The 70,932-nt window shown below is 40.0% G+C and overlaps 6 protein-coding genes across 6 annotated transcripts in view; 4 read left to right on the plus strand and 2 right to left on the minus strand.

The window, feature by feature from the left end:
* Nucleotides 1-3,883: 3,883 nt before the first annotated feature.
* On the plus strand, nt 3,884-5,876 carry LOC135555935 (ferritin, middle subunit-like). The gene is made up of 4 exons (XM_064988751.1): nt 3,884-4,216; nt 4,588-4,734; nt 4,968-5,093; nt 5,507-5,876. Exons 1-4 carry the CDS (start codon nt 4,115-4,117, stop codon nt 5,660-5,662), a joined length of 531 nt encoding a protein of 176 aa, XP_064844823.1. The 5' UTR covers nt 3,884-4,114; the 3' UTR covers nt 5,663-5,876.
* A 13,064-nt stretch (nt 5,877-18,940) lies between these two features.
* LOC135555936 (ferritin, middle subunit-like) lies at nt 18,941-20,886 on the plus strand. Its single transcript, XM_064988753.1, has 4 exons — nt 18,941-19,287; nt 19,639-19,785; nt 19,965-20,090; nt 20,527-20,886. Exons 1-4 carry the CDS (start codon nt 19,186-19,188, stop codon nt 20,680-20,682), a joined length of 531 nt encoding a protein of 176 aa, XP_064844825.1. The 5' UTR covers nt 18,941-19,185; the 3' UTR covers nt 20,683-20,886.
* An 8,501-nt stretch (nt 20,887-29,387) lies between these two features.
* On the plus strand, nt 29,388-32,122 carry LOC135555946 (ferritin, middle subunit-like). Its single transcript, XM_064988762.1, has 4 exons — nt 29,388-29,449; nt 29,784-29,930; nt 30,157-30,282; nt 30,746-32,122. The coding sequence occupies exons 3-4, from the start codon at nt 30,196-30,198 to the stop codon at nt 30,899-30,901; spliced, it is 243 nt and encodes an 80-aa protein (XP_064844834.1). The 5' UTR covers nt 29,388-29,449; nt 29,784-29,930; nt 30,157-30,195; the 3' UTR covers nt 30,902-32,122.
* A 7,235-nt stretch (nt 32,123-39,357) lies between these two features.
* On the plus strand, nt 39,358-41,327 carry LOC135555944 (ferritin, middle subunit-like). Its single transcript, XM_064988760.1, has 4 exons — nt 39,358-39,692; nt 40,063-40,209; nt 40,443-40,568; nt 40,958-41,327. Exons 1-4 carry the CDS (start codon nt 39,591-39,593, stop codon nt 41,111-41,113), a joined length of 531 nt encoding a protein of 176 aa, XP_064844832.1. The 5' UTR covers nt 39,358-39,590; the 3' UTR covers nt 41,114-41,327.
* A 10,429-nt stretch (nt 41,328-51,756) lies between these two features.
* Nucleotides 51,757-53,765, minus strand: LOC135555938 (ferritin, middle subunit-like). Its single transcript, XM_064988755.1, has 4 exons — nt 53,440-53,765; nt 52,925-53,071; nt 52,571-52,696; nt 51,757-52,111 (listed from the first exon to the last, which is right to left on the minus strand). The coding sequence occupies exons 1-4, from the start codon at nt 53,539-53,541 to the stop codon at nt 51,956-51,958; spliced, it is 531 nt and encodes a 176-aa protein (XP_064844827.1). The 5' UTR covers nt 53,542-53,765; the 3' UTR covers nt 51,757-51,955.
* Nucleotides 53,766-69,597: 15,832 nt separating this feature from the next.
* The window catches only part of LOC135555937 (ferritin, middle subunit-like), a 1,988-nt gene continuing 653 nt past the window's right edge, over nt 69,598-70,932 (minus strand). The window contains exons 2-4 of the mRNA XM_064988754.1: nt 70,735-70,881; nt 70,376-70,501; nt 69,598-69,958 (exon numbers count right to left, since the gene is read on the minus strand). Of these exons, the coding sequence (XP_064844826.1) occupies nt 69,803-69,958; nt 70,376-70,501; nt 70,735-70,881 (429 nt within the window). The 3' untranslated portion in view covers nt 69,598-69,802. The remainder of the gene's footprint in view (nt 69,959-70,375; nt 70,502-70,734; nt 70,882-70,932) is intronic.

Consider the following 70,932-nt stretch of genomic DNA (forward strand, 5'->3'; position numbering starts at 1 on the left):
ACACTTAATGTAGTTGGACCAAAGTTGGCATCGCGGCACTCACTTTAATTTGATTGATAATGTATTTCTATCCCAGTTCACTTTTACTACAACAAAGTAATCATCCTCTCTGTTTCCAGCTAGACTAACACAATACTTGTTTAATTTTATTCATTATAGAATTTTCAGCTTATTAGGACTGAACATGATTTATTTTATAACCATGTACGTATGTATGTATACTTTTTAATGAATTGATACTGCAATTAAAGTGTGTAATCAAGTCAGCAGCTTCTTGACTTTGCGTGCCTCGACTCCTATTAAGTTAATTGAATATTAAACATTATTCATGTTGTGCCATATTCTGGTCTAGTGGTAATGCTGCTGACTCTGGACCACACATGGATTCAAACCCTGCCAACACATTCATATCTGTATTCTTCTACCTTTCTGTCACCCCCCTCTTATTCATAACTTGATATCTCAATAAAGAAAGAGAAAATACTCATATATACAGTGGGGCAAAAAAGTATTTAGTCAGCCACCAATTGTGCAAGTTTTCCCACTTAAAAAGATGAGAGAGGCCTGTAATTTTTATCATAGGTACACTTCAACTATGACAGACAAAATGAGGGGAAAAAAATCCAGAAAGTCACATTGTAGGACTTTTAATGAATTTATTTGCAAATTATGGTGGAAAATAAGTATTTGGTCACCTACAAACAAGCAAGATTTCTGTCTCTCACAGACCTGTAACTTCTTCTTTAAGAGGCTCCTCTGTCCTCCACTTGTTACCTGTATTAATGCCACCTGTTTGAACTTGTTATCAGTATAAAAGACACCTGTCCACAACCTCAAACAGTCACACTCCAAACTCCACTATCGCCAAGACCAAAGAGCTGTCAAAGGACACCAGAAACAAAATTGTAGACCTTCACCAGGCTGGGAAGACTGAATCTACAATAGGTTAGCAGCTTGGTTTGAAGAAATCAACTGTGGGAGTAATTATTAGGAAATGGAAGACATACAAGACCACTGATAATCTCCCTCGATCTGGGGCTCCACGCAAGATCTCACCCCGTGGGTCAAAATGATCACAAGAACGGTGAGAAAAAATCCCAGAACCACACGGGGGGACCTAGTGAATGACCTGCAGAGAGCTGGGACCAAAGTAACAAAGCCTACCATCAGTAACACACTACGCCGCCAGGGACTCAAATCGAGCAGTGCCAGACGTGTCCCCCTGCTTAAGCCAGTACATGTCCAGGTCTGTCTGAAGTTTGCTAGAGAGCATTTGGATGATCCAGAAGAAGATTGGGAGATGAAACCAAAATATAACTTTTTGGTAAAAACTCAACTTGTCGTGTTTGGAGGACAAAGAATGCTGAGTTGCATGCAAAGAACACCATACCTACTGTGAAGCATGGTGGTGTAAACATCATGCTTTGGGGCTGTTTTTCTGCAAAGGGACCAGGACGACTGATCCGTGAAAAGGAAAGAATGAATGGGGTCATGTATTGTGAGATTTTGAGTGAAAACCTCCTTCCATCAGCAAGGGCATTGAAGATGAAACATGGCTGGGTCTTTCAGCATGGGTCTTTCAGCATGACAATGATCCCAAACACACCGCCCGGGCAACAAAGGAGTGGCTTCATAAGAAGCATTTCAATGTCCTGGAGTGGCCTAGTCAATCTCCAGATCTCAACCCCATAGAAAATCTTTGGAGTCATTTTCTTGAAAGTCAAGCTGTTACCTATTGCAGATTCAGTCCCCAAACATCACAATTTTGTTTCTGGTGTCATTTGCATGTAGGAATGGTCTTGGCCATACCAGCAACAGTGTGTTTGAGGTTGTGGACTTGTGTAGACTTACAGAAAACATTTGACCTCTGTCATTGGTAACGAGTGGAAAGGAGGTATATAACAAAGTATTGAGATAAACTTGCTTGTTTTATTGACCAAATACTTATTTTCCACCATAATGTGCAAATAAATTCATTAAAAAGTCCTACAATGTGATTTTCTGGATTTTTTTCCTTATTTTGTCTTTCATAGTTGAAGTGTACCTATGATGAAAATTACAGGCCTCTCTCATCTTTTAAGTGGGAGAACTTGCACAATTGGTGGCTGACTAAATACATTTTTGCCCCACTGTATTTGAAACTAGGTCTTGCATCAATTAAGCTACATATGCTATTGAAACATGTGCTCTTAGAGAATGAAACAGAAGTTTACAGAACTGCATCTCAAAGTTCAATTCCTTTTATATCCTAAATCAAATGTTGATGTAGACTATTTCTAAATTAGCCTAATATTAGAATGAATGTTCAAATTCTTCCTATTTTCTTCAAAGGATACAACAAACACAGACCTTTTTCAACAATAACTGCTGTAGTTAGACCTGCACTGAAGCATATTGTTTTTGCCTGATACTATGGCTTTAGGTGGTACCAATAGAATTTAACTTTTTAATAAAAAAGTTTTTTTTTTAAATAACAGACCAAGATGAAGCCGTCAAGGCGAGAGCTTTTACTTTGCCCAAAATCTTTCAGCGTGAGATAATCCCGTTTTATTTTCTAATTACTTGAGGATTTTGATTGAATAGAAGTTTCGTAATGTTTAAGCTTTTACAAATGTACTGATATATGTGGATGCACGTGGCATTTCGGCAACTATGAGAAAAACGACTTTTAGTTGTGCGTGTTGTTCACACTCGTACCTGCCCTCTCATTAGCTAGAATGGTCCCCACCTGTTCCTGTCTTCAATCATTGAGCACATGCATTTCCATTGTGGTCACTCGGCTCTCTTGTCAATATAATAAATTATCTTTGCTTCAGTGTATGAGTGGGATAGTCATTTTTATATATATATTTATTAATTATTATGAGCACAACAATACAAAAAAATACACAAAGAAGAGTACATAAACCTAACAGACAGGCGTATTACATATCAAGATTCCTTTTCAATTAGTTAAACATTTTTTATTTAATGTTTTTACTTAACCTTTATTTAACCAGGTAGGCCAGTTGAGAAAAAGTTCTCATTTACAATTGTGACCTGGTCAAGATAAAGCAAAGCAGTGCGACACAAACAATAACACAGAGTTACACATGGAATAAACAAACATACAGTCAATAACGCAACAGAAAAAAAAAAAAAAAAATATATATATATACACAGTGTGTGCAAATGAGGTAAGATTAGGGAGGTAGGGCAATACATTGGCCGTAGTGGCGAAGTGATTACAATTCAGCAATAAAACACTGGAGTGATAGATTTGCAGAAGAAGAATGTGGAAATAGAGATACTGAGGTGCAAAGGAGCAAAAAAATAAGTAACAATATGGGGATGAGGTAGTTGGATGGGCTACTTACAGATGGGTTATGTACAGGTTCAATGATCTGTCACCTGCTCTGACAGTTGGTGTTTAAAGATAGTGAGGGAGATATGAGTCTCTTATATTGCTTTTTTGTTTTTACATTTACTGATATTTTCAAAATAATACTTAAATTCTATCTTAAATAATGTGAAGAGGGGTTTGTTCTTTGCCCACTTCATTTTATGGATAAAGAATCTTCCATTAAAGATAAACAAATGAACAATGAAAGTTAAATCAGGATCCATATCATTTGGATCAAAATAAAACGTAATGTATAGTGTCTCAGATTAACATTAATAGTCTTCTCTTTAAGATAAAATCGTCTAACTCATTCCAAAATCTTCTGACATAAGAGCATAAGTATACAAGAATTCATGAGTATTCAAGAATTCATGAGAACACACAATGTTACATTCACTCCTGAGGAGTGGGATCGTCATCAAATGATCCGCCAAGTTCCTGTTGAAATTCTAAAGGTGATTGGCTACGCTTTGTGAGGGTGGATTTCACTGACGCATTCGGGTTGGAACAATAAATAGAGCGAACAAGGATCCTTCCAGTTCACAAGTCTGAGAAGACGCATGAAGAAGTTCTTGCTTCAACAGTGATTGAACGGAACTCCTCTGCCTTCGTCCCGCATTATAGAATATTTCGGATTGATAACATAACACTTACTTGAACTATTATAGCAAGATAGTCGAATAAACCCTTTTTTTGTACCGTTACTTTAGATATTAAAGAAAATCTGCCAAAATGGAGTCTCAGATCCGCCAGAACTATCACCACGATTGCGAAGCTGCCATCAACCGGATGATCAATTTGGAGATGTTTGCCTCCTACACCTACACTTCAATGGTAAGGAGTCTACCAAGATGACCGTTTTGTTGATCTACCTGTTTATTATTATGCCTGCGCCTAAATTCCACTTTTCACCTGACTTTTCTGTAGCCAAGAAACTCCGTTAAGTACACATTTGAGTTATACTTGGCTTGGCTATTAATGGCCTCCAGGTAGGTATAACATCCAAATGAAGCCGGGAATCTATCCTACCTTGGACAGAGCGCGTAACAACTCCATGACGGGTTAATTGTCAGGTTACCAAGTAGACTACAGACTAGATTTATTCATGCCTATATCAAGTTTAGTTGCCACAACATGAACAGAATGCCGAGTCATGTTTGGCATTTTTTTCTTCTTACTACAATGTTTTATGGTTATCCACCCAGGCTTTCTATTTCTCCCGTGACGATGTGGCTCTGCCTGGCTTCGCGCATTTCTTCAAGGAGAACAGCGACGAGGAGCGGGAGCACGCGGACAAGCAACTCTCCTTCCAGAACAAGCGAGGTGGACGCATTTTACTCCAGGACATCAAGGTGAGCCCTTGAGCATAGGAAACACATTTTACATCGTAGACGGATAGAAATTGTTTTTACTCCATGGAGGACAGTGTCTCCAGCGTTAAGTTGATCTAGAGAACCTGTAGTCCTGAACATACTGCCTCTAACCACTGAACTGCGTGTGAGGAGTGTAACTCTGTTCACTTTATCCTGACCTTAACGTCTGCTAGTAGTCCCTAACCCTCCTGTGTTCACTCTGTCCTGTGTAGAAGCCAGAACGTGATGAGTGGGGCAATGGGCTGGAGGCCATGCGATGTGCTCTGCAGCTGGAGAAGAATGTGAACCAGGCCCTGCTGGACCTGCACAAGATTGCCTCTGACAAGGTTGACCCCCATGTAAGTTATGGTGAAACCACATGTATCACAGAATACAGTTACTGTCCCAGGAGATAATAACTAATGACACAGGATTGTGTGACCTGCTGCTTTGCAAGTACACAATAGTCCAGGTGCATACTATGCAGCTAATGCATAAGGGGAGGCAGGTTGCCTAGCGGTTAGAGCGTTGGTCCAGTAACCAAAAGGTTGCTGGATCGAATCCTCTGGCTGACAAGCTAAAAATCTGTTCTGCCCCTGAACAAGGTAGTTAACCCACTGTTCCGCATTAGGATGTTCTTGTAAATAATTTGTTTTTAACTGACTTGCCTAGTTATATCTGCACTTATGCCATTACCACCAGGCTCTTGTGTTACTGTATCTACAATGGTCTGTAGTCATTCTCTTGTCTGACCTGTGTTTTCCCTCTTTAGCTGTGTGACTTTCTGGAGACCCATTACCTGAATGAGCAGGTGGAGGCCATTAAGAAGCTGGGTGACCACATCACCAACCTCACCAAGATGGATGCTGGCAAAAACAAGATGGCAGAGTACCTGTTTGACAAGCACACCCTGCGAGGCCAGAGCTAAACCACTTCCATCCCCAGGCTACGGCCTCCAGCCTCAGACCAGGACTCCTGGCTTCTCTGATAGATCCTACTGGCTTTGCATTTATAGGGAGGGGAGTGTTAAACTGGTGCAGTGCAACACAGCTGTAACATTGATGTTTCTGTTGACAACACTATTGTATTTGAGGCAAGGCATCTTGTAAAACAATAAAAAATATCACAAGTGTTGACCTGTAGTAATGATCCAGTCTATTTGGGTTCTTTGCTCTGTCTTACTGAGCATCTTCATACCAGTGATAAATACTGACAATTGTAGACCTACTAGTGGCTGAGGGTCATAACAATAGGAGATGTTTAATAAAGGATGTTACGTCTGACCACAGAGGGTGTCCTTTACCGCATCTTGTGGTAGTGCCATGTCAATTAAGGACCCAACTGTCAACTCTAGGTCCATAGGAGTGAAATGGGTAACTACAGTTGCTGTTGACCTTCACTCTGTGTATCCCAAGTTTATAAAATGGCCAACAGGTCAATGAAACCCTTGCGTTCCTGCTGGGTAAATCTGTTAGCCAGTTATGGTGTATATCTCTAATGATGACGTTTGGCTCTTACTGGGACACTCAATCTTCACTCCTTTTGTTAATTTCAGTTGGTAATGCACACTAGTTCCCCTACAACAAACTCTGAACTGAATACTCAATAGTAAATCTACAATCCTCTCGTTCACTATACGGGGCTTATTGGAGCTGTCACATGGTTGCAAAGAATGATAATTTACCAAAATTACTGAAGTCTACCATTTTGGTAATTAACAGGCACGCTTAACTTTAATACTTTAAACTGAGAAAATATTGCTTCACATTTTGGTGTCCAAATAGTAACTGAGTTAATAGTGGGTAGACCATCAGGTTAAATGAGAACTGTGTCAAATCAACAATGGCATTTTTGATAACTGCAAGTTCTTTTCACAACTGCCACCAACATTTACAACCAAGAAGTATTGACATGGTAAAATAGACTACATTAAAATATATGGTGATGTTGTTCACTGAGTTGGTTTATATTTAGGGTAATGTTTTGCAGCTAAGTCATTCTATTTCAAAATATATTTTACCCGTGCTAAGGCCACACAGAGGGCCAGAGATTTGTGATAACCTGACACTCCCAAAAAAGCCACAAGATGACATCTGATTAAATAGCATATTCCTTAATTGACCAACATTGGTATTAGTTATGGATCCCATTTAGCTGTTGTCAAGGCAGCATTTACTCTAAATGGGGTCCAGCAAAAAAAAGGCAGTTCTATACATTACAAAACAGATTTCACACCACATTAAGGGTTTACCCTCAGGCCACTACCACACAAAATCCATGTGTGTGTGTGTGTGTGTCGCATATGTTATCGTGTCTGTGCCGATGTGTCTCTTCTCAGTCCCTGCTGTCCCATAAGTTGTATTATCTATTTTTTAAAGTCTTATTTTACTGCTTGCATGAGATACTTGATGTGGAATAGTTGACATGTCATGGCTCTATGTGGTACTGTGCACCTCCCATAGTCTGTTCTGGATGTGGGGACTGTGAAGTGACCTGATGGCATGTCTTGTGGGGTATGCATTGGTGTCTGAGTTGTGTGCGAGTAGTTTAAACTGACAGCTCGGTGCATTCAACATGTCAATACTTCTCACAAATACACGTAGGGATGAAGGGTAGCCTAGTGGTTAGAGCATTGGACTAGTAACCAAAAGGTTGCAAGTTGAAATCCCTGAGCTGACAAGGTACAAAATCTGTTGTTCTGCCCCTGAACAGGCAGTTAACCCACTGTTCCTAGGCCGTCATTGAAAATAAGAATTTGTTCTTAACTGACTTGCCTAGTAAAATAAGGGTAAAAAATCTCTCCTCTACTTTGAGCCATGAGAGATTTACATGAATAATATTGTTAGCTCACTGTGTACATTTAAGGGTGAACCGTGCTGTCCAATTCTGGGCCAATTGTAATTTTCCTAAGTCCTTTTTTGTGGCACCTGACCACACGACTGGACAGTAGTCCAGGTGCGACAAAACAATGGCCTGTAGAACCTATCTTGTTGATAGTGTTGTTAAGAAGGCAGAGCAGTGCTTTATTATGGACAGACCTATCCCCATCTTAGCTACCGTTGTATCAATATGTTTTGACCATGACAAAAGTTTAGTCTCAACTTGTTACATTTCCACATTATTCATTACAAGATTTAGTTGAGGTTTAGGATTTAGTGTTTTAGTTCATCAACATACATACATAGACACACAGGCAAGTCATTAGTAAAGATTGAAAAAGTAAGGGACCTAGACAGCTGCTCTGGGTAATGCCTGACTCTACCTAGATTATGTTGGAGGCTTCCATTAAAGAACACCATCTGTGTTCTGTTAGACATGTAACTCCAGATCCACAATATAGCAGGGGACGTAAAGCCATAACACATACGCTTTTTACAGCAGCAGATTATGATAAATATTGTGAAATGCTATAGTGTTTTATTTTATGTTTCTGTATTTTTAATCTTTATTAAACTAGGCAAGTCAGTTAAGAACAAAGTCTTATTGACAATGACGGACTACCCCGGACGACGATGGGCCAATTGTGCGCCGGCCTATGGGACTCCCAATCACGGCTGGATGTAATACAGCCTGGACTTGAATCAAGGACTGTAGTGACACCTTGTACTGAGATGCAGTGCCTTAGACTGCTGCGCCACTCGGGAGCCCTAACAAAACATCTCCCACAATCTTTTAATTATCAATTTCTCTCAGCCAATCATAAGTAATTTGTGTAAGTGCGTACATGTTGAATGCCCTTCCCTGTAAGCGTACTGAAAATCTGTTGTTAATTTATTACTGTGAAATAGCATTGTATCTGGTCAATCACAATTTTTTTCTAAAGTTTACTAACGGTTGGTAACAACCTGATTGGTCAGCTGTTTGAGCCAATAAAGTGTGCTTTGCTATTCTTGGGTAATGGAATGACTTTTGCTTCCCTTCAGGGCTGAGGATGCACACTTTCCTGTAGGCTTAGGTTGAAGAGAGGGCAAATTCCGTCCGCTGTCTGCCTCAGTCATTTTCTTCAAACCAAGCTGCTTACCTATTGCAGATTCAGTCTTCCCAGCCTGGTGAAGGTCAACAATTTTGTTTCTGGTGTCATTTGACAGCTCTTTGGTCTTGGCCATAGTGGAGTTTGGAGTGTGACTGTTTGAGGTTGTGGACAGGTGTCTTTTATACTGATAACAAGTTCAAACAGGTGCCATTAATACAGGTAACGAGTGGAGGACAGAGGAGCCTCTTAAAGAAGAAGTTACAGGTCTGTGAGAGACAGAAATCTTGCTTGTTTGTAGGTGACCAAATACTTATTTTCCACCATAATTTGCAAATAAATTCATAAAAAATTCTACAATATGATTTTCTGGAACCTTATTTTGTCTTTCATAGTTGAAGTGTACCTATGATGACAATTACAGGCCTCTCTCATCTTTTTAAGTGGGAGAACTTGCACAATTGGTGGCTGACTGAATACTTTTTTGCCCCACTGTATTTGAAACTAGGTCTTTGTTGAAGAACCTTCGGCAGGGATAACAGCCTCGAGGGGTCTTGGGTACAAGTTTTACAAAGCTGTATTTGTCCCTTCCTTCTCTGCAGATCCTCTCAAGCTTTTTCAGGTTGGATGGGGAGCTACACAGCTATTTCCAGGTCTCTCCAGAGATGTTCGATCAGGTTCATGTTCGGGCTCTGGCTGGGCCACTCAAGGACGTTCAGAGACTTGTCCCGAAGCTACTCCTGCGTTGTCTTGGCTGTGTGCTTAGGGTCATTGTCCTTTTGGAAGGTGAATCTTTGCCCCAGTCTGAGGTCCTGAATGCTCTAGAGCAGGTTATCATCAAGGATCTCTCTGTACTTTTCTCCATTCATCTTTCCCTCGATCCTTACTAGTCTCCAAGTCCCTGCCACTGAAAACCATCCCCACAGCATGATGCTGCCATCACCATGATTCACCGTAGGGACGGTGCCAGGTTTGCTCCAGACGTGACACGTGTCATTCAGGCATTCAGTACATTTGAATGACACTAAGTGGCAGTGTTTTACAACTAATGCCGGTTTGCCTGAGGCTGATGCCGTGCAGGTGTTTGTTCACATGCATATACACACACTCTCATTCAAATCAACACAAACAAGAACACACACATACATGTAAGAGTGCCAGACATGCACACAAACATATACAGTTGCCATTGCTGTTATGATTTTAGTTGTCCTTGATGTCCTTTCTTTTACAATTATTTTGTATATATTTTTTGCATTGTTGTTTGCTGTTCTTCTGTCTTCTCCTTTTTTCTCTTTAGTTCATTCTCATGGTTGTTGGTGCATTGGAATTAATTATTTTTTTCTTCCTGGGGGGGGGGGATGTTTGAGGGACAGCTATTGGGGAACTGTGGGGGGGGGGGGGGATCTTGGAGGGAAGGTCTCCGGCAGGGATGGGGGCTGAAGTGAATAGAAATATTTGACAAAACACACATCACGACGAAAAACACAACACTACATAAAGAGACAACAACATAGCATGGTAGGCAGTAACAGAATTCTGTTGTAACAGATAGGCTTACATTATTCAGTGTTTATACATCCTTGGCTGAGTACCAGTGGAATGTTAGGGACAATCAAGTCAGCAATAGCCTATGTTGCCAGCAACAAAATAATGTTTTGAGTTCATGATCTAGATAATGATTAGCACACTGGGGTAAATGTAGATGGGCAACCCCATGCAACAGGTTATCAATGCTTATTGCTAAATAACACACCTGCCTGATAATATGGACTGATATGGTATTGAGATCATTTCTACAAAGTAAAATTATATTTTAGATGGTGTCAGCATAATTTTATTTTCATTCATTTTGGAGTAAAAATAAAATTAGTCTAAAAAGTCCAAAGCAATTAGAATCTCTGTTTCCAGGTTAGACCAACACAATGCTTTTATTCATAACAGAATCTTCAGCCTATTAGGACTGGACATGATTTCCTATACAATGGATGGGTCCCATTATGCCTGGCGAAAACCAAACACTGCATTCCACAGTAAGAACCTCATACCAACGGTCAAGCATAGTGGTGGTAGTGTGATGGATTGGGATGCTTTGATGCCTCAGGACCTGGATATACTAAAATAGAGAAAATCAGAACGGTGGAAATACTGTTGTATGGCACTGTATATGTACACTGAGTGTTTAGAACATTTAGAACAACTTCCTGACATTGAGTTGCAAACGCCCCTTTTTCCCTCAGAACATCCTCAATTAGTTGGGACAAGGACTCGATCTACAAGGTGTCGAAACATTCTACAGGTATACTGGCCCGTGTTGAATCCAATGCTTCCCGCAGGTGGGTTAAATTGGCTGAATGTCCCTATATGAGGTGGATCATTCTTGATACACACAGGAAACTATTGAGTGTGAAAAAACAAGGGGTTTGTTGGGGATTTTCTAAACTGTTAGTTAGAACAACAGTTTAAAGTAATATGGAAAAATATTGTTATTTGAGTTGTGATTGGGGTATATTGGCCAAATGATCAGGAAAGTTGGTGTATTTTCCTTCCATCATTCATCAGAAACAACCATATTACAGCTATTTGTTTAAAATGCCTTAGTAAGTTACATAGTATGTTACTACTGTTCTCTACTTCTTCCCTTTTTTTCTGGTCTCAACACGTTTTCGCCCTCATCACCGCTCAAGTCTGTTTCAATAGTCATGAGACCTAGTCTCCTTCCACCATTGTCACGGTGATTAGCGGAAAATAATGGCTTTCAGGCTAAAGATGGTGGATAAATGAAGGAAGTTCACTCAGGCCATTTACCACTGTCTGCTTAAGGGGGGGTTCCTCCATAGACACCAATGCGATAGCGGTCTGCTTAGTCCTTGACTTCCATTTAAACAGAACCATTGAGGGAGTGGAACATCTTGCTTCCTCTTCTGTCTCTGCTTGAGACTCCAGAATGCTGAGTCACAATGACAAGGCAGAAATACAGCCAGGGCAGAGCCTGAGTCAGTCCATACTGTAGTACAACCAACGGGAGGTTATTACAGGAGAAAGAGTGGGAAGGAGGGAGAGAAATAGGAATAGAGGGGGAGGGGGAAAGAGTACAGACTAAAAACGCTGTGTCACCCTTCAGAAGAGTTCTGTAATGGTTAATCATTTATAGTATTACTATCACTTCTGTTTCTAACTTTAACTTAAGAACATTCTTAGTTTGCACGATAAAATTGTAATGCTAAGAGATGGATAAAAATGCACAGGGTGGGTACCTGGAGGAAAATAGGGGAGGGTCATGCTTTATCAATTTCAGTCAAGGGGAGAGTTTAGTATTATTTTTTTAAACTATTTTTAAAATGTAGTCCAAGGGAGGGTCATGTAATTTTTAATTTATGAAATTTCAATATTTCTCAGTGTTTTAGAATTAGTTTCTTATTAGGCTATATATCGATGCCCGATTCCACCTGATTCTCTGCTGGGCGTGAAATATGTCGTGTGCCTATAGGTTATTTAGCGTGGTCTCAATCAAATGAGTCATAGCCTATAGGCTATAGGCTACGAAGTGCATCCTCAGAGAAGCACAGAGCAAAGTTATATTTCTAAGATAGCTGCTGGGATAGCGTAAATACAACTAGACTGCATTACACACTGCAATGGATATTCCAACCCTGAGGCCTGCTCTGCCCTTGCTGATCAAAACCTTATTTTTTGCTGCCTAACCAATGCTGTGCTGTGTAGGCCTACAGTGGCAGTTCAGGAGGAGAGTCAAAGAATTCCTCAGAAAATAATTTTTGATTAAGGCCTTGTCCAAAAAATGCAACATCTTGCGAGTAGACTAGCCTATAGCCTATGTTCTGTTCAGTTTGAGAAGGAGAGCATTTGAGGACCGGAGGTCATCTTTGATAGCTTGCTACTACTATAATTGATTTGAAGAAAAACAATATGTTTCTTTCCCATGATGTCTTTATACAAGTTATTGACATCACAATAAGCCAGATTTTAGTTACTTACATTGTGGTGCTGAAACTTGAAGCAACAGTCACAGCACAATCAATTGGAAATGGACAGCTGATGGTGCTGAAAATAGGCAAATAAGAGTAGGAATAATTCATTTAAACCGTCTTCATTTAATTAGACTTTACTAACAACAAGAGGGCTTTGTGTTGGAGCCTATGGCAGTGAGGTTGTTCCTTTGGCAGTGATTACAGCCTCAAGTCTTCTTGGGTGTGACGCTACAAGCTTTGCACAGCTATATTTGGGGTCTCTAAATCTTCTGTGCAGATCCCCTCATGCTCTGTCAGGTTGGATGGAGAACGTCACTGCACAGCTATATTCAGGTCTCTCCAGAGATGTTCGATCAGGTTCGGGTCCCGGCTTCGGCTGGGCCACTAAAGGACATGCAGATACTTGTCCTGAAGCCACTCTTGCGTTGTCTTGGATGTATGCTTAGGGTCGTTGTCTTGTTGGAAGGTAAACCTTCGCCCAGTCTGAGGTCTTGAGCGCTCTGGAGCAGTTTTTCATCAAGGATCTCTCTGTACTTTGCTCCGTTCAGCTTTCCCTCAATCCTGTCTAGTGTCCCAAACCCAGCATGATGCTGCCACCACTTTGCTTCACCGTAGGGATGGTGCCAGGTTTCCTCCAGATGTGACGCTTGGCATTCAGGCCAGAGTTCAATCTTGGATTCATCAGACCAGATAATCTTGCCTCTCATGGTCTAAGAGTCCTTTAGGTGCCTTTTGGTAAACTCCAAGTGGGTTGTCATGTGCCTTTTACTGAGAAGCGGCTTCCGTCTGGCCACACTACCAAAAAGGCCTGATTGGTGCAGAGATGGTTGTCCTTCTGGAAGGTTCTCCCATCTCTACAGAGGTAGTAACCCCTTTAAGATTGATTTATTTTGTTGTCAATATTCTGAACAAAAATTGTAATCACTGTTCTGCAACATATGCTTCAACAATGAATGTATTTGCTGTGCTGGACCGAAGGGATAAGGTTAGCTTTATAATTGTTCTTTTATGTTCAAAATCTAGAAAACCATGCCAGATTACTAACTAAATTAGCCCTGGAGCATTTAATATAGCTATAAAACAAAACGAAAATATGTTTGGAGATTTGTATTACACATGAATGAATAATCTAAATGTTAGCGTTAAATAATCAAGGCCTTTAAACACTTGTTTGACAATAATTGTACAAATGAAATGCCTTTTATGGTGACTGACGGAGTTGACATAAATCCACTTAGTTGCATTTAATTATAAAATAGGAGTGTTTCCTTTACATGGTGTTAATAACTGATACTTTCGTCTGTCAAAATATAAACTTCACATTTTGATAATATTAAGGTAGATTGTCGCATCTTTTAAGAATCACTGAGCTCTAAAACAGCAACATGTTTCTTTCTGCCCCATGGCAAAAAACATCCATAGATTTTAGCTACACTAGATATGATATAACCAAAGAATGTTGTTATCCAGCATTTCTGGACATTACAGGCTTTGCCTAATCAAAACACTGCAATAGATTCTATAACTAACCTGGTATTGGCTGTACTCTCTTCGTTCCCAAATCTGGAAACCAGTTATCTTATACATGTCCGTGTCCATTTGAAAACACAGAAAACACAGATAGATTTTCTCCAGTGTGTGTGTATTTGCCTGTTGCCTTTTCAGGTTTTGCCTTACACACTCTAGTGCAGGAGTATTCAACTCTTACCCTACGTAAATTCAATTTTAATCCTGTTTGCCCTTCTGCTAAAATAAGGTTTGCCCTTCTGCTAAAATAAGCTTGTCCGGAGTCTGCTGGTTTTCTGTACTACCTGATAATTAATTGCACACACCTGGTGTCCCAGGTCTAAATCAGTCCCTGAGAAAGGATGAGGGGGAAAGAGTAAATTCAATTTTAATCCTGTTTGCCCTTCTGCTAAAATAAGGTAACTTAGAACAACCTGGGGGGGGGGTAGACGTAACATAGTAAAAGTATATTTGGGAATACTCCAATTAGTATGATATGTATTCATTTGTGGATGTCCATCAATTTGGTATTATAATAAACGAATGGTAATTCGTACAATATAAGTTACGAATTGCAATTAGTACAATATGTTACGATTTGCTAAACATATATGTTACGAATTTCAATTTGTTGTGGCTAACTTTAGCTCGGTGGCTAGGTGGAATGTTAGCTAGGTGGCTAAAGTTAGTTAGGTTAGGAGTTACGTTAAAGGGTTATGGGAAGGGTTAGCTAACATGCTAAGTAGTTGCAAAGTAGCTAAAAAGTAGTAAATAGTTGCCAAGTTGATCATTAGAAAAAAAGCTAAAGTTGTCTGAGAGTTACAAGCAACTTTTGGGATGCTAGACATTCGCATTATATGCTCACCCAAACTTATACTTTAGGCATGACACATAATTTTGTCAAAAAGTGATGTCCCTTTTTGCAAAAAAAAAGGAATGCCAAGTATGTCACAACCCTTTTTGTAACACCGGTTTAAGCATGAGTCTACTGCCACTTCCAACAGTCTGAAGAGGCTTTGTCGCATTGTCTCCAAAACTTTGATGGCACTCATAACAAAAGCATTACGCTATTAAATGAGGTTCAGCCTAGAACAGTTGATCAAAGTAACAGAAAGCAAGGCACATACTTCAAGGATTATCTATGTTGAAGACCCTTACCCACATTTGAAGCAGCTTCCTAATTTTTCAACAAACAATGAACCTAGATAGTAGCTATGACAAACTGATAGATAGAGCCTGTTTTGGCTTACATTTGAGGAAAAAGGGTCCTGTTCTCAAACAATTGGAGTAGAGGCAATACCTTACATACTAGGCCAGGAAAGACCAGGGGCTGTATAAATCAGTGGAAGCTGGGGAGAGGAGCTTCCCCATCCATGTAATGTTATTCAATGTGATCTAAAAGGCAAAACTGATCCTAAATCGGCACTCTTACTCTGAGAGGCTTGATGCATACTGCCCCAGAAGACCTAAACTGTGTTCGAACACACATACTAAAATACTGTATACTACATACTTAAGGAGTACATACTGCATACTATCAGTTCATAGGGCTCCCGAATGGCACAGCGGACTAAGGCACTGCATCTCAGTGCAAGCGGCGTCACTATAGTACTGCTGTAATTGGGATATGATTGGGCCCAGCGTCGTCCGGGTTTAGCTGGAGTAGGCCGTCATTTAAAAAAAAATGTTCTTAACTGACTTGCCTTGTTAAATAAAGGTTACATTTGAGAATACTGTAAAAGAACGGTAAACTGTTAGTTGAGCTAACTATAGCTTTGACTGTTGCTATGCAACCTATTGCTAGCTTGTTAGCATAGCCAATTAGTAGCTAGACCTCGTACGATTTCGAATGTGTTTGTAGATTAAATCTGGAGTGCCAGAGTACGCTCTGGGCGTTCCTAAATTCAGAGCGTTGTCAGATTGTCCGTTCGGAAATTCAAAGCGTTTTGCTCTCGGAGCATTCAGAGCCTACACCGGACGCTCTGGCCGAGGAGTCGGGTTGATCCGGGCGTTCTACATTTACATTACATTTAAGTCATTTGGCAGACGCTCTTATCCAGAGCGACTTACAAATTGGTGAATTCACCTTATGACACCCAGTGGAACAGCCACTTTACAATAGTGCATCTAAATCATTTAAGGGGGGGTGAGAAGGATTACTTTATCCTATCCTAGGTATTCCTTAAAGAGGTGGGGTTTCAGGTGTCTCCGGAAGGTGGTGATTGACTCCGCTGTCCTGGCGTCGTGAGGGAGTTTGTTCCACCATTGGGGGGCCAGAGCAGCGAACAGTTTTGACTGGGCTGAGCGGGAACTGTACTTCCTCAGTGGTAGGGAGGCGAGCAGGCCAGAGGTGGATGAACGCAGTGCCCTTGTTTGGGTGTAGGGCCTGATCAGAGCCTGGAGGTACTGCGGTGCCGTTCCCCTCACAGCTCCGTAGGCAAGCACCATGGTCTTGTAGCGGATGCGAGCTTCAACTGGAAGCCAGTGGAGAGAGCGGAGGAGCGGGGTGACGTGAGAGTCAATCACCAAAGCTAACTTTGGCTAGCTACTTCCAGACACAAATGAGAGAACACCACACTCTGACCATTTTACTCACCCTAGCACAGTTGGTTAGGCTGTTTTCATGTTATCCAGAGCAGTGGTGACTGCAACTGTGATGCTGGCAACAATTTAATTACGATTTTTTTTGCAGACGTTTACTGACACCGGTTATATTCAATGGGTGTTACGTTTGTAAATTCATCAATTAATCTGCAGTTTGATGCACTCAGATGAGAGTGCTCTGCAAATCGGAGTAGATAGCCAGTGAATTTAACAATGCCCACTGAGAACGCACTATGACTATACCACTTATCAAAGGCTGTCTTAATAGTCAACTAAATGTATGTTAGGTAGCAAGCTAACATAACGGTGTATACTACTGCAATGATAGGCTATGCGGTTCGTAAGAATAGCGTAGCTAAAGAATTTTAACTTATTTGAAAATTCATTACATCTCTTAACACGCCCGTTTTCTGAACAATTGCATTTATGGGCCCTGAAAGCACGGAAATAAAGCCCACTGCTTGTATTTTTTATTTTAATTTTATTAACAACAAATCAATACATAAAGCACATGAGGGAACACAAGCATACATAGATTACAAACAATGGACAATCGAGCTAGGGGGTACAATATCACATTACAATTACACAAGGACCTTAAGGGACATGCATATACTTACAATGCTTACAGCTTTTTTGTTAGTAGAGCATTTAACCGTCTTAAAATACAGTTCCATTTCTTTTTGTAGGGTATGAAAATGTGGTTTTCTGTTTGTAAATTTACATTTGTGTATATGAAATTTGGACAAAAGAATAATGAAATTAATTACATAAAAATGTTTCAGTTTATTTCTATTGTATGTAAAGAATCCAAACAGTACATCTGATGTATACTTCGTATTTTGGCTAATACGACATCCGGGAACTTCTGGCAAACTAACTATATCCATTATTTGACCAATAACCATACTACATATTCCACTTACATCACAAGTAGTATGGTTAGTGCAGTTAGTATGAGTATTCGAACACAGATCGAGTTCCTATGAATACTAATGACATTTCAACTACATGGCTGTATTGAGCAATAACCCAGCACCCTGAAAGCACCCTGTCAACAGTTGTGGAAGATCAGGTCATGTGAACTGAAGTTGTTAGGAAGGTACTTTATTTCTGTAGTCTTTGATTTTCATTAGCTGTAAAAAGGTTTCCACTTCACAGTTTTAACTTAATAACCTATGTATGGTTAGATGTATGTAGCTACTGATTTTGTGTAGTTATTCCTAGGCTAATGTAATCAACTTTGATAGACCACATGTCAACTAGAATATGTAATTTGAAACCGAAAGGTGTATCAACAAATACCATTTCTACAAAAGCCAACCTTTCCTTCTCTGTCCACTACTGTATTCCCATACCTCATACTGAAAATTGAATTGATATATATAAAAAAAGATGTGATGAACCCTACAGTTTTTCTTTTGACTGCATTCTGGAAAAGGTAAATAATTAAGCAACATGTGCTATTGAAACATGTGCTCTTAGAGAATGAAACAGAAGTTTACAGAACTGTGTCTCAAAATTCAATTATTTTATATGCTAAATCAAATGTAGACATAGATTATTTCTCAATTAGCCTAATATTAGAATGAGTGTTCCAATTCTTCCTATTTTCTTCTAAGGATATAACACACACACACCTTTTTCAACAATAACCGCTCTAGTTAGACCTGCACTGTATCATTGCCTTAGGCTGATAATACTGCTTTAGTTGTTTCCAATAATATGTTACTTTGATATAAACAAAGCAGCAACAAAAAAATATAGACCGAGATGAAGAGGTCAAGGGGAGAGCATTTACTCCGCCCAATATATGTCCGCGTGAGATAAGCCCGTTTTTTTCTAATTACTTGAGGATTTTGATAGAATATACGTTTCGTAATGTTTAAGCTTTTACAAATGTACTGATATATGTGGATGCACGTGGCATTCCGGCAACTTTGAGAAAAACAACGTTGAGTTCTGCATGTTGCTACACATGTATTTCCATTGTTAGAGTGGTCACTCGGCTCTCTTGTCAGTAGAAGAAAAAATATTTGCCTCTGGTCATGTGTATGAGTGGGAAGACGTCTTCAAATGACCCGCCTAGTTGCTGTTGAAATTCTAAAGGTGATTGGCTACGCTCTGTGAGGGTGGATTTCACTGACGCATTCCGTTTGAACAATAAATAGAGCGAACAAGGCTCCTTCCACTTCACAAGTCTGAGAAGACGCATGAAGAAGTTCTTGCTTCAACAGTGATTGAACGGAACTCCTCTGCCTTCGTCCCGCATTATCGAACATTACGGATTGATTACATAACACTTTCTTGAAGTATAATAGAAAAATAGTCGAAGAAACTCTATTTTTGTACCGTTCATTTTGATAAAGAAAATCTGCCAAAATGGAGTCTCAGATCCGCCAGAACTATCACCACGATTGCGAAGCTGCCATCAACCGGATGATCAACTTGGAGATGTTTGCCTCCTACACCTACACTTCAATGGTAAGGAGTCTACCAAGATGACCGTTTTGTTGATTTACCTGTATTACGCCTGGGTCTAAATACCTTTTTTCACCTGGCTTTTTATTATATTGGCTTAGATCATTAATAGCCAAGAAACTCTGAAGTGCATATTTGAGGGTTTTTTTTCTTCTTAAATGAAGCCGGGAATCTATCCTACTTTGGACAGGGCGCGTAACAACTCCTTGACAGGGTAAATGGCAGGTTACCAAGTAGACTACAGACTAGACTGATTCATGCTTTTTTATCAAGTTTAGTTTCCACAACAAGAACAGAATGCCGAGTCACGTTTGGCATGTGTTTCTAAACACACTGTTTTGTTTATCCACCCAGGCTTTCTATTTCTCCCGTGACGATGTGGCTCTGCGTGGCTTCGCGCATTTCTTCAAGGAGAACAGCGACGAGGAGCGGGAGCACGCCGACAAGCTACTCTCCTTCCAGAACAAGAGAGGTGGACGCATTTTACTCCAGGACATCAAGGTGAGCACCTGAGCATCAAACACATTCAGATTGTAGACTGATAAATGACTTTACTCCATGGAGGAAAGTGTCTCCAGCGCTAAGTTTATATAGAGAACCTGGAGTAGTCCTAAACATACTGCCTCTAACCACTGAACTGAGTGTGAGGGGTGTAATTCTGTTCACTCTGTCCTGTGTAGAAGCCAGAACGTGATGAGTGGGGCAATGGGCTGGAGGCCATGCAGTGTGCTCTGCAGCTGGAAAAGAATGTGAACCAGGCTCTGCTGGACCTGCACAAGATTGCCTCAGACAAGGTTGACCCCCATGTAAGTTGTTGGAACCACACCACATGTATGTATCACAGAATACAGGTCCTGTCCCAGGAATTGATCAGGGGTTTGCTCTGATAACTAATGACACAGGATTGTGACCTGCTTCACATTTGCGCAATAGCAGCTGATGCGTAAGTTTGCAAAAGGGCCGTCAGGTTGTCTAGTGGTTAGAGCTTTGGGCTGTTAACAAAGGATGCTGGATTCAATCCCGGAGCTGACAAGGGGGAAATATGTTCTGCCCCTGAAGAAGGCAGTAAGCCCATTGTTAAAATGCCGTTGTAAATAAGTGTTTAACAGACTTGCCTAGTTAAAAAATTAACTGCAGACATCTCATCTGCACTTATGCCATTACCACCAGGCTCTTGTGTGTTACTGTATCTACAATAGTCTGTATTCATTCTCTTGTCTGACCTGTGTTTTCCCTCTTTAGCTGTGTGACTTTCTGGAGACTCATTACCTGAATGAGCAGGTGGAGGCCATTAAGAAGCTGGGTGACCACATCACCAACCTCACCAAGATGGATGCTGTCAAAAACAAGATGGCAGAGTACCTGTTTGACAAGCACACCCTGGGAGGCCAGAGCTAAACCACTTCCATCCCAAGACTACGGCCTTCAGACTAGCACTCCTGGCTTCTCTGATAGATCCTACTGGCTTTGCATTTATAGGGAGGGGAGTGTTAAACTGTTGCAGTGCAACACAGCTGTAGCATTGGTGTTTGTCTTGACAACACTACTGTATTTTGGAGGCAAGTAAAACAATTGTAAAACAATTAAAAAGATATCACTAAAGGTTCTGTGTTAAGTGTTGACCTGTAGTAATGGATGTTGTATCAGTCTATTCCGGTTCTTTTCTGTCTTACTGAGCATCTTCATACTAGTGATAAATAGTGACAATTGTAGACCTACTAGTGGCTGAGGGTCATAACAATATGAGAAGTTTAACGTGAGGTTTATAAAGGATGTTACCTCTGACCACAGAGGGTGTCCTTCATTGTCTTGTAATAGTGCCATGTCAAGTAAGGTCCCAACTGTCATCTAGGTCCATAGGAGGAACATGGTTACCTACAGTTGATGTAGACCTTTACTATGGGCATCACAAGTTAGACATCCCAGAGGTCAATAAAACCTGTTTGCCAGCTGTTTTTTTTTTGGGGGGGGGGTTGTGAGGAAAAGTTGAACATTTACTGACACACTTCATCTTTACTATTATTTCAGATGGTAATGCCCAATAGTTCCCCTCCAGCAAATTATGTACTATATTCCACATAGTAATTCTACAAGCCTCTCGTTCACCATAAGGGGCTTATTGGAGATGTCAAATGGTTGCAAAGCTACTGGTAATTTACTGAACACTTTCATTTTGGTTGTTGGCAGGCAAGGTTAACTTTAACTGAAAATAGATATTGTTAATGTGTCCATATAGTACATGAGTTTCAAGTAGACCACTTGGTTAAAGGGGAAAATAGCCCACTGGGAAGTGTCTAAAAAGCAATGGCATGTTCAATACATGCAACTTTTCACAACTGCCACCAAGAAGTACGGTAAAATAATTGAGTACATATTTATGGTAATGGTATTCTCTAAGTTAGGTAAAGTTTCACAGCTTTCATTGAATTTGAAAAGGTATTTTACATGTGATAAGGCAACACAGGGTCATAGATTTGTGATAAGGAGTTACTCTTCATGGGGACTGGAACACTAAAGGCAGATCTATCCAATAAAACTAACACAATACAGATTTCACAACACATTAAGGGTTTGTCCTCAGGCCACTACTCTACCAAACAAAATCCATGTGTGTGTCTCGTGCATATGTCTCTTCACAGTCCCCACTGTCCCATAAGTTGTATGTGTATATATTTTTAGATCTTTCTTTACTGCTTGCATGAGTTAATTGATGTGGAATAGTAGCCATGTCATGGCTCTCTGTAGTACTGTGCACCTCCCATAGTCTGTTCTGGACATAGGGACTGTGAAGAGACCTGGTAGCATGTCTTGTGGGGTATGCATTGGTTTCTGAGTTGTGTGCTAGTAGTTTAAACTGACAGCTCGGTGCATTCAACATGTCAATACTTCTCCCAAATACAAGTAGTGATAATGTCAATCTCTCCTCTACTTTGAGCCATGAGAGATTGACATTCATAAAGTTAATGTTAGCTCTCTGTGTACGTTTAAGGGTGAGCCGTGCTGCCCAGTTCTGGGCCAATTGTAATTTTCTAAAGTCCTTTTTTTTGTGGCACCTGACCACATGACTGGACAGTAGTCCAGGTGCGACAAAACAAGGGCCTGTAGAACCTACCTTGTTGATAGCGTTGTTAAGAAGGCAGAGCAGTGCTTTATTATGGACAGATCTATCCCCATCTTAGCTACCGTTGTATCAATATGTTTTTACCATGACAGACGTTTATTCTCAACTTGTTACATTTCCACATTATCCATTACAAGATTTAGTTGAGGTTCAGTGTTTTAATTTTATGTCCCAAATTCAATGCCTTTAGTTTTTGAAATTCATGTATTTAGGACTAACTTATCTCTTGCCACCCATTCTGAAAATGACTGCAGCTCTTAAGTGTTGCAATGATTTCACCTGCTGTGGTAGCTGATGTGTATAGTGTTGAGTCATCAGCATACATAGACACGCAGGCTTCAATCAGCACCAGTGGCAAGTCATTAGTAAAGATTGAAAAAGTAAGGGGCCTAGAAAGCTGCTCTGGGGAATGCCTGACTCTTCCTAGATTATGTTGGAGAGGATTCCATTGAAGAACACCCTCTGTGTTCTGTTAGACAGGTAACCCTAGATCCACAATATAGCAGGGGATGTAAAGCCATAACAATTGTGCTTTTTCCAGCAGCAGATTATGATCAATAATGTCAAAAGCCGCAGAGAAGTGCTTTGTTTATTTTTAATCTTTATTTAACTTTGCTAACTCAGTCGGTTAAGAACACATTCTTATTTACAATGACGGCCTAACAAAAGGCAAACGGCCTTTCACGACAAGAGAGACAACACAACACTACATAAAGAGAGACAACAACATTGTATGGTAGGCAGTAACAGGAGTCCGTTGTAACAGATAGGCCTACATTATTCAGTGTATATACATCCTTGGCTGAGTACCAATGGAAAGTTTGGGACAGTCAAGTCAGCAATAGTCTATGTTGCTAGCAACAAGATAATGTTTTGAGTTTATGATCTTGCTCACTGGTTCTCAAACCTAGTCCTGGGGACCCAAACGGGTGTACATTTTTGTTTTTGCCCGAGCACTACAAAGCTGATTAAAATGATCAACTCATCAAAAGGCTTTGATGATTTGAATCAGCTGTGTAGTGCTTGGGGAAAAAAATTAAATGTGCACCCCTTTGGGTCCCCAGGACCAGGATTGAGAACCACTGATCTTGCTAATGATTAGCACACTGGGATAAATGTAGATGGGCAACCCCATATAACCTCATAATACAGGTTATCATGCTTATTGCTAAATAACACACCTGCCTGATAATATGGACCGATTTGGTATTTGGAATTTGTTTTTAGTAATTGCAGCTTAAGGTGGCAATACCAGTTATTACTTTGTCATACAGGGGAATTAGGTGTTGCGTAACTTGGTTAATTATATAAATAAAATAAGTCTCTTTTTTTTGTTATTTGTAAACCCATGTTCCCTTTATCTAATATTAGGTTTTGGTTGAAGATCTGATAACATTCAGTATCAAAAAATGCAAAAATAGAGAAAATCAGAAAGGGGGAAATACTTTTGTACAGCACTGTATATATACACTGAGTCCAATTTGTAAGTCGCTCTGGATAAGAGCGTCTGCTAAATGACTTAAATGTAATGTTAAATGTGTATAAAACATCAAGAACAACTTCCTAATACTGAGTTGCAAACTCCCCTTTTTTCCCTCAGAACAGCCTCAATTTGTTGGTGCAAGGACTGGATCTACAGGGTGTCTACAGGGTGTCGACATGCTTCCCACAGTTGTTTTAAATTGTCCAGATATCACTATATGAAGTGGATCATTCTTGATACACACAGGAAATTATTGAGTGTGAAAAACCATGGGGTTTGGTGGTGATATTCTAAACTGTTAGGTAGACCAACAATATTGAAAAATATTGTTACTTGAGTTGTGATTGGGGTATATTGGCCAAATGATCAGGAAAGTTTTTGGTATATTTTCCCTCCAACATTCAACAGAAACAACCATATTACAGCTATTTGTTTAAAATGCCTTAGTAAGTTACATGCATTCTGGAAAAGGTCAATAATTAAGCTTCATGTGTTACTGAAACATGTGCTCTTAGAGAATGAAACAGAAGTTTACAGACCTGTGTCTGAAAATTCAATTCCTTGTATATCCTAAATCAAATATAGACACAGACTATTTCTCAATTAGCCTAACATTAGAATGGATTTTCCAAGTCTTCCAATTGTATTCTAAGGATATAACAAACACACACATTTTTCAACAATAACCGCTGTTGTTAGACCTGCACTGTAGCATTCATTTTGGCTGATACTATTGCTTTAGATGTGGATGCATGTGGCATTCTGGAAACTTTGAGAAAAATATGTTTAGTTGTGCGTGTTGTTCACATGCGTACCTGCCCTCTCATTGGCTAGAATGGTCCCATCTGATCTTGCCTGTCTTCATTCGTTGAGCAAATGTATTTCCATTGTTAGAGTGGTCACTCGGCTCTCTTGTCAATATAAAATTCATCTTTGCTTAGTTTAGTCATTATTATTTTTATTTGTTCAAGATATAAGACCTTTCCTGTGACTGGAATGATAATTAGATCATTTATTTCAGCATGTCCATGCAAAGTCGTGACAAAAAAAGAAAGGAAGAAGTTAGCCGTTCTATTGCTAATCAACAAGAGAGAAACGTGCTTATAGACAACTGCCATAACTACGCTTCGCCTATGGATAATAGCATGCTTTCGAATGCTGAAGATGACAAATTCCCCTCTTTACCGGTGCAAACCTCCACCCTCCAAAAAACCCAACATGAACTCTGACATCGTGGCTACCCTCTCCTTACTCATCAACTCCAGGTGTGACGCCATTGAGAAAATGGTAGGCGCGAACACCATGGTTATCGAAGGCTTGAAAAAGACTGTGGAGTTTGCATGTGGGGAAATTAAGGATGTGAAAACGAGAGTGGCAAAAGTTGAAAAAAATGTGGAAAGGGTGGAAAAGAATAACAATGTCTACCATAGACGTCTCACTGATCTGAAACAATACACAAGAAAATGGAACCTGAGACTCTACGGCTTGCCAGAGGTGGAGAATGAAGATGTGCTAGGAGAGGCTATCCGTGTCTGCCAAGAAGTTTTGCCTGCAGAGAAGAACAAAGTTGGTGAAACCATCGACGTTGTGCATCGCCTCGGCAAGAAGCAACAGCAAAACGATTCAAGACCCAGGGGTATCATCATCCTATTCACTACCAGATTCTACAGGGATGCTGTCTGGAAAGCTGCTAGGAAGAACGTCTTTCTTCAGAGCCATGGTATGCGTTTCGCCGAGCATCTCAGCCCGGAAGACATAGAAAGAAGGAACAGGTTGTGGCCAACGATCAAGATAGCACGAAGTGAGGGGAAGGCTGCTTACTTTGTCGGAGGACGAGGTTTCATCAACGGTCCAGAAATCCATATTCCTCCCTAAAATCTCACCAGAAGGAACAGGTTGATGGTTTCAGACATGGTATTCTCATTTTCCTTATGTTGTTTACCTAATAAGCATCAGGTGACTATTTTTCAGGAATACTCAGGTATTTCAATTTATTAGTTTGTTCTTGTATGACCAGAAGACCTATTTTGTTTACAAACTTACGAAGAAGATTGAATGCTGAATTTGTTTTATGTATACAGTAACTAAGATACTGTTTTAAATGGCATACAGGTCTGCTCTGACTTTACACGGTTATTGTTCTATTTAGTTATTAATACTTATTTCCAAAAAAGGTCTTAGGAACGTTTATATGTAAAACATTTTGTTTTTCAATTATTTAGAATAGTTCCTGATTACACTATAGAGGGTTTTTACTCTCTCTTACTACAAGAACCCTTGGTTTGGTCTTGAACATAATTTCCAGTTGAGTTGAATTTCAAAGCCAGATAACGTCTAGCTCAAAGGTTATGGAATAAGCTATTTTCACTTTAAATTGACTTAAATGGTGCAGATCTCGGTTCCTTTATCGTTCACTGCTCCTACGTCTTTGACTCATCCTACTACAGTTTATACTTTTATATAATCTTTGTTGTTTTGTCTTTGTCTATATTATCTCTTAATGCTAGGGGGTTACGAAACAGTGTGAAGCGCAAGGCCTTATTTTTATTTGCTAAACAATTTCAAACAGATTTTTGCTTTTTTCAAGAGTCTCACTCAATTTTGGCTGATGCCAACTTCTGGAGGTCACAGTGGGGCAACGATATTTGTCTCTCCCATGGATCTGAACTCTCCGCTGGTGTCACTACAATGAAAAATACTTTTGGTGGTAATATTCTATACTCGGACTGTGACCCCTTTGGTCACTTTATTTGTCTTGTGATCAGTTACAATGACATTACGCTCATTACTGTAAACTTCTACGGGTACAACACCAAACATGAGAATGATGAGTTGCTTGAATCTATAGAGAAACATATACTTCATTGGTTATCTAAATTTCCCAATTTGTTATTATTGATAGGAGGGGACTTTAACATTACAATAGATAATTCAACTGATAGATGGCCCCCAGGTAGGCCAACCAATCAGAATTTGGGTTTAATACTTTTTATGGAAAAGTTTGATCTTACTGATATATGGAGAGAGAGGTTTCCGGCCGAAAGATCATTCACTTGGAGTAACAAAACAGGCTCCAGACAATCCAGAATAGATTTTTGGCTTATATCCAAATGTATTGATAGTGAGTGTGTTACTACAAATATTTGTACTACTCCCCTCACAGACCATAGGGATATTTACATTGATATCAAAATATTTACCCCTGATACGAACCTTGGTAGAGCATCCTACTGGAAGCAAAATAGCTCATTATTAAATAATGATATAGTTACATTTGAGGTTAAAGATCTGCTCTCACACTTTTGGGAAAGGGCTTGTGAAGAAAAATCTTATTGCAAGAACTGGGAGCTCTTTAAATTTGAGGTGTCCAAATATCTTAGAAAATATGGTAGTAATCTTGCTAAGACCAGAAGAGCTGAGGAGGAAAAGGTGATCATTAAGATAACTTCCCTTTCTCAGAGGTCCCCAGCCGACCTCTTGGGGGAGGTGAAGATGGAACTAATTGAGTTACAAAATAAACGGGATAATATATATATAAATGAAAAGCAGAAGCAGCCTTTATTAGATCTAGGAAAAAATGGATTGAGGAGGGAGAACAGAATTCATCATTTCTTTAGACTTGAGAAATGTCACTCTAAAAGTAACACTATCCATAAGTTAAACATTGATGGTGTTATTACAGATGACCAAAAATTAATCGCTAAATACTGCAGCAATTTTTACAGAAAATAGATCTACGTACTGTCAAGAGCGGGGCGGCAGGGTAGCCTAGTGGTTAGAGCGTTGGACTAGTAAGCGAAAGGTTGCAAGTTCAAATCCCTGAGCTGACAAGGTATTAATATGTTGTTCTGCCCCTGAACAGGCAGTTAACCCACTGTTCCTAGGCTGTCATTGAAAATTAGAATTTTTTCTTAACTGACTTGCCTAGTAAAATAAAGGTTAAAAAAAAAAAACTCTCTGAATAATGTTCACTCTATCAGTGATATAGAATCTAAACAGTGTGATGAACCCATCAAAGTTGAAGAGATTATAGAGTCTATCAAACATCTAAAGAACAATAAATCACCAGGTGTTTGTCACGCCCTGGTCGAAGTATTTTGTGTTTATCTTCATTTATTTGGTCAGGCCAGGGTGTGGCATGGGTTTTTGTATGTGGTGTGTTTGTATTGGGATTGTAGCTTAGTGGGGTGTTCGAGTTAAGTCTATGGCTGTCTGTAGTGGTTCTCAATCAGAGGCAGGTGTTTATCGTTGTCTTTGATTGGGAACCATATTTTTGCAGCCATATTCTTTGAGTGTTTCATGGGTGATTGTCCTTAGTGTCCTGATGTCCTTGTTCTGTGTTTATTTGCACCAGTATTAGGCTGTTTCGGTTAACATTACATTTATTGTTTTGTCGTGTTTGTATTTAGATTTGTGTTGCTTCAGTTTAATAAACATGGATTGCAATGTACACGCCGCATTTTGGTCAGACTCTCCTTCACACCTAGAAAGCCGTAACAGTGTTGATGGAATTACATCAGAATTTTAAAAATTATTTTCTGAACAAGTAGCTCCTTCCTATTTGAAGTCTTTTTTAGAGAGTATTAAAAACAGGGGTTAATAACACTGATACCTAAACCTAAAAAAGAAGTGCTGCTCATCGATAACTGGCGTCCAATTTGTCTTCTTAATAATGACTATAAGATATTAGCCTCACTACTTGCAAAAATAATTAAAAGAAGTCCTGGATGCAATAATATCCTATTGGTGAGCCAACTGGTAAATGCAGAGGGTCTTTTACTCAGTTATAAAGAATTCTTATCACTTTACAAGGCCCCTGTAACACCTAAAGATTTTGCAATTGTTTTAGATGCCATTCCCTCAGGTGTTGCTTTATTATTCAGGAACATGTCAAGACCTGACCCTCAGAGCCTACCTTCTTTTGACCCTGTTGACTCATCAGTAGGAAAGATTTGTTTCTCTTTTGGTCCATTCAACAACAGAGTGATATGATCCTTGTTTCAGCAGGATGTTGTATCTGTACCTTATGTCATGCCTTATTGGAATAGATTTATTGATAATATCTGTTGGAAAAAAGTTTGGATGTTGCCACACACATACCTATTTGTTAACAAAATTAAGGAAGTTTCCTTTAAAATTATTCATACATATTATCCTGCCAACCACTATATGAAGAGGTTTAAGGAAAACATCAACTCAAATTGCTCCTTTTGTAATGACCACCCAGAAACAGTTTTGCATCTTTTTTGGCATTGTATGCATGTAAGAAAACTGTGTTAAGACATCAGTAGGTTTATAATTGAACACATTTATGAAGATTGTACACTATTGTGGAGAGATGTACTATTTGGATTCTTTACATACAATAGAAATAAGCGGAATCATTTTTATGTAATTAATTTCATTATTCTTTTTGCCAAATGTCATATACCCAAATGTACATTTACAAACAGAAAACCACCTTTTCATACCCTACAAAAGGAAATGTAACTGTATTTTAAGCTGCTATCAACCGGATGATTAACTTGGAGATGTTTGCCTCCTACACCTACACTTCAATGGTAAGGAGTTTACCAAGATTACCGTTTTGTTTTATCTGTATTATTCCTGGACCTAAATGCCTCTTTCACCTTTTTATTCTGTTGCCCTAGACAATTAATAGCCAAGAAATTCCGTGAAGTGGATATTTGATTTTTTTTTTCAAATGAAGCCGGCAATCTATATTTGAAAGAGCGCTTAACTCCTTGACTGGTTAATTGGCAGGTTACCAAGTAGACTACAGACTAGACTGATTCATGCCTTTATCATAAAGTTTAGTTGCCACAACAAGAACATAATGCTCTGTCACGTTTGACATTTTTTCTTCTAACCACACTGTTTTGTTTATCCACCCAGGCTTTCTATTTCTCCCGTGACGATGTGGCTCTGTCTGGCTTCGCGCATTTCTTCAAGGAGAACAGCGACGAGTAGCGAGAGCACGCCGTCAAGCTCCTCTCCTTCCAGAACAAGAGAGGTGGACGCATTTTACTCCAGGACATCAAGGTGAGCACCTGAGCAACAAACACATTTAGATTGTAGACTGAAATGTCTTTACCACTTGTACACACTCTCCTCCATGGAGTAAGTTGCTCTAGAGAACCTGTAGTCCTGAACATACTGCCTCTAACCACTGAACTGAGTGTGAGAAGTGTAACTCTGTTCACTTTATCCTAACCTTATAACATCTGCTAGTTGTCATTAACATTTGTGTTCACTCTGTCCTGTGTAGAAGCCAGAACATGATGAGTGGGGCAATGGGCTGGAGGCCATGCAGTGTGCTCTGCAGCTGGAGAAGAATGTGAACCAGGCTCTGCTGGACCTGCACAAGATTGCCTCTGACAAGGTTGACCCCCATGTAAGTTGTTGGAACCACACCACATGTATGTATCACAGAATACAGGTACTGTCCCAGGAGATGATCCGGTTGTTGTAACTCTGCTAATTAATGACCTGCTTGTGACCTGCTTAACATGCGCACAATAGTCCACAAATGCACACTATGCCGTTAATGCAAAAGGTGCAGCAGGTTGTCTAGTGGTTAGAGCTTTGGACCGGTAACAGAGGTTGCTGGTTTGAATCCCGGAGCTGAGAAGGTAAAAATATGTTCCGCCTCTGAACAAGGCAGTTAACCCACTGTTCCACATTAGGATGCCAATGTAAATAAGTATGTGTTCTTAATAACAGACTTGCCTAGTTAAATAATAAACTGCAGACACCTCATTATCTTCCCTTGGTCCATTACCACCAGGCTCTTGTGTGTCACTGTATCTACAATGGTCTGTATTCATTCTCTTTTCTGACCTGTTTTCCCTCTTCAGCTGTGTGACTTCTTGGAGACCCATTACCTGAATGAGCAGGTGGAGGCCATTAAGAAGCTGGGAGACCACATCACCAACCTCAGCAAGATGGATGCTGTCAAAAACAAGATGGCAGAGTACCTGTTTGACCAGCACACCCTGGGAGGCCAGAGCTAAACCACTTCCATCCCCAGGCTACGGCCTCCAGCCTCAGACCAGGACTCCTGGCTTCTCTGATAGATCCTACTGGCTTTGCATTTATAGGGAGGGGAGAGTGTTAAACTGGTGTATTGATGTTTCTGTTGACAACACTACTTGTATTTGAGGCAAGGCTTCTTGTAAAAAAATATCACTCAAGGTTGTTTTAAGTCTTGACCTGTAGTAATGAATGTTGTATCAGTCTATTCAGGTTCTTTGCGCTGTCTTACTTATCATCTTCATATCAGTGTTAATTGTAGACCTACTAGTGGCTGAGGGTCATGACAATAGGAGAAGATCAACATGAGGTTTATAAAGGATGTTGCCTCTGACCACAGAGGGTGTCCTTTACTGTATTTATAATAGTGCCATGTCAATTAAGCGACCAACTGTCAACACAAGCTCCATAGGATTGAAATGGTTAATTACAGTTGATGTAGACCTTGACTCTGCATCACAAGTTTATTAGACAGCCTAGAGGTCAATCAAACCTGTTAACCAGCTGTGATGGGAAGTTCAGCTTTTACTGACACTTAATAAATATGTACTCATTTTATTTTAGTTGATAATGCCCAATTGTTTCCCTACAGTAAATTATGAACTGTATGCTCCAAATAGTAATGAGTCTTCAAGCCTCTTGTTCACCATAAGGGGCTAATTGGAGCTGTCATATGGTTGCAGAGCTATGAATGTTGCTCGACATTGTTAATGTGTCCATATGGTACATGAGTTCCTAGTGGATAGACCACCTGGTTAAAAGGGAAAATGGCCTAATCAGCAATTGCATTTTTAATAATTGCTGCTATATTCTTTCCACAACTGCCACCAACATTTTCAACCAAGACGTATGGAAGTGTATCTGCTATTGCAACAGCTAATGGGGATCCTAATAAATTACCAAATTGGGATGATTTGGGCTGCAGAATGAAGGAAAAGCAGCCAACAGGTGCTCAGCATATGTGGGAACTCCAAGACTGTTCATAAAAGCATTCCAGATGAAGCTGGTTGAGAGAATGCCAAGAGTGTGCAAAGTTGTCGTCAAGGCAAAGCGTGGCTACTTTGAAGAATCTAAAATTGTAAATATATTTTGTGTTTAACACTTTTTTGGTTACTTCATGATTCCATGTGTTTTTTCATAGTTTTGACGTCTTCACTATGACTATACATTGTGGAAAATAGTAAATAAAAGTTGAATGGGTAGGTTTGTCCAAACTTTTGATTGGTACTGTATATGCTTCAATAGTCTGTGCGGGGGGGGGATGTGAGAACCTGAGCTCTATGACCATGCCTCAGAACTACCTGGCCTGAAGACTCTCCAGTCCACCTGGTTGTGCTGCTGATCCAGTTTCTGCTGTTCTGCCTGCAGCTATGGAACCCTGACCTGTTCACTAGACATGCTACCTTATCCCGGGACCTGCTTTTTCGTTTCTCCATCAACCTCTCAACCTCTGAATGCTGGGCTATGAAAAGTTAACTGACATTTACTCCTGAGGTGCTGACATGTGTCCTCTATAACCACTGTGATTATTATTTGACCCTGCTTGTCACCTATGAACGTCTGAACATCTTGAAGAACGATCTGGCCTTAATGGTCATATACAGTGCATTCAGAAAGTATTCAGACCCATCGACTTTTTCCACATTTTGTGACGTAAAAGCCTTATTCTAAAACGGATTAATTGTTTTTCCCCTCATCAGTATACACACAATATCCCATAATGACACAGCAAAAACAGGTTTTCAGACATTTTTGCAAATCTATATAAAAATAAATAAATACGGAAATATCACATTTACATAAGTATTCAGACCCTTTGCTCAGTACTTTGTTGAAGAACCTTCGGCAGTGATTACAGCCTCAAGTGTTCTTGGGTATGATGCTACAAGCTTGGCACACTTGTATTTGTGGAGTTTCTCCTATTCGTCTCTGCAGATCCTCTCAAGTTCTGTCAGGTTGGAGGTGGAGCGTCGCTACACAGCGATTTTCAGTTCTCTCTAGAGATGATCGGGTTCATGGCTGGGCCACTCAAGGACATTCAGAGACATGTCCCAAAGCCACTCCTGTGTTGTCTTGGCTGTGTGCTTAGGGTCGTTGTCCTGTTGGAAGTTGCACCTTCGCCCCCAGTCTGAGGTCCTGAATGCTCTGGAGCAGGTTTTCATCAAGGATCTCTTTGTACTTTTCTTTGTTCATCTTTCCCTCGATCCTTGCTAGTCTCCCAGTCCCTGCCACTGAAAAATATTCCAACGGTATGATGCTGCCATCACCATGATTCACCGTAAGGATTGTGCCAGGTTTCCTCCAGACGTGACACGTGGCATTTAGCCAAAGAGTTCAGTCTTGGTTTCATCAGATCAGAGAATCTTGTTTCTCATGGTCTAAGTCTCACGCCATGATCTGTTTCACTTGTGATTGTCTCCACCCCCTCCAGGTGTCAATTATTTTCCCCGGTGTATTTATCCCTGTGTTTCCTGTCTCTCTGTGCCAGTTCGTAATGTCAAGTCAACCAGCGTGTATTTCCCGTGCCCCTGATTTTTCTTATCTCTCTTTTGCCCGTCCTCCCGGTTTTGACCCTTGCCAGCAGCTTCAACTTTTAGAAGATTAGCAGGATAGTTAGGCTAATAACTTCAACCAACTACAGTAATTATATTCAAGTTCACAAACATTAAGTATTTGAAACTCAACCGCTTTTTCTATAATCCTGCAGATTTTTTATTATTCTCCAACACCTCCAACATTACGCATGCCTGCCCATCATGCTATTGGGAATCTGCTGACACTTGAGAACTCATCTGAATTAGAAATCAAGCTCTGGTTCTCTTATTGCAGACCAGATTGTATACATTTTCCCCAGTTGTTTTTAGAGAACATTGTATTGCAAGGTATGCTACAGTATATGTGTAGGATATGCTGTGTTGGCTAATTTGCATTTGCAACTTAGTTTTTAAACGTACATTCTAGCATACATGACACACACATTTTTCTATCTAAACACCTTTGCTTGGCTTTCTATGCAAAGTATATGATTGAATGTTTCTTTAAGCCAGCAGCTTGTAACTTGAAATGAAACATATAATCAGGTCAAAACATGACAACAACAAAAAATGTCCCTGACAGATAGCTCATGAAACACCTAGCCCCATGAGCAGGCAAAATGACAGTTACAGTAGCAGGCTAGGCTTGTCAAACTAACATTGGCTAGCTTAGAAAGAAACTTGGCTAAATGGTCAACGGAGTTACCTCTTCATGGGACAATTTGTATTGCATGCTGCACTTTTCAAGTACACTCAAAAACAGATGTTTAACTCAAGCAGTTTGAGTTTTCAGACCTCACTTGAGGCTGTGTTTACATCCTAGATATAAGCAGTGTTAAACTACACTTTTTATGAGAATATGTGCAAGAATTGAAGGTGCCAACAACTGTTATAGTTATAATAAGAATGTTTTCCTGTCAAATATTACAAATCTGCTCCTCCCTCGATCGGGATCATATTTTCTGCTTCTGCCCACAACCTACAGGCTATTGAATATTTGAATGAATACTTGAGAGAGTAGCCCACCATTCACATTCTATTCCATATTCTGAGCCATAGGCCTATCCAAGCCTTTACACTTAATGTAGTTGGACCAAAGTTGGCATCGCGACACTCACTTTAATTTTATTGATAATGTATTTCTATATAATTTTATTCATTATAGAATCTTCAGCTTATTAGGACTGAACATGATTTCTTTTATAACCATGTACGTATGTATGTATACTTTTTAATGAATTGATACTGCAATTAAAGTGTGTAATCAAGTCAGCAGCTTCTTGACTTCGCGTGCCTCGACTCCTATTAAGTTAATTGAATATTAAACATTATTCATGTTGTGCCATATTCTGGTCTAGTGGTAATGCTGCTGACTCTGGACCACAAATGGATTCAAACCCTGCCAACACATTCATATCTGTATTCTTCTACCTTTCTGTCACCCCCCTCTTATTCATAACTTGATATCTCAATAAAGAAAGAGAAAATACTCATATATACAGTGGGGCAAAAAAGTATTTAGTCAGCCACCAATTTTGCAAGTTTTCCCACTTAAAAAGATGAGAGAGACCTGTAATTTTTATCATAGGTACACTTCAACTATGACAGACAAAATGAGGGGAAAAAAATCCAGAAAGTCATATTGTAGGACTTTTAATGAATTAATTTTCAAATTAATATAAATTAGTATAAAGAAATTAGTTTTTTCAAAACCATGTACTACCCAGACATGGTGAAGGGAACATAAATAGAATAATGGGTTTTGACATTGGTGGTGACTTTCTGAACTGTTATAGTTAGACAAACTGTTTAAAGTAATACTGAAAAAATTGTATTTGAGTTCTGAATGACTACATTGACAACATTTTCAGAAAGGTTGTTGTATTTTCCCTTCAATTCACCAGAAACAACCATTCACAACTATTTGTTTAAACATGTCTTAGTAAGTTCCACAGTATATGTAAGTTACATAGTATAGTATATGTTCCTACTGTTCTCTCCCTCTTCGTTTTTCCTTTTCTTCAAATCTGGTATCAGCCGGTCTTCGCCTATTCATCACCCCTCATGTCTGTTTCTGCAGTCACAAAACTGCACCTCCTGTTTACAGTGGTAAACAGCTTGAGTGAACTATCTTCATTTTTCCACCATCGTTGGTCTCAAGGTAGTTCTTTTCTGTTATCACAGTGACAATGGAGGACATTGTTACTGTGATAACAAAACAGAACTACCTCATACTCCAATTAGTATGATATGTTTTGTATGGTGTGTATTAATTTGTGGGTGTCCATCATCCATTTCATATTATATTTTACGAATTGTAATATGTACAACATTTTACGAATTGCTAAACATATAATATGTTTAGAATTCCAATTTGTTGTGGCTAACGTTAGCCCGGTGGCTAGGTGCTAACATTAGCTAGGTGGCTAAATTTAGCTAGGCTAGGGGTTAAGGGTTAAGGTTAAGTCTAAGGTTAAGGTTAGGAGTTAGGTTAAAGGGTTAGGGGAGGGTTAGCTAACATGCTAAGTAGTTTCAAAGTAGCTAAAAAGTAGTAAATCGTTGCAAAGTTGATTATTAGAAAAAAAGCTAAAGTTGTCTGTGATGAGTTACCAAGAAACCATTGGGATGCTAAACGTTCGCCTTATATGCTCACCCAAACTTATCATTTAAGCATGACACATAATTTAGTCAAAAAGTAATGTCCCTTTTTGCAAAAAAAAAAAGAATGCCAAGTATGTCACAGCCCTTTTTGTAACACTGGTTTAAGCATAAGTCTACTGTCACTACCAACAGTCTGAAGAGGCTTCGACTCATTGTCTCCAAATCTTTGTTTGCGCTTAACATGAAAACATTACACTATAAATTGAGGTTCAGTCTAGAACAGTTGATCAAAGTAACAGAGAGCAGGGCACATACTTCAAGGATTATCTATGTTGAAGATACAATGAACCGAGATACAAACAATGAACCAAGATAGTAGCTATGACAAACTGATAGATAGAGCCTGTTTTGGCTTACATTTTTGAGAAAAAAGGGGCCCTGTTCTCAAACAAATGGTGTAGAGGCACTACCTTACATACTAGGCCATGAAAGACCAGGGGCTGTATAAATCAGTGGAAGCTGGGGGGAGGAGCTTCCCCATCCATGTAATGTTATTCAATGTGATCTAAAAGGCTAAACTGATCCTAAATCGGCACTCTTACTCTGAGAGGCTTGATGCATACTGCCCCAGAAGACCTAAAAAGTGTTCAAATACCCATACTAACATGCTGTATACGACATACTTAATGAGTACATACTGCGTACAATATATTATTAGTTCATAGGGCTACCAAGTGGAGCAGCGGTCTATAGCACTGCATCTCAGTACAAGCGGCGTCACTATAGTACCTGGTTTAAATCCAGCATGTATCACATCCGGCAGTGATGGGCCCAGTGTAGTCCGGGTTTGGTCATTGAAAATAATAATATTATTACTGCTGCAAAGATACGCTATGCGGTTTGTAAGGATAGCGTAGATAAAGAATTGTAACGTAACTTATTTGAAAATTCATTACATCGCTGAACATTTCTTAACATTTGTCATAATTAGTTAAAGCAATGAAATTGTATCCTCTCTCGTCTGACTTCGGGAAAATTTTCTGCGATTTTTTTTTTAAATCTGAAAACGTTGTGAGGCACAGCTTTAGTTTAGCTTTCAGCTTTAGTTCTTATGAATACCAATGACGTTTCAACAACATGGCGGTATTGAGCAATAACCCAGCACCCTGAAAGCACCCTGTCAACAGTTGTAGAAGATCAGGTCATGTGAACTGAAGTTGTTAGACGGTACTTTATTACTGTAGTCTTTGATTTTCATTAGCTGTAAAAAGGTTTCCACTTCACAGTTTTAGCTTAATAACATATGCGTGGTTAGATGTATGTAGCTACTGATTTTGTGTAGTTATTCCTAGGCTAATGTAATCAACTTTGACTTACCATTTGTGAAGTACAATATGTTATTTGAAACCGAAAGGTGTATCATCAAATACCATTTCTACAAAAGCCAGCCTTTCTTTCTCTGTCCACTACTTTATTCCCATACCTCATTCTGAAAATGTAATTGATATAAAAATATGTGATGAACCCTACAGTTTTTCTTTTTACTGCATTCTGGAAAAGGTAAACAATTAAGCTACATATGCTATTGAAACATGTGCTCTTAGAGAATGAAACAGAAGTTTACAGAACTGCGTCTCAAAGTTCAATTCCTTTTATATCCTAAATCAAATGTTGATGTAGACTATTTCTAAATTAGCCTAATATTAGAATGAATGTTCAAATTCTTCCTATTTTCTTCAAAGGATACAACAAACACAGACCTTTTTCAACAATAACTGCTGTAGTTAGACCTGCACTGAAGCATATTGTTTTTGCCTGATACTATGGCTTTAGGTGTTACCAATAGAATTTAACTTTTTAATAAACAAAGTTTTTTTTTTTTTAAATAACAGACCAAGATGAAGCCGTCAAGGCGAGAGCTTTTACTTTGCCCAAAATCTTTCAGCGTGAGATAATCCCGTTTTATTTTCTAATTACTTGAGGATTTTGATTGAATAGAAGTTTCGTAATGTTTAAGCTTTTACAAATGTACTGATATATGTGGATGCACGTGGCATTTCGGCAACTATGAGAAAAACGACTTTTAGTTGTGCGTGTTGTTCACACTCGTACCTGCCCTCTCATTAGCTAGAATGGTCCCCACCTGTTCCTGTCTTCAATCATTGAGCACATGCATTTCCATTGTGGTCACTCGGCTCTCTTGTCAATATAATAAATTATCTTTGCTTCAGTGTATGAGTGGGATAGTCATTTTTATATATATATTTATTAATTATTATGAGCACAACAATACAAAAAAATATACAAAGAAGAGTACATAAACCTAACAGACAGGCGTATTACATATCAAGATTCCTTTTCAATTAGTTAAACATTTTTTATTTAATGTTTTTACTTAACCTTTATTTAACCAGGTAGGCCAGTTGAGAAAAAGTTCTAATTTACAATTGTGACCTGGTCAAGATAAAGCAAAGCAGTGCGACACAAACAATAACACAGAGTTACACATGGAATAAACAAACATACAGTCAATAACGCAACAGAAAAAAATAAAAATATATAGAGATATATATATATACACAGTGTGTGCAAATGAGGTAAGATTAGGGAGGTAGGGCAATACCTTGGCCGTAGTGGCGAAGTGATTACAATTCAGCAATAAAACACTGGAGTGATAGATTTGCAGAAGAAGAATGTGGAAATAGAGATACTGAGGTGCAAAGGAGCAAAAAAATAAGTAAAATTATGGGGATGAGGTAGTTGGATGGGCTACTTACAGATGGGTTATGTACAGGTTCAATGATCTGTCACCTGCTCTGACAGTTGGTGTTTAAAGATAGTGAGGGAGATATGAGTCTCTTATATTGCTTTTTTGTTTTTACATTTACTGATATTTTCAAAATAATACTTAAATTCTATCTTAAATAATGTGAAGAGGGGTTTGTTCTTTGCCCACTTCATTTTATGGATAAAGAATCTTCCATTAAAGATAAACAAATGAACAATGAAAGTTAAATCAGAATCCATATCATTTGGATCAAAATAAAACGTAATGTATAGTGTCTCAGATTAACATTAATAGTCTTCTCTTTAAGATAAAATCGTCTAACTCATTCCAAAATCTTCTGACATAAGAGCATAAGTATACAAGAATTCATGAGTATTCAAGAATTCATGAGAACACACAATGTTACATTCACTCCTGAGGAGTGGGATCGTCATCAAATGATCCGCCAAGTTCCTGTTGAAATTCTAAAGGTGATTGGCTACGCTTTGTGAGGGTGGATTTCACTGACGCATTCGGGTTGGAACAATAAATAGAGCGAACAAGGATCCTTCCAGTTCACAAGTCTGAGAAGACGCATGAAGAAGTTCTTGCTTCAACAGTGATTGAACGGAACTCCTCTGCCTTCGTCCCGCATTATAGAATATTTCGGATTGATAACATAACACTTACTTGAACTATTATAGCAAGATAGTCGAATAAACCCTTTTTTTGTACCGTTACTTTAGATATTAAAGAAAATCTGCCAAAATGGAGTCTCAGATCCGCCAGAACTATCACCACGATTGCGAAGCTGCCATCAACCGGATGATCAATTTGGAGATGTTTGCCTCCTACACCTACACTTCAATGGTAAGGAGTCTACCAAGATGACCGTTTTGTTGATCTACCTGTTTATTATTATGCCTGCGCCTAAATTCCACTTTTCACCTGACTTTTCTGTAGCCAAGAAACTCCGTTAAGTACACATTTGAGTTATACTTGGCTTGGCTATTAATGGCCTCCAGGTAGGTATAACATCCAAATGAAGCCGGGAATCTATCCTACCTTGGACAGAGCGCGTAACAACTCCATGACGGGTTAATTGTCAGGTTACCAGTAGACTACAGACTAGATTTATTCATGCCTATATCAAGTTTAGTTGCCACAACATGAACAGAATGCCGAGTCATGTTTGGCATTTTTTTCTTCTTACTACAATGTTTTATGGTTATCCACCCAGGCTTTCTATTTCTCCCGTGACGATGTGGCTCTGCCTGGCTTCGCGCATTTCTTCAAGGAGAACAGCGACGAGGAGCGGGAGCACGCGGACAAGCAACTCTCCTTCCAGAACAAGCGAGGTGGACGCATTTTACTCCAGGACATCAAGGTGAGCCCTTGAGCATAGGAAACACATTTTACATCGTAGACGGATAGAAATTGTTTTTACTCCATGGAGGACAGTGTCTCCAGCGTTAAGTTGATCTAGAGAACCTGTAGTCCTGAACATACTGCCTCTAACCACTGAACTGCGTGTGAGGAGTGTAACTCTGTTCACTTTATCCTGACCTTAACGTCTGCTAGTAGTCCCTAACCCTCCTGTGTTCACTCTGTCCTGTGTAGAAGCCAGAACGTGATGAGTGGGGCAATGGGCTGGAGGCCATGCAGTGTGCTCTGCAGCTGGAGAAGAATGTGAACCAGGCCCTGCTGGACCTGCACAAGATTGCCTCTGACAAGGTTGACCCCCATGTAAGTTATGGTGAAACCACATGTATGTATCACAGAATACAGTTACTGTCCCAGGAGATAATAACTAATGACACAGGATTGTGTGACTTGCTGCTTTGCAAGTACACAATAGTCCAGATGCATACTATGCAGCTAATGCATAAGGGGAGGCAGGTTGCCTAGCGGTTGCTGGATCGAATCCTCTGGCTGACAAGCTAAAAATCTGTTCTGCCCCTGAACAAGGTAGTTAACCCACTGTTCCACATTAGGATGTTCTTGTAAATAATTTGTTTAACTGACTTGCCTAGTTATATCTGCACTTATGCCATTACCACCAGGCTCTTGTGTGTTACTGTATCTACAATGGTCTGTAGTCATTCTCTTGTCTGACCTGTGTTTTCCCCCTCTAGCTGTGTGACTTTCTGGAGACCCATTACCTGAATGAGCAGGTGGAGGCCATTAAGAAGCTGGGTGACCACATTACCAACCTCACCAAGATGGATGCTGGCAAAAACAAGATGGCAGAGTACCTGTTTGACAAGCACACCCTGCGAGGCCAGAGCTAAACCACTTCCATCCCCAGGCTACGGCCTCCAGCCTCAGACCAGGACTCCTGGCTTCTCTGATAGATCCTACTGGCTTTGCATTTATAGGGAGGGGAGTGTTAAACTGGTGCAGTGCAACACAGCTGTAACATTGATGTTTCTGTTGACAACACTATTGTATTTGAGGCAAGGCATCTTGTAAAACAATAAAAAATATCACAAGTGTTGACCTGTAGTAATGATCCAGTCTATTTGGGTTCTTTGCTCTGTCTTACTGAGCATCTTCATACCAGTGATAAATACTGACAATTGTAGACCTACTAGTGGCTGAGGGTCATAACAATAGGAGATGTTTAATAAAGGATGTTACGTCTGACCACAGAGGGTGTCCTTTACCGCATCTTGTGGTAGTGCCATGTCAATTAAGGACCCAACTGTCAACTCTAGGTCCATAGGAGTGAAATGGGTAACTACAGTTGCTGTTGACCTTCACTCTGTGTATCCCAAGTTTATAAAATGGCCAACAGGTCAATGAAACCCTTGCGTTCCTGCTGGGTAAATCTGTTAGCCAGTTATGGTGTATATCTCTAATGATGACGTTTGGCTCTTACTGGGACACTCAATCTTCACTCCTTTTGTTAATTTCAGTTGGTAATGCACACTAGTTCCCCTACAACAAACTCTGAACTGAATACTCAATAGTAAATCTACAATCCTCTCATTCACTAAACGGGGCTTATTGGAGCTATCACATGGTTGCAAAGAATGATAATTTACCAAAATTACTGAAGTCTACCATTTTGGTAATTAACAGGCACGCTTAACTTTAATACTTTAAACTGAGAAAATATTGCTTCACATTTTGGTGTCCAAATAGTAACTGAGTTAATAGTGGGTAGACCATCAAGTTAAATGAGAACGGTGTCAAATCAACAATGGCATTTTTCACAACTGCCACCAACATTTACAACCAAGAAGTATTGACATGGTAAAATAGAGTACATTAAAATATATGGTGATGTTGTTCACTGAGTTGGTGTATATTTAGGGTAATGTTTTGCAGCTAAGTCCATGTCAAAATATATTTTACCTGTGCTAAGGCCACACAGAGGGCCAGAGATTTGTGATAACCTGACACTCCCAAAAAAGCCACGAGATGACATCTGATTAAATAGCATATTCCTTAATTGACCAACAATGGTATTAGTTATGGATCCCATTTAGCTGTTAAGGCAGCATTTACTCTAAATGGGGTCCAGCAAAATAAAGGCAGTTCTATACATTACAAAACAGATTTCACACCACATTAAGGGTTTACCCTCAGGCCACTACCACACAAAATCCATGTGTGTGTGTGTCTATATTGCATATGTTATCGTGTCTGTGCCGATGTGTGTCTTCACAGTCCCTGCTGTCCCATAAGTTGTATTATCTATTTTTTGAAGTCTTATTTTACTGCTTGCATGAGATACTTGATGTGGAATAGTTGACATGTCATGGCTCTGTGGTACTGTGCACCTCCCATAGTCTGTTCTGGATGTGGGGACTGTGAAGTGACCTGGTGGCATGTCTTGTGGGGTATGCATTGGTGTCTGAGTTGTGTGCGAGTAGTTTAAACTGACAGCTCGGTGCATTCAACATGTCAATACTTCTTACAAATACACGTAGTGATGAAGGGTTGCAGGGTAGCCTAGTTGTTAGAGCATTGGACTAGTTAGTAACCAAAAGGTTGCAAGTTGAAATCCCTGAGCTGACAAGGTACAAAATCTGTTGTTCTGCCCCTGAACAGGCAGTTAACCCACTGTTCCTAGGCCGTCATTGAAAATAAGAATTTGTTCTTAACTGACTTGCCTAGTAAAATAAAGGTTAAAAATCTCTCCTCTACTTTGAGCCATGAGAGATTTACATGCATAATATTGTTAGCTCACTGTGTACATTTAAGGGTTAACCGTGCTGTCCAATTCTGGGCCAATTGTAATTTTCCTAAGTCCTTTTTTTGTGGCACCTGACCACACGACTGGACAGTAGTCCAGGTGCGACAAAACAATGGCCTGTAGAACCTATCTTGTTGATAGTGTTGTTAAGAAGGCAGAGCAGTGCTTTATTATGGACAGACCTATCCCCATCTTAGCTACCGTTGTATCAATATGTTTTGATCATGACAAAAGTTTAGTCTCAACTTGTTACATTTCCACATTATTCATTACAAGATTTAGTTGAGGTTTAGGGTTTAGTGTTTTAGTTCATCAACATACATAGACACACAGGCTTCACTCAGCGCCAGTGGCAAGTCATTAGTAAAGATTGAAAAAGTAAGGGACCCAGACAGCTGCTCTGGGTAATGCCTGACTCTACCTAGATTATGTTGGAGGCTTCCATTAAAGAACCCCATCTGTGTTCTGTTAGACATGTAACTCCAGATCCACAATATAGCAGGGGACGTAAAGCCATAACACATACGCTTTTTACAGCAGCAGATTATGATAAATATTGTGAAATGCTATAGTGTTTTATTTTATGTTTCTGTATTTTAAATCTTTATTAAACTAGGCAAGTCAGTTAAGAACAAAGTCTTATTGACAATGACGGACTACCCCGGACGACGATGGGCCAATTGTGCGCCGGCCTATGGGACTCCCAATCACGGCTGGATGTAATACAGCCTGGACTTGAATCAAGGACTGTAGTGACACCTTGTACTGAGATGCAGTGCCTTAGACTGCTGCGCCACTCGGGAGCCCTAACAAAACATCTCCCACAATCTTTTAATTATCAATTTCTCTCAGCCAATCATCAGTAATTTGTGTAAGTGCGTACATGTTGAATGCCCTTCCCTGTAAGCGTACTGAAAATCTGTTGTTAATTTATTACTGTGAAATAGCATTGTATCTGGTCAATCACAATTTTTTTCTAAAGTTTACTAACGGTTGGTAACAACCTGATTGGTCAGCTGTTTGAGCCAATAAAGTGTGCTTTGCTATTCTTGGGTAATTGAATGACTTTTGCTTCCCTTCAGGGCTGAGGATGCACACTTTCCTGTAGGCTTAGGTTGAAGAGAGGGCAAATTCCGTCCGCTGTCTGCCTCAGTCATTTTCTTCAAACCAAGCTGCTTACCTATTGCAGATTCAGTCTTCCCAGCCTGGTGAAGGTCAACAATTTTGTTTCTGGTGTCATTTGACATCTCTTTGGTCTTGGCCATAGTGGAGTTTGGAGTGTGACTGTTTGAGGTTGTGGACAGGTGTCTTTTATACTGATAACAAGTTCAAACAGTTGGCATTAATACAGGTAACGAGTGGAGAACAGAGGAGCCTCTTAAAGAAGAAGTTACAGGTCTGTGAGAGACAGAAATCTTGCTTGTTTGTAGGTGACCAAATACTTATTTTCCACCATAATTTGCAAATAAATTCATTAAAAATCCTACAATGTGATTTTCTGGATTTTCTTCCCTTATTTTGTCTTTCATAGTTGAAGTGTACCTATGATGACAATTACAGGCCTCTCTCATCTTTTTAAGTGGGAGAACTTGCACAATTGGTGGCTGACTGAATACTTTTTTGCCCCACTGTATTTGAAACTCGGTCTTGTTTGGCTTCAACTGGACTAGATTGTGAACAACTCTTAGCAGAATGTGTTGCTTTACTACCGTGAAGGTGATCAGCACAATATTGTTTGAACTGCAGCATCCCAAACGATTCGTTCTCAAATTTGTTCAGCAGAGGCTGTTTATGTTTTGGTTCTACAAAGCTGTGACCATCATAACATTCAATAATCAATTAATTGCATTCAATTTAGTTTTATTCTCTATGCTGCCTGCAGCATGATCTATTTTGCCTATGCCCATATGACAGACAGTTGTTGGTCGGAGCGCATCACCAAAGGATCGCATATTAATCATGCTGGATAATTCATTGCGGCCAGTAGGTCAAACTAACATCTAAAATGAGTCACTCAGAAAACAATAATCATTGTTTTCAGAGTTCAGAAGTCTTAAGTCAGTAAAAAGTTGTTCAAAAATAATTATTTGTTCTTGAACTGCACCTCATTAGCCAGAGGTGACACAGCAGGTTCCAGGGTGCTGTGGCAAAATGTGTATGTGCCCTTTTCAGGACGCAGATTTTATTGAATGTCATTCATTTTATTCCACTCTATTCTAACCAAACTTGCTTTACCAGTTCATGTCAGTAGGTGTCACTATGCACAAACTAGTCGAAAGACTGATGCTATGACATCTGCCTGTCTCTGTGTATGTGAAAGTTCAGGTTGTGTTAGCTGGAATCCATCAATTCATTCTTTCTGCATTAGCCATCCATGTGTTATGGGTGAACAAATGTGTTTTTTAGGTTTTTTATTTTAAAGACAGTGAAATTTGCACCACAAACATTTGTAAATAAAATAATATGCCAACAAACATTACTGGACTAACAAACTGGCTAACAAACCTGTTCAGGAACTTCAGTATCCCTTGACTTTGGGTAGCAGCATGAGATCGTTTCATCTTTATCCAGTGCCAAACACATTTATTCAGTGAGTCTATTGATAAAAGTCACCTTGTCCGAGAGAGATTTACATGTTTATCAAAACCTCACGCCAAGATAAGCCTACATGAAACACAGCCCTTATTTGAAGTGTTTCTAAAATCCTCTATGGGGAAGATGATTGGTGGAAAAATGATTGGAACCATCACCCTGTTTGACAGCTAGGTTTTACAGGTATTATTACACCTCTACTATTAACACATAGAAAGAGTCAGTGAAGCAAGTTGTCTCGCTTCCGGTCCCCCTGACATGCATTGAAACATGGCTTTATTTTGCAAAATATCTATGAATTAACAGACTTGTCTTCAAATAATTTTCAACATCACATGTTGTAACCAAAAAAGTGTTAAACAAATCAAAATATATTTGAGATTTGAGATTCTTCAAAGTAGCCATGCTTTGCCTTGATGAGAACTTTGCACACTTTTGGCATTCTCTCAACCAGCTTCACCTGGATTGCCAACCACCCCCCCATTGTGCCTAAGCCCTACGACCATGCATCAGAACGACCTGGCCTGAAGACTCCCCAGTCCACCTGGTCCGCCTGCTGCTGCTCCAGTACCTGCACCTGTACGAGGAGGTCAGAAAGGCAGGGAGTCCGGCGCCTGTAGTGGGCATCTCGGAAGTGGTCTGGGAAGGAGTGCAGGCACGGGGTCTGGACAACAGGCTCAAGGAACTGAATTGGTTGAGCCTCCATAAGTACTTGCCGGTACTTTCCATCATGTACCGGAATAGTTTGGTGAAATCACCCACCTGTCCAAGATCCTCTTGTGGCAGGGAGGAGACTGTGCGCCATGTCTTTTGGGACTGTGCCTTTGCCGGAGTAGTATGGGCTAGGGCACGGGTGTTGTTAGGTTTGGTAAGGGGGGATTTTGTATTGACATGGGCTAGGTTAGAGAGAGGTGTAGGGAGAGCGAGAGGGACGGATAGGGACAGGTTTCTGCTCTGGCTTCTCATGAGTCTCTTTAAACGGGGGCTGTGTGAAGCCAGGCAGAACATGGTGAAGACAGGGAGAGACTGGGGGTGGAAGGGATAGTGAAGAGGGTGGAAGGAGATTTGAGGGGCAGGATGAAGAGGGAGGAGAGGAAGTGGGGGCAGCATGCTGCTCGGGAGAGGTGGAAGGGGGTTTAGGGCTGTGTGTCATTTGGATTTGTAAGGGGATAGATTAGGGACGGGGAGATAGGGAAAGGTATTTTGTAGGGTGACGGGGAGGGAAGATGCTCCCGTGAGGTTTTGTTTGGGGTTTTTGTTTTGTAAAATTAAAATACCATTATTGGAGTATGTATGTAAATTATGAGTTGTAAAGAATGAATGTCTCTTTTTATGTAGTGTTGTCTCTCTTGTCGTGAAAGGCCTTTTGCCTTTTGTTAGGCCGTCATTGTAAATAAGAATTTGTTCTTAACCGACTTAGCCTCGTTAAATAAATAAAGATTAAAAATAAATAAAGCACTTCTCTGCAGCTTTTGACATTATTGATCATAATCTGCTGCTGGAAAAAGCGTAAGTGTTATGGCTTTACATCCCTTGCTATATTGTGGACCGAGAGCTACCTGTCTAACAGAACACAGAGGGTGTTATTTAATGGAATCCTCTCCAACATAACATAGGAAGAGTCAGGCATTCCCCAGAGCAGCTGTCTAGGCCCCTTACTTTTTCAATCTTTACTCATGACTTGCACTGGTGCTGAGTGAAGCCTGTGTGTCTGTGACTCAACACTACACACATCAGCTTCCAGAGCAGGTGAAATCACTGCAACACTTAAGAGCTGCAGTCATTTTCAGAATGGGTGGCAAGAAATAAGTTAGTCCTAAATACATGAATTTCAAAAACTAAAGGCATTGTATTTGGGACATAAAATAAAAACACTAAACCTTGAACCTCAACTAAATCTTGTACTAGATCATGTGGAAATGTAACAAGTTGAGAATACACTTCTGAAATGGTAAAAACATATTGATACAACACTAGCTAAGATGGGGTAGATCTGTCCATAATAAAGCACTGCTCTAACTTCTTAACGCTATCAACAAGGTAGGTTCTACAGGCCCTTGTTTTGTCGCACTTGGACTACTGTCCAGTCATGTGGTCAGGTGCCAGAAAAAAGGACTTAGGAAAATTACAATTGGCCCAGAACTGGCCTGCACGGCTCACCCTTAAATGTACACAGAGAGCTACAAGACATACCACCAGGTCTCTTCACAGTTCCCAAGTCCAGGACATACTATGGGAGGTGCACAGTACTAAAGAGAGTCATGACATGGCTGCTATTCCACATCAAGTAACTCATTCAAGCAGTCAAGTCACATTTAAAAACATTAAAACACAATTACATATTCACTATAGATACACACACATGGATTTTGTGTAGTAGATACAGTGCCTTGCGAAAGTATTTGGCCCCCTTGAACTTTGCGACCTTTTGCCATATTTCAGGCTTCAAACATAAAGATATAAAACTGTATTTTTTTGTGAAGAATCAACAACAAGTGGGACACAATCATGAAGTGGAACGACATTTATTGGATATTTCAAACTTTTTTAACAAATCAAAAACTGAAAAATTGGGCGTGCAAAATTATTCAGCCCCCTTAAGTTAATACTTTGTAGCGCCACCTTTTGCTGCGATTACAGCTGTAAGTCGCTTGGGGTATGTCTCTATCAGTTTTGCACATCGAGAGACTGAAATTCTTTCCCATTCCTCCTTGCAAAACAGCTCGAGCTCAGTGAGGTTGGATGGAGAGCATTTGTGAACAGCAGTTTTCAGTTCTTTCCACAGATTCTCGATTGGATTCAGGTCTGCACTTTGACTTGGCCATTCTAACACCCGGATATGTTTATTTTTGAACCATTCCATTGTAGATTTTGCTTTATGTTTTGGATCATTGTCTTGTTGGAAGACAAATCTCCGTCCCAGTCTCAGGTCTTTTGCAGACTCCATCAGGTTTTCTTCCAGAATGGTCCTGTATTTGGCTCCATCCATCTTCCCATCAATTTTAACCATCTTACCTGTCCCTGCTGAAGAAAAACAGGCCCAAACCATGATGCTGCCACCACCATGTTTGACAGTGGGGATGGTGTGGTCAGGGTGATGAGCTGTGTTGCTTTTACGCCAAACAAAACATTTTGCATTGTTGCCAAAAAGTTCAATTTTGGTTTCATCTGACCAGAGCACCTACTTCCACATGTTTGGTGTGTCTCCCAGGTGGCTTGTGGCAAACTTTAAACAACACTTTTTATGGATATCTTTAAGAAATGGCTTTCTTCTTGCCACTCTTCCATAAAGGCCAGATTTGTGCAATATACGACTGATTGTTGTCCTATGGACAGAGTCTCCCACCTCAGCTGTAGATCTCTGCAGTTCATCCAGAGTGATCATGGGCCTCTTGGCTGCATCTCTGATCAGTCTTCTCCTTGAATGAGCTGAAAGTTTAGAGGGACGGCCAGGTCTTGGTAGATTTGCAGTGGTCTGATACTCCTTCCATTTCAATATTATCGCTTGCACAGTGCTCCTTGGGATGTTTAAAGCTTGGGAAATCTTTTTGTATCCAAATCCGGCTTTAAACTTCTTCACAACAGTATCTCGGACCTGCCTGGTGTGTTCCTTGTTCTTCATGATGCTCTCTGCGCTTTTAACGGACCTCTGAGACTATCACAGTGCAGGTGCATTTATACGGAGACTTGATTACACACAGGTGGATTGTATTTATCATCATTAGTCATTTAGGTCAACATTGGATCATTCAGAGATCCTCACTGAACTTCTGGAGAGAGTTTGCTGCACTGAAAGTAAAGGGGCTGAATAATAATGCACTCCCAATTTTTCAGTTTTTGATTTGTTAAAAAAGTTTAAAATATCCAATAAATGTCGTTCCACTTCATGATTGTATCCCACTTGTTGTTGATTCTTCACAAAAAAATACAGTTTTATATCTTTATGTTTGAAGCCTGAAATGTGGCAAAAGGTCGCAAAGTTCAAGGGGCCGAATACTTTCGCAAGGCAATGTATTAGTATTTTCTCTCTCTTTATTGAGATATCAAGTTATGAATGAGAGGGGTGTGACAGAAAGTTAGAGGAATACAGATTTATTTTTATTTATTTATCTGTTATTTTACCAGGTAAGTTGACTGAGAACACATTCTCATTTGCAGCAACAACCTGGGGAATAGTTACAGGGGAGAGGAGGATGAATCAGCCAATTGTAAACTGGGGATTATAAGGTTACCGTGATGGTCAGATTGGGAATTTAGCCAGGACACCGGGGTTAACACCCCTACTCTTACGACAAGTGCTATGGGATCTTTAATGACCACAGAGAGTCAGGACACCCGTTTAACGTCCCATCCGAAAGACAGCACCCTACACAGGGCAGTGTCCCCAAGCACTGCCCTAGGGCATTGGGATATTTTTTTAGACCAGGGGAAAGAGTGCCTCCTACTGGCCCTCCAACACCACTTCCAGCAGCATCTGGATATGAAGCGTAGGCAGGGTTTGAATCCATGCCACCAAGGGTCACGTGTGGTCCAGAGTCAGCAGCATTACCACTAGACCAGAATATGGCACAAAATGTCTAATACTCAATTAACTTAATAGGAGTTGAGGCACTAAATGTCAAGAAGCTGCTGACTTGATGACAGACTTTAATTTCACTATCAAGTAATTAACAAGTATACATACATACATGGTTGTAAAGGAAATCATGTTCTAATAAGTTGAAGATTCTATAATGAATAAAATTAAAGTATTGTGTTCGTCTAGCTGAAAACAGAGGCTGATTACTTTGTTGTAGTGAAAGTGAACTGGGATAGAAATACATTATCAATACAATTAAAGTGAGTGTCATGATGCCAACTTTGGACCAACTACATTATGTGTAAAGGCTTGGATAGGCCTATGGCTCAGAATATGGAATAGAATGCGAATGGTGTACTCAATTAATTCAAAAATGCAATACATTTTGTGTTGTAGAAGAGTAGTGGCCTGAGGGCAAGCCCTTAATGTGATGTGAATTCTAATGTAATGTTAGTGTTATTGTATAGAACTTACTTTATTTTGCTAGACCCCATAAAGAGTACCTGCTACCTTGACAGCAGCTAATAGGGATCCATAACAAATTCAAATGTTAAAAATGCAAATGAATCAGATGCCATCTAGTAGCCTTCTTGGGTACGTCAGATTATCACAAATATCCGGCCCTGTGTGGATTTCACATGTAAAATATATTTTCAAATAGAATGACAATGCTGCAAAACATTACCCTAAATATAAACCAACTCAGTGAACACCATTACCATCTTTTAATTAAATTTACTCAATTTTACTATGTCAATACTTCTAGGTTAATGTTGGCGGCAGTTGTGAAAAGGAAATAGTTATTGAAAATGCCATTGCGTATTAGACACTTCTCATTAGGCCATTTTCCCCTTCACCGAAATGGTCTACCCGCTAGAAACTCAATTACTATATGGACACCTTAACATTGTCTAGCAATATTTTCCAGTTAGAAGTATTAAAGTTAAGCTTTCCGGTCAATTACCAAAATGAACGACTTCAGTAAATTACCAGTAGCTTTGCAACCATATGACAGCTCCAATACGCCCCTTATGGTGAACAAGAGGCTTGTAGATTTACTCTTGAGTATTCAGTTCATAGTTTGCTGTAGGGGAGCTATTGGGTATTACCTGAAATTAACAGAACGGGTAGAGATGTATTGTTTCAGTAAGAGACAAACCTCATCACTAGAGAAATGCACCATGACTTGTTAACTGATTTACCGAGCAGGACGCAAGGGTTTGATTGACCTCTAGGCTGTATAATACATTTGTGATGCTCAGATTCAAGGTCTACATCAACTATAGTTAACAATTTCACTCCTATGGACCTAGAGTTGACAGCTGGGCCCTTAATTGACATGGCACTATTACAAGATACGGTAAAGGACACCCTCTGGTGAGAGGTAACATACTTTGTAAAACCGCATGTTAAACTTCTATTGTTATGACCCTCAGTCAGTAGGTCTACAATTGTCAGTATTCACTGGTATGAAGATGCTCAGTAAAAGAGCAAAGAACCTCAATAGACTGATACAACATCCATTACTACAGGTCAACACTAAGAAAACAGCAACAAACTTCAGTGATATTTTTTTAATTGTTTTACAAGAAGCCTTGCCTGCAAAATACAGTAGTGTTGTCAACAGAAACACCAATGTAACAGCTGTTGCACTGCACCAGTTTAACACTCCCCTCCCTATAACTGCAAAGCCAGGAGGATCTATCACAGAAGCCAGTACTCCTGGTCTGAGGCTAGAGGCCCGGGGATGGAAGTGGTTTAGCTCTGGCCTCCCAGGGTGTGCTTGTCAAACAGGTACTCTGCCATCTTGTTTTTGACAGCATCCATCTTGGTGAGGTTGGTGATGTAGTCTCCCAGCTTCTTAATGGCCTCCACCTGCTCATTCAGGTAATGGGTCTCCAGGAAGTCACACAGCTAAAGAGCGAAAACACAGGTCAGACAAGAGAATGACTACAGACCATTGTAGATACAGTAACACAAGAGCCTGGTGGTAATGGCATAAGGGCAGATAATGAGGTGTCTGCAGTTTATTTTTTAACTAGACAAGTCAGATAACAAATTCCTATTTACAATGACATCCTAACGTGGCACAGTGGGTTAATAAGGGGCAGAACAGATTTTTAGCTTGGTAGCTCAGGGATTCAAGCCAGCAACCTTTTGGTTACTGGCCCAAAGCTCTAACCACTAGATGACCTGCCACCCCTTATGCATTAGCTGCAATGTGTGTGTACTGTGCATCTGTGGACTATTGTGTGCGTGTTTAGAAACAGATCACCCAATCCTGTCTTAGTTAGAGCTACAACAACCTGATCATCTCCTGAGACAAAACCTGTATTCTATGTGATACATACATGTGGTTCCACCATAACTTACATGGGGGTCAACTTTGTCAGAGGCAATCTTGTGCAGGTCCAGCAGGGTCTGGTTCACATTCTTCTCCAGCTGCAGAGCACACTGCATGGCCTCCAGCCCATTGCCCCACTCATCACGTTCTGGCTTCTACACAGGCCAGAGTGAACACAGGAGGGTTAGGGACAACTAGCAAACGTTAAGGTTTGGATAAAGTGAACAGAGTTACATCCCTCACACTGTTTCAGTGGTTAGAGGCAGTATGTTTCGAACTACTCCAGGTTCTCTATATCAACTTAACGCTGGACACACCATGGAGTAAAGACATTTTCTATCAGTCTACAAGCTAGATGTGTGCCTCGATGCTCAGGCGCTCACCTTTATGTCCTGGAGTAAAATGTGTCCACCTCTCTTGTTCTGGAAGGAGAGTAGCTTCTCGGCGTGCTCTCGCTCCTCGTCGCTGTTCTCCTTGAAGAAATGAGCGAAGCCAGACAGAGCCACATCGTCACGGGAGAAATAGAAAGCCTGGGTGGACAAACAAAACAGTGTGGTTAAAAGAAAAAAAAAGTACCGAACGTGACTGTTCTTGTGGCAACTAAACTTGATGATATAGTCATGAATCAGTCTAGTCTGTAGTCTATTTGGTAACCTGACAATTAACCTGTCAAGCAAGGAGTTGTTACGCGCTCTGACCAAGGTAGGATAGATTCCCGGCTTCACTTGAATACTATACCAACCTGGAGGGTCTTAATAGCCTTGCCAAGTAAAACTCAAATATGTACTTAACGGAGTTGAGGTTATTGGCTACAGAAAAGTCAGGTGAAGGGTGGAATTTAGGCCCAGGCATAATAACAGGTAGCTCAACAAAACGGTCATCTTGGTAGACTCCTTACCATCGAGGTGTAGGTGTAGGAGGCAAACATCTCCAAGTTGATCATCCGGTTGATGGCAGCTTCGCAATCGTGGTGATAGTTCTGGCGGATCTGAGACTCCATTTTGGCAGATTTTCTTTAATATCTAAAGTAACGGTACAAAAATAGGGTTTACTCGACTATTTTGCTATTATAGTTCGGGTAAGTGTTATGTTATCAATCCAAAATGTTCTATAATGCGGGACGAAGGCAGAGGAGTTCCGTTCAATCACTGTTGAAGCAAGAACTTCTTCATGCGTCTTCTCAGACTTGTGAACTGGAAGGAGCCTTGTTCGCTCTATTTATTGTTCCAAACGGAATGCGTCAGTGACATCCACCCTCACAGAGCGTAGCCAATCACCTTTAGAATTTCAACAGGAACTAGGCGGGTCATTTAAAGACCAGCCCACTCATACACATGACCAGAGCAAAGATTATTTATTTTATTGACAAGAGAACCGAGTGACCACTCTATCAATGGAAATACATGTGTTCAACGAATGAAGACAGGCAAGATCAGGTGGGACCATTCCAGCCAGAACTGAACACCACGCACAAATATATTTCATTTTTCTCAAAGTTTCCGGAATACCACATGCATCCACATATATCAGTACATTTGTAAAAGCTTAAACATTACGAAACTTCTATTCGATCATAATGCTCAAGTAATTTGAAAGAAAACTGGCTTATCTCACGCGGAAAGATCATGGGCAGAGTAAATGCTCTCGCCTTGACCTCTTCATCTCGGTCTATATTTTTTTGTTGCTGCTTTGTTTATATCAAAGTAACATATTATTGGAAACAACTAAAGCAGTATTATCAGCCTAAGGCAATGATACAGTGCAGGTCTAACTAGAGCGGTTATTGTTGAAAAAGGTGTGTGTGTTATATCCTTAGAAGAAAATAGGAAGAATTGGAACACTCATTCTAATATTAGGCTAATTGAGAAATAATCTATGTCTACATTTGATTTAGCATATAAAATAATTGAATTTTGAGACACAGTTCTGTAAACTTCTGTTTCATTCTCTAAGAGCACATGTTTCAATAGCACATGTTGCTTAATTATGTACCTTTTCCAGAATGCAGTCAAAAGAAAAACTGTAGGGTTCATCACACCTTTTTTTATATATATCAATTACATTTTCAGTATGAGGTATGGGAATACAGTAGTGGACAGAGAAGGAAAGGCTGGCTTTTGTAGAAATGGTATTTGTTGATACACCTTTCGGTTTCAAATAACATATTCTAGTTGACATGTGGTCTATCAAAGTTGATTACATTAGCCTAGGAATAACTACACAAAATCAGTAGCTACATACATCTAACCATACATAGGTTATTAAGTTAAAACTGTGAAGTGGAAACCTTTTTACAGCTAATGAAAATCAAAGACTACAGAAATAAAGTACCTTCTTAACAACTTCAGTTCACATGACCTGATCTTCCACAACTGTTGACAGGGTGCTTTCAGGGTGCTGGGTTATTGCTCAATACAGCCATGTAGTTGAAATGTCATTAGTATTCATAGGAACTCGATCTGTGTTCGAATACTCATACTAACTGCACTAACCATACTACTTGTGATGTAAGTGGAATATGTAGTATGGTTATTGGTCAAATAATGGATATAGTTAGTTTGCCAGAATATTCCCGGATGTCGTATTAGCCAAAATACGAAGTATACATCAGATGTACTGTTTGGATTCTTTACATACAATAGAAATAAACTGAAACATTTTTATGTAATTAATTTCATTATTCTTTTGTCCAAATTTCATATACACAAATGTAAATTTACAAACAGAAAACCACATTTTCATACCCTACAAAAAGAAATGGAACTTTATTTTAAGACGGTTAAATGCTCTACTAACAAAAAAGCTGTAAGCATTGTAAGTATATGCATGTCCCTTAAGGTCCTTGTGTAATTGTAATGTGATATTGTACCCCCTAGCTCGATTGTCCATTGTTTGTAATCTATGTATGCTTGTGTTCCCTCATGTGCTTTATGTATTGATTTGTTGTTAATAAAATAAAAAATACAAGCAGTGGGCTTTATTTCCGTGCTTTCAGGGCCCATAAATGCAATTGTTCAGAAAACGGGCGTGTTAAGAGATGTAATGAATTTTCAAATAAGTTAAAATTCTTTAGCTACGCTATTCTTACGAACCGCATAGCCTATCATTGCAGTAGTATACACCGTTATGTTAGCTTGACTATTAAGACAGCCTTTGATAAGTGGTATAGTCATAGTGCGTTCTCAGTGGGCATTGTTAAATTCACTGGCTATCTACTCCGATTTGCAGAGCACTCTCATCTGAGTGCATCAAACTGCAGATTAATTGATGAATTTACAAACGTAACACCCATTGAATATAACCGGTGTCAGTAAACGTCTGCAAAAAAAAATCGTAATTAAATTGTTGCCAGGACCACAGTTGCAGTCACCAATGCTCTGGATAACATGAAAACAGCCTAACCAGCTGTGCTAGGGTGAGTAAAATGGTCAGAGTGTGGTGTTCTCTCATTTGTGTCTGGAAGTAGCTAGCCAAAGTTAGCTTTGGTGATTGACTCTCACATCACCCCGCTCCTCCGCTCTCTCCACTGGCTTCCAGTTGAAGCTCGCATCCGCTACAAGACCATGGTGCTTGCCTACGGAGCTGTGAGGGGAACGGCACCGCAGTACCTCCAGGCTCTGATCAGGCCCTACACCCAAACAAGGGCACTGCGTTCATCCACCTCTGGCCTGCTCGCCTCCCTACCACTGAGGAAGTACAGTTCCCGCTCAGCCCAGTCAAAACTGTTCGCTGCTCTGGCCCCCAATGGTGGAACAAACTCCCTCACGACGCCAGGACAGCGGAGTCAATCACCACCTTCCGGAGACACCTGAAACCCCACCTCTTTAAGGAATACCTAGGATAGGATAAAGTAATCCTTCTCACCCCCCCCCTTAAATGATTTAGATGCACTATTGTAAAGTGGCTGTTCCACTGGATGTCATAAGGTGAATTCACCAATTTGTAAGTCGCTCTGGATAAGAGCGTCTGCCAAATGACTTAAATGTAATGTAAATGTAGAACGCCCGGATCAACCCGACTCCTCGGCCAGAGCGTCCGGTGTAGGCTCTGAATGCTCCGAGAGCAAAACGCTTTGAATATCCGAACGGACAATCTGACAACGCTCTGAATTTAGGAACGCCCAGAGCGTACTCTGGCACTCCAGATTTAATCTACAAACACATTCGAAATCGTACGAGGTCTAGCCACTAATTGGCTATGCTAACAAGCTAGCAATAGGTTGCATAGCAACAGTCAAAGCTATAGTTAGCTCAACTAACAGTTTACCGTTCTTTTACAGTATTCTCAAATGTAACCTTTATTTAACAAGGCAAGTCAGTTAAGAACATTTTTTTTTTAAATGACGGCCTACTCCAGCTAAACCCGGACGACGCTGGGCCCAATCATATCCCAATTACAGCAGTACTATAGTGACGCCGCTTGCACTGAGATGCAGTGCCTTAGTCCGCTGTGCCATTCGGGAGCCCTATGAACTGATAGTATGCAGTATGTACTCCTTAAGTATGTAGTATACAGTATTTTAGTATGTGTGTTCGAACACAGTTTAGGTCTTCTGGGGCAGTATGCATCAAGCCTCTCAGAGTAAGACTGCCGATTTAGGATCAGTTTTGCCTTTTAGATCACATTGGATAACATTACATGGATGGGGAAGCTCCTCTCCCCAGCTTCCACTGATTTATACAGCCCCTGGTCTTTCCTGGCCTAGTATGTAAGGTATTGCCTCTACTCCAATTGTTTGAGAACAGGACCCTTTTTCCTAAAATGTAAGCCAAAACAGGCTCTATCTATCAGTTTGTCATAGCTACTATCTAGGTTCATTGTTTGTTGAAAAATTAGGAAGCTGCTTCAAATGTGGGTAATGGTCTTCAACATAGATAATCCTTGAAGTATGTGCCTTGCTTTCTGTTACTTTGATCAACTGTTCTAGGCTGAACCTCATTTAATAGCGTAATGCTTTTGTTATGAGTGCCATCAAAGTTTTGGAGACAATGCGACAAAGCCTCTTCAGACTGTTGGAAGTGGCAGTAGACTCATGCTTAAACCTGTGTTACAAAAAGGGCTGTGACATACTTGGCATTCCTTTTTTATTGTGAAATCACTTTTTGACAAAATTATGTGTCATGCCTAAAGTATAAGTTTGGGTGAGCATATAACGCGAATGTCTAGCATCCCAAAAGTTGCTTGTAACTCACAGACAACTTTAGCTTTTTTTCTAATGATCGACTTTGCAACTATTTACTACTTTTTAGCTACTTTGCAACTACTTAGCATGTTAGCTAACCCTTCCCATAACCCTTTAACGTAACTCCTAACCTAACTAACTTTAGCCACCTAGCTAACATTCCACCTAGCCACCAAGCTAAAGTTAGCCACAACAAATTTAAATTCGTAACATATATGTTTAGCAAATCGTAACATATTGTACTAATTGCAATTCGTAACTTATATTGTACGAATTACCATTCGTTTATTATAATACCAAATTGATGGACATTCACAAATGAATACATATCATACTAATTGGAGTATTCCCAAATATACTTTTACTATGTTACGTCTACCCCCCCCAGGTTGTTCTAAGTTACCTTATTTTAGCAGAAGGGCAAACAGGATTAAAATTGAATTTACTCTTTCCCCCTCATCCTTTCTCAGGGACTGATTTAGACCTGGGACACCAGGTGTGTGCAATTAATTGTCAGGTAGTACAGAAAACCAGCAGACTCCGGACCTCGTAGGGTAAGAGTTGAATACTCCTGCACTAGAGTGTGTAAGGCAAAACCTGAAAAGGCAACAGGCAAATACACACACACTGGAGAAAATCTGTGTTTTCAAATGGACACGGACATGTATAAGATAACTGGTTTCCAGATTTGGGAACGAAGAGAGTGCAGCCAATACCAGGTTAGTTATAGAATCTATTGCAGTGTTTTGATTAGGCAAAGCCTGTAATGTCCAGAAATGCTGGATAACAACATTCTTTGGTTATATCATATCTAGTGTAGCTAAAATCTATGGATGTTTTTTGCCATGGGGCAGAAAGAAACATGTTGCTGTTTTAGAGCTCAGTGATTCTTAAAAGATGCGACAATCTACCTTAATATTATCAAAATGTGAAGTTTATATTTTGACAGACGAACGTATCAGTTATTAACACCATGTAAAGGAAACACTCCTATTTTATAATTAAATGCAACTAAGTGGATTTATGTCAACTCCGTCAGACACCATAAAAGTCATTTCATTTGTACAATTATTGTCAAACAAGTGTTTAACCTCTTGATGCTATGGGGGCGCTATTTCATTTTTGGATGAAAAACGTTCCCGTTTTAAACAAGATATTTTGTCACAAAAAGATGCTTGACTATGCATATAATTGATAGCTTTTGAAAGAAAACACTCTGACGTGTCCATAACTACCAAGATATTTTCTGTGCGTGCCCTAGAACGTGAGCTTCAGGCAAAACCAAGATGAGACGGCATCCAGGAAATGAGCAGGATTTTTGAGGCTCTGTTTTCCATTGTCTCCTTATATGGCTGTGAATGCGAGAGGATTAAGTCTGCCCTTTCTGTCGTTTCCCCAAGATGTCTGCAGCATTGTGACGTATTTGTAGGCATATCATTGGAAGATTGACCATAAGAGACCACATTTACCAGGTGTCCGCCCGGTGTCCTGCGCCGAAATTGGTGCGCAAAAGTCAGCTGCAAGTATTTTTCCATGGAATTTAGAGAAGAATGCAAGCTTCCACAAACGATATATCAATGAAGAGATATGTGAAAAAACACCTTGAGGATTGATTCCAAACAACGTTTGCCATGTTTTGGTCGATATTATGGAGTTAATTCGGAAAAAGTTTGACGTTGTAGGTGACTGAATTTTCGGTTCGTTTCGGTAGCCAAATGCGATGTACAAAACGGAACGATTTCTCCTACACACAGACGCTTTCAGGAAAAACTGCGCATTTGGTATGTAACTGAGAGTCTCCTCATTGAAAACATCCGAAGCTCTTCAAAGGTAAATGATTTTATTTATTTGGTTATCTGGTTTTTGTGAAAATGTTGCGTGCTAAATGCTACTCAAAATGCTAAGCTAGCTTAGCATACTCTTACACAAATTAGTCAATTTCTATGGTTCAAAAGCATATTTTGAAAATCTGAGATGTCAGTGTTGTTAAGAAAAGGCTAAGCTTGAGAGCAGACGCATTATTTTCATTTTATTTGCGATTTTCAGAAATTGTTAACGTTGCGTTATGCTAATGAGCCTGAGGCTTTAGTCACGATCCCGGATCCGGGATGGGGAGTTTCAACAGGTTAAAGGCCTTGATTATTTAACGCTAACATTTAGATTATTCATTCATGTGTAATACAAATCTCCAAACATATTTTCGTTTTGTTTTATAGCTATATTAAATGCTCCAGGGCTAATTTAGTTAGTAATCTGGCATGGTTTTCTAGATTTTGAACATAAAAGAACAATTATAAAGCTAACCTTATCCCTTCGGTCCAGCACAGCAAATACATTCATTGTTGAAGCATATGTTGCAGAACAGTGATTACAATTTTTGTTCAGAATATTGACAACAAAATAAATCAATCTTAAAGGGGTTACTACCTCTGTAGAGATGGGAGAACCTTCCAGAAGGACAACCATCTCTGCACCAATCAGGCCTTTTTGGTAGAGTGGCCAGACGGAAGCCGCTTCTCAGTAAAAGGCACATGACAACCCACTTGGAGTTTACCAAAAGGCACCTGAGAGGCAAAATCTGACTAAACAAGATTGAACTCTGGCCTGAATGCCAAGCGTCACATCTGGAGGAAAGACCATCCCAGACAAAGTGGGGCAGCATCATGCTGGGTTTGGGACACCAGGATTCCAACAAAGACAGATCCTTGATGAAAAACTGCTCCCTAAGCATACATCCAAGACAACATCCAAGACAAGAGTGGCTTCAGGACAAGTATCTGCATGTCCTTTAGTGGCCCAGCCGAAGCCGGGACCCGAACCTGATCGAACATCTCTGGAGAGACCTGAATATAGCTGTGCAGTGACGTTCTCCATCCAACCTGACAGAGCTTGAGGGGATCTGCACAGAAGATTTAGAGACCCCAAATACAGCTGTGCAAAGCTTGTAGCGTCACACCCAAGACGACTTGAGGCTGTAATCACTGCCAAAGGAACAACCTCACTGCCATAGGCTCCAACACAAAGCCCTCTTGTTGTTAGTAAAGTCTAATTAAATGAAGACGTTTTAAATGAATTATTCCTACTCTTATTTGCCTATTTTCAGCACCATCAGCTGTCCATTTCCAATTGATTGTGCTGTGACTGTTGCTTCAAGTTTCAGCACCACAATGTAAGTAACTAAAATCTGGCTTATTGTGATGTCAATAACTTGTATAAAGACATCATGGGAAAGAAACATATTGTTTTTCTTCAAATCAATTATAGTAGTAGCAAGCTATCAAAGTTGACCTCCGGTCCTAAAATGCTCTCCTTCTCAAACTGAACAGAACATAGGCTATAGGCTAGTCTACTCGCAAGATGTTGCATTTTTTGGACAAGGCCTTAATCAAAAATTATTTTTTGAGGAATTCTTTGACTCTCCTCCTGAACTGCCACTGTAAGCCTACACAGCACAGCATTGGTTAGGCAGCAAAAAAATAAGGTTTTGATCAGCAAGGGCAGAGCAGGCCTCAGGGTTGGAATATCCATTGCAGTGTGTAATGCAGTCTAGTTGTATTTACGCTATCCCAGCAGCTATCTTAGAAATATAACTTTGCTCTGTGCTTCTCTGAGGATGCACTTCGTAGCCTATAGCCTATAGGCTATGACTCATTTGATTGAGACCACGCTAAATAACCTGTAGGCACACGTCATATTTCACGCCCAGCAGAGAATCAGGTGGAATCAGGCATCGATATATAGCCTAATAAGAAACTAATTCTAAAACACTGAGAAATATTGAAATTTCATAAATTAAAAATTACATGACCCTCCCTTGGACTACATTTTAAAAATAGTTTAAAAAATAATACTAAACTCTCCCCTTGACTGAAATTGATAAAGCATGACCCTCCCCTATTTTCCTCCAGGTACCCACCCTGTACATTTTTATCCATCTCTTAGCATTACAATTTTATCGTGCAAACTAAGAATGTTCTTAAGTTAAAGTTAGAAACAGAAGTGATAGTAATACTATAAATGATTAACCATTACAGAACTCTTCTGAAGGGTGACACAGCGTTTTTAGTCTGTACTCTTTCCCCCTCTATTCCTATTTCTCTCCCTCCTTCCCACTCTTTCTCCTGTCATAACCTCCCATTGGTTGTACTACAGTATGGACTGACTCAGGCTCTGCCCTGGCTGTATTTCTGCCTTGTCATTGTGACTCAGCATTCTGGAGTCTCAAGCAGAGACAGAAGAGGAAGCAAGATGTTCCACTCCTTCAATGGTTCTGTTTAAATGGAAGTCAAGGACTAAGCAGACCGCTATCGCATTGGTGTCTATGGAGGAACCCCCCCTTAAGTAGAGAAGTGGTAAATGGCCTGAGTGAACTTCCTTCATTTATCCACCATCTTTAGCCTGAAAGCCATTATTTTCCGCTAATCACCGTGACAATGGTGGAAGGAGACTAGGTCTCATGACTATTGAAACAGACTTGAGCGGTGATGAGGGCGAAAACGTGTTGAGACCAGAAAAAAAGGGAAGAAGTAGAGAACAGTAGTAACATACTATGTAACTTACTAAGGCATTTTAAACAAATAGCTGTAATATGGTTGTTTCTGATGAATGATGGAAGGAAAATACACCAACTTTCCTGATCATTTGGCCAATATACCCCAATCACAACTCAAATAACAATATTTTTCCATATTACTTTAAACTGTTGGTCTAATTAACAATTTAGAAAATCCCCAACAAACCTCTTGTTTTTTCACACTCACTAGTTTCCTGTGTGTATCAAGAATGATCCACCTCATATAGGGACATTCAGCCAATTTAACCCACCTGCGGTAAGCATTGGATTCAACATGGGCCAGTATACCTGTAGAATGTTTCGACACCTTGTAGATCGAGTCCTTGTCCCAACTAATTGAGGATGTTCTGAGGGAAAAAGGGGCGTTTGCAACTCAATGTCAGGAAGTTGTTCTAAATGTTCTAAACACTCAGTGTACATATACAGTGCCATACAACAGTATTTCCACCGTTCTGATTTTCTCTATTTTAGTATATTCAGGTCCTGAGGCATCAAAGCATCCCAATCCATCACACTACCACCACTATGCTTGACTGTTGGTATGAGGTTCTTACTGTGGAATGCAGTGTTTGGTTTTCGCCAGGCATAATGGGACCCATCCGTTGTATAGGAAATCATGTCCAGTCCTAATAGGCTGAAGATTCTGTTATGAATAAAAGCATTGTGTTGGTCTAACCTGGAGACAGAGATTCTAATTGCTTTGGACCTTTTAGACTAATTTTATTACTCCAAAATGAATGAAAATAAAATTATGCTGACACCATCTAAAATATAATTTTACTTTGTAGAAATGATCTCAATACCATATCAGTCCATATTATCAGGCAGGTGTGTTATTTAGCAATAAGCATTGATAACCTGTTGCATGGGGTTGCCCATTTACATTTACCCCAGTGTGCTAATCATTATCTAGATCATGAACTCAAAACATTATTTTGTTGCTAGCAACATGGGCTATTGCTGACTTGATTGTCCTTAACTTTCCACTGGTACTCAGCCAAGGATGTATAAACACTGAATAATGTAAGCCTATCTGTTACAACAGAATTATGTTACTGCCTACCATGCTATGTTGTTGTCTCTTTATGCAGTGTTGTGTTTTTCGTTGTGATGTGTGTTTTGTCAAATATTTCTATTCACTAAAGCCCCCGTCCCTGCCGGAGACCTTTTGCCTTTTGGTAGACCGTCATTGTAAATAAGAATTTGTTCCAAACTGACTTGACTAGTCAAATAAAGGTTAAATAAAAATATAAATAAAATAAATTTAGCCCTCTGGGGGCGATGACCATTTTTGAATTAGTTGTTCAGAACAGTACCGTGTCCGTTGAATTCAATGCTGCCCACTGTTCCGTCTTACAGAACGAAACCATAGTTAATGCTAATACTTGGCAATATCAGGGTGAGATTGACCAATAGAAGCTCACTATTGCTGTATACATATATGCCCTATAACGCCTAAACCAAGCTGTTTCTAAAAACTCAGGTTTTAAAATAGTGCAGTTCACTTATTTTTAAGAGCAGAAATAAATGTAAGAGTAATGGGAAGCTGGGATCTTCCTCTTAACTGTGACCATCAAAGCTGCTTTCAAAGAGTGTTTCTCCCCTTATTGCATTAAGGAATTTTGTGAAACGACTGCACACAAGGGTCTCAGGTGGTATTTGTAGGATTTGGGATGTCAATTTGTATCCCTCCATATCGTATGATACAGTGCATTTAGAAAACATTCAAAGTCAAAACAGGTTTTCAGACATTTTTGCAAAAATGAGAAATACTTTATTTACATAAGTATAAAGAGCCTTTGCTATGAGACTCTAAATTGAGTTCAGGTGCATCCTGTTTCCATTGATCATCCTTGAGATATTTCTACAACTTGATTGGGAGTCCACCTGTGGTACATTCAATAGATTGGACGTGATTTGGAAAGGCACACACACCTGTCTATATAAGGTCCCACAGTTGCCAGTGCATGTCAGAGCAAAAAAAAACAAGCCATGAGGTCCAAAGAATTGTTTGTCGAGCTTCGAGACAGGATTTTGTTGAGGCACAGATCTAGGGAAGTGTACCAAAAAATGTCTCCAGCATTGAAGGTCCCCAAGAACACAGTGGCCACCATCATTCAAAAATGGAACCCTAACCCTAACTGAGCAATCGGAAAAGATGGGCTTTGGTTCAGGAGGTGACCAAGAACCCGACGATCACTCTGACAGAGCTCTCGAGTTCCTCTGTGTAGACGGGGGAACCTTCCAGAAGTACAACCATCTCTCCAGCACGCCACCAATCAGGCCTTAATGATAGAGTGGCCAGATTGAAGACACTCCTCAGTAAAAGGCACATGACAGCACACTTGGATTTTACCAAAAGGCATCTAAAGACTCTCAGACCATGAGAAATAAGATTCTCTCGTCTGATGAAACCAAGATTGAACTCTTTGCTCTTTTTGTATTTATTTTTTATTTATTGAATATTCAAAACATTTCAGTGAAGCCGCTCAATAACTACATCATACCAGTCATCCAACATTCCCAATCGGAGCAACACACAGAAGCATAAAGGATCAATGACCTGCTCAAGGGCATGTTGACCGATCTACCACCAGGCCAAAAAACGTTAACCCGAACCCTCCAAGATCCCTCCCCCCCCCCACAGTTCCCCAATAGCTGTCCCTCAAACATTCCCCCCCCCCAGGAAGAAAAAATAATTAATTCCAATGCACCAACAACCAAGAGAATGAACTAAAGAGAAAAAAGGAGAAGACAGAAGAACAGCCAACAACAATGCAAAAAAATATATACAAAATTAATGTAAAAGAAAGGACTTCAAGGACAACTAAAATCATAACAGCAATGGCAACTGTATATGTTTGTGTGCATGTCTGGCACTCTTACATGTATGTGTGTGTTCTTGTTTGTGTTGATTTGAATGAGAGTGTGTGTATATGCATGTGAACAAACACCTGCACAGCATCAGCCTCAGGCAAACCGGCATTAGTTGTAAAACACTGCCACTTAGTGTCATTCAAATGTACTGAATGCCTGAATGACACGTGTCACGTCTGGAGCAAACCTGGCACCGTCCCTACGGTGAATCATGGTGATGGCAGCATCATGCTGTGGGGATGTTTTTCAGTGGCAGGGACTTGGAGACTAGTAAGGATCGAGGGAAAGATGAATGGAGAAAAGTACAGAGAGATCCTTGATGATAACCTGCTCTAGAGCATTCAGGACCTCAGACTGGGGCAAAGATTCACCTTCCAAAAGGACAATGACCCTAAGCACACAGCCAAGACAACGCAGGAGTAGCTTCGGGACAAGTCTCTGAACGTCCTTGAGTGGCCCAGCCAGAGCCCGAACATGAACCTGATCGAACATCTCTGGAGAGACCTGGAAATAGCTGTGTAGCTCCCCATCCAACCTGAAAAAGCTTGAGAGGATCTGCAGAGAAGAAAGGGACAAATACAGCTGTGTGAAACTTGTACCCAAGACCCCCCGAGGCTGTAATCCCTGCCAAAGGCTCTTCAACAAAGTTCTGAGTAAAGGGTCTGAATACTTATGTAAATGTGACATTTCCAGATTTTTTTTCATAATAGAGATTTTAAAAAATGTCTGAAAGCCTGTTTTTTCTGTGTCATTATGGGATATTGTGTGTAGACTGATGAGGGGGAAAAATATATAAATCAGTTTTAGAACAAGGCTTTAACGTCACAAAATGTGGAAAAAGTCAATGGGTCTGAATACTTTCTGAATGCACTGTATATGAATGACCATTAAGGCCAGATCGTTCTTCAAGATGTTCAGACATTCATAGGTGACCAGCAGGGTCAAATAATAATCACAGTGGTTATAGAGGATGCAACAGGTCAGAACTTCAGGAGTAAATGTCATTTGGCTTTTCATAGCTGAGCATTCAAAGGTTGAGAGGTCGATGGAGACCGAGGAGAACCGAAACGGCAGGTCCTGGGATAAGGTAGCGTGTCTGGTGAACAGGTCAGGGTTCCATAGCTGCAGGCAGAACAACAGAAACTGGAGCAGCAGCAGGTGGACCAGGTGGACTGGGGAGTCTTCAGGCCAGGTAGTTCTGATGCATGCTTAGGCTTAGGCACAATGGGGGGGTGGTTGGCAATCCAGGTGAAGCTGGTTGAGAGAATGCCAAGAGTGTGCAAAGTTCTCATCAAGGCAAAGCATGGCTACTTTGAAGAATCTCAAATATATTTTGATTTGTTTAACTCTTTTTTGGTTACTACATGTGATGTTGAAAATTATTTGAAGATAAGTCTGTTAATTCATAGATATTTTGCAAAATAAAGCCATGTTTCAATTCATGTCAGCGGAACCGGAAGCGAGACAACTAGCTTCACTGACTCTTTCTATGTGTTAATAGTAGAAGTGTCATAATACCTGTATAACCTAGCCGTCAAACAGGGTGATGGTTCCAATCATTTTTCCACCAATCATCTTTCCCATAGAAGATTTTAGAAACACTTCAATTAAGGGCTGTGTTTCATGAACGCTTATCTTGGCGTGAGGTTTTGATAAACATGTAAATCTCTCTCGGACAAGGTGACTTTTATCAATAGACTCACTGAATAAATGTGTTTGGCACTGGATAAAGATGAAACGATCTCATGCTGCTACCCAAAGCCAAGGGATACTGAAGTTCCTGAACAGGTTTGTTAGCCAGTTTGTTAGTCCAGTAATGTTTGTTGGCATATTATTTTATTTCCAATTCTGGTGGTTATTTACAAATGTTTGTGGTGCAAATTTCACTGTCTTTAAAATAAAAAAACCTAAAAAAACACATTTGTTCACCCATAACACATGGATGGCTAATGCAGAAAGAATGAATTGATGGATTCCAGCTAACACAACCTGAACTTTCACATACACAGAGACAGGCAGATGTCATGGCATCAGTCTTTTTGACTAGTTTGTGCATAGTGACACCTACTGACATGAACTGGTAAAGCAAGTTTGGTTAGAATAGAGTGGAATAAAATGAATGACATTCAATAAAATCTGCGTCCTGAAAAGGGGGATATTATTTAATGAAAATGTTGAAAGTAGTTAATTTAATGAATGTAATATATGGATTTTACAGGCAATCAGTTCCTATAGTGAGCCCCACTGAACAAACCTCTGGTGGACCAGATGGAGACCAGGACAACAATAGGTTCGGGCTTTCATGACTTGAGCATTCAAAAAAAGTTATTACAAGGTCTACTGTCTTAATTGTAACTATGCCTTACATAAATCTAGAAAGAATCATTTTAGAAGAGCACTGTAATCAGATGAACAAATAATAGGTTTTATGTCATAAAATTTAAATTGTTGTGCATCCTCAGCCCTGAAGGGAAGCGAAAGTCATTCCATTACCAAAGAATAGCAAAGCACACTTTATTGGCTCAAACAGCTGACCAATCAGGTTGTTACCAACCGTTTGTAAACTTTAGAAAAAAAATTGTGATTGACCAGATACAATGCTATTTCACAGTAAATAAATTAACAGATTTACAGTACACTTACAGGGAAGGGCATTCAACATGTACGCACTTACACAAATTACTGATGATTGGCTGAGAGAAATTGATAGATTGTGGGAGATGTTTTGTTAGGGCTCCCGAGTGGCGCAGCAGTCTAAGGCACTGCATCTCAGTACAAGGTGTCACTACAGTCCTTGATTCAAGTCCAGGCGGTAGTACATCCAGCCGTGATTGGGAGTCCCATAGGCCGGCGCACAGTTGGCCCATCGTCGTCCGTCATTGTCAATAAGAATGTTCCTGACTTGCCTAGTTAAATAATTAAAAATACAGAAACAAAAATAACACTATAGCTTTTCACAATATTGATCATAATCTGCTGCTGAAAAAAAAAGCGTATGTGTTATGGCTTTACGTCCCCTGCTATATTGTAGATCTGGAGTTACATGTCTAACAGAAAACAGATGGTGTTCTTTAATGGAAGACCTCCAACATAATCTAGGTAGAGTCAGGCATTACCCAGAGCAGCTGTCTAGGTCCCTTGAACTTTTTCAATCTTTACTAATGACCTGCCACAACGCTGAGTGAAGCCTGTGTGTCTATGTATGTTGATGAACCAAAACAAAATCCTAAACCTCAACAAAATCTTGTAATGAATAATGTGGAAATGTAACAAGTTGAGACTAAACTTTTGTCATGGTCAAAACATATTGATACAACCGGTAGCTAAGATGGGGATAGTGTCTGTCCAGCCCAGTAAAAGCACTGCTCTTCCTTCTTAACAACACTATCAACAAGAAGTTCACAGGCCATTTATTGGCTCAAACAGCTGACCAATCAGGTTGGCCCAGAATTACCTTAAATGTACCAGTAGCTAACAATATTACTTCTCAGCTCAAAGTAAAAAAATTTTTGTGATTGACCAGATAGGAAATGCTATTTCACAGTAAATAACCTTTTGGTTACAGCTCTAATTTTCAGTACTACGTGTATTTGTGAGAAGTATTGACATGTTGGAAGGTTTAAACATTCAGACACCAATGTCAATACTTCTTGGTTGTAAATGTTGGTGGCAGTTGTGAAAAGAACTTGAAATATCAAAAATGCCATTGTTGATTTGACACGTTCTCATTTAACCTGGATGGTCTATTTACCCACTATTAACTCAGTTACTATTTGGACACCAAAATGTGAAGCAATATTTTCTCAGTTTAAAGTATTAAAGGTAATTTGGACACCGTGCCTGTTAATTACCAAAATGGTAGACTTCAGTAATTTTGGTAAATTATCCTTCTTTGCAACCATGTGACAGCGCCAATAAGCCCCGTATAGTGAATGAGAGGATTGTAGATTTACTATTGAGTATTCAGTTCAGAGTTTGTTGTAGGGGAACTAGTGTGCATTACCAACTGAAATTAACAAAAGGAGTGAAGATTGAGTGTCCCAGTAAGAGCCAAACGTCATCATTAGAGATATACACCACAACTAGCTAACAGATTTACCCAGCAGGAACGCAAGGGTTTCATTGACCTGTTGGCCATTTTATAAACTTGGGATACACAGAGTGAAGGTCAACAGCAACTGTAGTTACCCATTTCACTCCTATGGACCTAGAGTTGACAGTTGGGTCCTTAATTGACATGGCACTACCACAAGATGCGGTAAAGGACACCCTCTGGTCAGACGTAACATCCTTTTTAAACATCTCCTATTGTTATGACCCTCAGCCACTAGTAGGTCTACAAGTGTCAGTATTTATCACTGGTATGAAGATGCTCAGTAAGACAGAGCAAAGAACCCGAATAGACTGGATCATTACTACAGGTCAACACTTGTGATATTTTTTATTGTTTTACAAGATGCCTTGCCTCAAATACAATAGTGTTGTCAACAGAAACAATGTTACAGCTGTGTTGCACTGCACCAGTTTAACACTCTCCCCTCCCTATAAATGCAAAGCCAGTAGGATCTATCAGAGAAGCCAGGAGTCCTGGTCTGAGGCTGGAGGCTGTAGCCTGGGGATGGAAGTGGTTTAGCTCTGGCCTCGCAGGGTGTGCTTGTCAAACAGGTACTCTGCCATCTTGTTTTTGCCAGCATCCATCTTGGTGAGGTTGGTGATGTGGTCACCCAGCTTCTTAATGGCCTCCACCTGCTCATTCAGGTAATGGGTCTCCAGAAAGTCACACAGCTAAAGAGGGAAAACACAGGTCAGACAAGAGAATGACTACAGACCATTGTAGATACAGTAACACAAGAGCCTGGTGGTAATGGCATAAGTGCAGATATAACTAGGCAAGTCAGTTAAAAACAAATTATTTACAAGAACATCCTAATGCGGAATAGTGGGTTAACTACCTTGTTCAGGGGCAGAACAGATTTTTAGCTTGTCAGCCAGAGGATTCGATCCAGCAACCTTTTGGTTACTGGACCAACGCTCTAACCGCTAGGCAACCTGCCTCCCCTTATGCATTAGCTGCATAGTATGCATCTGGACTATTGTGTACTTGCAAAGCAGCAAGTCACACAATCCTGTGTCATTAGTTATTATCTCCTGGGACAGTAACTGTATTCTGTGATACATACATGTGGTTTCACCATAACTTACATGGGGGTCAACCTTGTCAGAGGCAATCTTGTGCAGGTCCAGCAGGGCCTGGTTCACATTCTTCTCCAGCTGCAGAGCACATTGCATGGCCTCCAGCCCATTGCCCCACTCATCACGTTCTGGCTTCTACACAGGACAGAGTGAACACAGGAGGGTTAGGGACTACTAGCAGACGTTAAGGTCAGGATAAAGTGAACAGAGTTACACTCCTCACACGCAGTTCAGTGGTTAGAGGCAGTATGTTCAGGACTACAGGTTCTCTAGATCAACTTAACGCTGGAGACACTGTCCTCCATGGAGTAAAAACAATTTCTATCCGTCTACGATGTAAAATGTGTTTCCTATGCTCAAGGGCTCACCTTGATGTCCTGGAGTAAAATGCGTCCACCTCGCTTGTTCTGGAAGGAGAGTTGCTTGTCCGCGTGCTCCCGCTCCTCGTCGCTGTTCTCCTTGAAGAAATGCGCGAAGCCAGGCAGAGCCACATCGTCACGGGAGAAATAGAAAGCCTGGGTGGATAACCATAAAACATTGTAGTAAGAAGAAAAAAAATGCCAAAC

The sequence above is a fragment of the Oncorhynchus masou genome, chromosome 15 (assembly GCF_036934945.1).
Source record: "Oncorhynchus masou masou isolate Uvic2021 chromosome 15, UVic_Omas_1.1, whole genome shotgun sequence".
Taxonomy (NCBI): Eukaryota; Metazoa; Chordata; class Actinopteri; order Salmoniformes; family Salmonidae; genus Oncorhynchus; species Oncorhynchus masou.

What these genes read in the sequence shown, in the direction of transcription:
- LOC135555935 (XM_064988751.1), top strand. Translation starts at nt 4,115, where the DNA reads ATGGAGTCTCAGATCCGCCAGAACTATCACCACGATTGCGAAGCTGCC. An exon ending in TTTTACTCCAGGACATCAAG is followed by an intron (nt 4,735 to 4,967) that starts GTGAGCCCTTGA and finishes TGTCCTGTGTAG; the next exon opens with AAGCCAGAACGTGATGAGTG. An exon ending in CTGACAAGGTTGACCCCCAT is followed by an intron (nt 5,094 to 5,506) that starts GTAAGTTATGGT and finishes TTCCCTCTTTAG; the next exon opens with CTGTGTGACTTTCTGGAGAC.
- LOC135555938 (XM_064988755.1), bottom strand. Translation starts at nt 53,541, where the DNA reads ATGGAGTCTCAGATCCGCCAGAACTATCACCACGATTGCGAAGCTGCC. An exon ending in CCTACACCTACACCTCGATG is followed by an intron (nt 53,072 to 53,439) that starts GTAAGGAGTCTA and finishes TTGTCCACCCAG; the next exon opens with GCTTTCTATTTCTCCCGTGA. An exon ending in TTTTACTCCAGGACATAAAG is followed by an intron (nt 52,697 to 52,924) that starts GTGAGCGCCTGA and finishes TGGCCTGTGTAG; the next exon opens with AAGCCAGAACGTGATGAGTG.
- LOC135555944 (XM_064988760.1), top strand. Translation starts at nt 39,591, where the DNA reads ATGGAGTCTCAGATCCGCCAGAACTATCACCACGATTGCGAAGCTGCC. An exon ending in CCTACACCTACACTTCAATG is followed by an intron (nt 39,693 to 40,062) that starts GTAAGGAGTCTA and finishes TTATCCACCCAG; the next exon opens with GCTTTCTATTTCTCCCGTGA. An exon ending in CTGACAAGGTTGACCCCCAT is followed by an intron (nt 40,569 to 40,957) that starts GTAAGTTATGGT and finishes TTCCCCCTCTAG; the next exon opens with CTGTGTGACTTTCTGGAGAC.
- LOC135555946 (XM_064988762.1), top strand. Translation starts at nt 30,196, where the DNA reads ATGCAGTGTGCTCTGCAGCTGGAGAAGAATGTGAACCAGGCTCTGCTG. An exon ending in CTGACAAGGTTGACCCCCAT is followed by an intron (nt 30,283 to 30,745) that starts GTAAGTTGTTGG and finishes TTCCCTCTTCAG; the next exon opens with CTGTGTGACTTCTTGGAGAC.
- LOC135555936 (XM_064988753.1), top strand. Translation starts at nt 19,186, where the DNA reads ATGGAGTCTCAGATCCGCCAGAACTATCACCACGATTGCGAAGCTGCC. An exon ending in CCTACACCTACACTTCAATG is followed by an intron (nt 19,288 to 19,638) that starts GTAAGGAGTCTA and finishes TTATCCACCCAG; the next exon opens with GCTTTCTATTTCTCCCGTGA. An exon ending in CAGACAAGGTTGACCCCCAT is followed by an intron (nt 20,091 to 20,526) that starts GTAAGTTGTTGG and finishes TTCCCTCTTTAG; the next exon opens with CTGTGTGACTTTCTGGAGAC.